General features: G+C 49.2%; 1 protein-coding gene across 10 annotated transcripts; it reads right to left on the bottom strand.

The window, feature by feature from the left end:
• Window positions 1-33,096: 33,096 nt before the first annotated feature.
• Window positions 33,097-69,204, bottom strand: LOC116275795. 10 transcript variants are annotated; one of them, XR_004185111.1, is made up of 4 exons: window positions 63,877-69,204; window positions 61,507-63,226; window positions 34,184-34,244; window positions 33,097-33,499 (listed from the first exon to the last, which is right to left on the bottom strand). XR_004185111.1 is itself a non-coding variant. In XM_031668528.1 (4 exons), the coding sequence occupies exon 4, from the start codon at window positions 41,731-41,733 to the stop codon at window positions 40,810-40,812; it is 924 nt and encodes a 307-aa protein (XP_031524388.1). In that variant the 5' UTR covers window positions 41,734-48,955; window positions 50,031-57,111; window positions 61,507-63,226; window positions 63,877-69,195; the 3' UTR covers window positions 40,156-40,809. The 10 variants fall into 10 exon arrangements, 9 of the variants coding, with proteins under 9 accessions (XP_031524388.1, XP_031524390.1, XP_031524393.1 ...); XM_031668528.1 differs by lacking the exons at window positions 33,097-33,499; window positions 34,184-34,244 and adding exons at window positions 40,156-48,955; window positions 50,031-57,111 and having other exon boundaries at window positions 63,877-69,195; XM_031668530.1 differs by lacking the exons at window positions 33,097-33,499; window positions 34,184-34,244 and adding exons at window positions 40,156-52,562; window positions 53,837-57,111 and having other exon boundaries at window positions 63,877-69,195.
• Between the last annotated feature and the right edge of the window lie 2,083 nt (window positions 69,205-71,287).

Below are 71,287 nucleotides of genomic sequence, written 5' to 3'. Positions count from 1 at the left end.
CCACATCAAAGGGGCAGACAGCCAAGGGACACCCCACTTCACTGAGGAATGACTGCATCACTGCATGCTCCCATGGCCACACAGCTTTCCTCCCAAAGTGGGAGGCGATCAGTCCCCGTCTCCCCAAATCCAGCTCTGGGCATGAGACACCAGACCAAGAGGGCATAGCCCTGCTTTCCCATCCCCAGGAGGGAAGTGGGCACATCTGCTGCTCCTCTGCCCAGTAGCCTGCTGAACTTAACTCCTGGGGGCTACACTCCCTACCCTAACTACCACTTAGTGGGGCTCATCTGCTTTCCTGGCTTCTGCCCACATCCCTGGTCAAAACACCTGGCCAAGCCGAACCTTGTGATCAGCAGTGCCCCTGAGAGTGAAGGAGCAAATGGTCAGTGCTCAAATTCCAGCTCTGTTACTTGCTAGCTGTGTGATCCTGGGCACTTTAGTTAACCTCTCTGAGCCTCATATGTAAAACCATCATGATACTACCCCACTCACAAGGTAGTCGGAGAGATTCAAAATTAACCTTCTAACAAGAAAATGTATCATCGCCGATCATTCTGGAAAGTAGGGGGTACCTGTGCCCAATAATGCGTGTTAGCGTCAGCATCCGCACTCTCTGGTCTTCACTCTCTACCCCCAGGCTATCCCTGGGAACTACATTTCCCAGGATCCCTTGCCTGCTGGCTTCCTGTTAGGTTCAGCCAACAGGAGACACTGGTGGGAGATTAGAAGGCAAGAAGGAGAGAGAAGGCATTTGTCTGCTCCCGGCAGAGACCCTTTGTCACCATTGCAGGCTCCCCAGTGGGGAGGAGGAGGGAGCTCCCAGCAGCTGGGGCTTGTAGGCCCCATTGCCGAGAACAGGAGCAGCTTCCTCCTGGTCTAGGGGTAAGAACCCTCTTCTTCCTTTTGCCCCTCTGACTCTTTTAGCCCCCTTGTAACCAATTCTCCTCATTAAATCTGCTTGAAACATCTAGAGCAGCTCTTGTCTTCCTGTCTGGGCATAGATAGATGCCATGGACAATGGATGCCCATGTCTGGAGGATTTCTCACTTACCCTGTGCATCCTCCACTGAACCGTAGCTCAGGCCCTCCAAAGTGCCAGAGCCACCTAGGCACCCCCACACGACTGACACTCAGAGCAGACCCAAACTCAAGCCTCAGTTTACCTTATTTCTGGGATCAATGACTCAAGACCTTGGCCCTCCTCTCCACAAGAGGACCCAGCCTTTCTGTTCTAATTAGTCAGGTACCACACAACAACATCTCAGTCAACCATGGACCACATATACAACAGTGGTACCGTAAGACTATAATGTCAAATTGTTACTGTACCTTTTCCATGTTTAGCTATGTTTAGATACACAAACACACAATGTGTTCCAGTTTTCTGTGGTATTTGGTAGAACAACATGCTGTACAGGTTTGTAGACTAGGAGTAATAAGCTATACCATCAGCCTAGGTGTGTAGTAGGCTACACCACTTAGGTTAGAGTAAGTACACTCTATGATGGTCACACAATGATGAAATTGATGCATTTCTCAGAATATATCCTTGTTGTTAAGTGACACGTGACTGCACTTTCTCCCACCAGCCCCAGCCTTGGCCCCGGCAATCCTCAGCTCACTCATTCCCCACCCCTGTCAGGTGCTCCCAGCCACTCTGGTAGGACAGAATCCTAGAATGCATACAGCTTCCTGCCAACCCCTTTGACAAAGCAGTAAAGAGAACGGCTGTGCTATGAGGAAGGGTGCCCAGCACAACTCAGAGGTTACTCTGGGACTGGATCAGCCCTGCAGAGTTCTTCTAGTCCAGCTTTTGCTCATCAGAATGGCAAGATATTATTAAGCCCATTGTTCAGATAAAAATAATGCTGTGTTAGTCCATTTGCATTGCTATACAGGAATACCTGAGACTGGATAATTCATGAAGAAAAGAGGTTTATTTAGCTCATGGTCCTGCAGGCTGTCCAGGAAGCATAGTGCTGGCATCTGTTTGTGGTGAAGTTTCAGGAAGCTTCTCCCAATCATGGCAGAAGGCAAAGGGGAAGCCAGTGTGTCACAGGGTGAGACAGGGAGCAGGAGAGAGAGGGAGGAGGTGCCAGGCTCTTTTAAACAACCATATTTCATGTGGACTCACCATGAGAACTCACTCATTACCACAAGGATGGCACCAAGACATTGATGAGGGACCCGCCCCCATGACCGAATCACCTCCCACTAGGCCCCACCTCCAACCTTGGGGACCACATTTTACCATGAGATTTGGAGGGGACACAGGTCCTAACCACATCAAATGAGCCCCAAAGTGATTTGCTCATGGCTGTCTTCTGGGAAAAGCTCCCATCTGCCATCAGCACTCACCGCTTCCTCCTGTCAGTTCTTGACAACTTCTCTGCCCTGTTTCCGGTGTTCTTAGGGTTGACATGCCCCTCAGCAACACACAGCCCTCAACTCAGGCTGAGTACCAAATTTTGGAGTTTTCCAATCTTGAATCCCAACACAACATAATGTCCTGGATTCTATCTCTGTCAATTGCTATTTTCCACCAAGGAAGTGAAAAACTAATTCATACTGAAGTATCATGGGTCAGTGTGTCCTCTCTTCCTTAGAAACACATTTGTTTCTTAGCTGAGGCCTTCAGCAGGGCCTCTCTCTCTCCAGCTGTGCAGGCTGTGCACTGCACCACCCCAGTGGGTCTCATCCATGGCATGGGCCACGTGAATAGCCCTCCTCATCCACCTAGAGTTGTACAATGCACATTTAGACGGTGCCCTGCCTTTCCAGACACAATGTTGAATCTAAAGGAATACATTGCTAGAAAGAGCTCATGACAGGGACTTAAGAGACCCAGGCCTGACCTGGGATCTCACATGAGCCATTGACTCTTTCTGGAATTCTGTTTCCTCTCCCAAAAAATCAGAGCTCTGCAAAATATATCTCTGCAGAACTGAATACCTTAAAATATTTATGCACACGCTTTCTCACTCAATCACATAGTGGGCAAGGCAGGCCCCATTCTCCCCATTACAAAAAGGAGCCAACCAAGGACCAGGGTATTGAGGACTTGCCCAGCATCTCACAGCTCCAGAGGACTGGAGCCCGACCTTGGACCAGATTCTCAGGCTCTCCACCGAGTCCTCTCACACTGACATGGGGAGGAGCAGCTTTTAAGCTCTAAAGTTGTGTGAAGGTTTGTGCCCAAGTGGCGTGTTGGCCATCTCCGGCAGCACCATGGCCAGTGTCATGCCGCCTCGGGCGTCCATCGACTCACTCCCCGGAGGTGGCTCTGTCTCCAGCTTCGGCTCAGCGTTGGCTCCTCGAGGTGCCAGGTGGAATCCCAACATTTCTTCCGCCTTCCCCAGGCCTGGCAAGTGGAGCCCAAAAACAGATGCCTAGCACCTTGTCCTTGGCGAGAATGACGGATTTTCGAGTCCCCTTCCAGGAGCCGCGCTCGCTTCCCCGGCGTACATACTGTGTCAGCCCTTCCTGAGCTAGTGAAAATAAACAGTGTCATTATCCCTCCGCTGGCTGCTGTGCAGTCTATCTACACCACTTAAGACACGGGATAAATGGCTTCTCCGTTTCATAATGAAAGGAATATTTCATTTTGCAGAGCTGAGGAACTGTTTATTGAGCATAAAAACAACATTTATACTGTGTTTTGATAATAAACTGATCTGGAAGTTGGTTCATTTAGGTGATGACTTGGATGTGACTCACTCATCTCCTCGGGAGTTGGTGTGGGTGGGGAGTGTACGGAGCCTGTGAGCTAGGGGGTCACAGGGCCCTGAAACACCCCTCCTATTTTCTGTGTTCATACTCAGAGTCTTCACAATGATCCAAGGAGACGGCTGTCATTACAATTCACAGGTGGGGAACTGAGGCATAGAGAGGCTAAGTAGCTTTCTCAAGTCATAGGTCTAGTAAATGGCAGAGCTGTGAATTAAATGTAATCAGATAGGCTGAGCACGGTGACTCATGCCTGTAATCCCAGCACTTTGGGAGGCCAAAGTGGGAGGATCACTTGAGGTCAGGAGTTCGAGACCAGCCCTGCCAACATGGTGAAACCCCATCTCTACTAAAAATACAAAAATTAGCTAGGCATAGTGGCGGGTACCTGTAATCCCAGCTACTTGGAAGGCTGAGGCAGAATTGCTTGAACCCAGGAGGTGGAAGTTGCACTGAGCCGAGATTGCACCACTGCACTCCAGCCTGGGTGACAGAGTGAGATCTATCTCAAAAAAACAAACAACCAAAAAAAAATGAAGCAGACAGGCTCCAGAGCCCACTCTCTTAAATATTTTGCTGGAGATTTGTTCTCAGCCTAAGAGAAGTCTAGAGCATGGCAGGAATACACCAGCAGGAGTTGAATGAGAGACTTTTACAGTTTATGAACGTTGAGCCCAGCACTAGGTCTTTGCCCCAGCATTGCTCTGCAGTCCTGATCGCAGTTTCCTAAAAATGGAGCCAGTGGGGGAGGGGGTACTGGGACTTTGCTCCAGAAGACTCCCTCTTTCAGGCTCCTCCTGTCCCTGTTTTTTGCAGACAATGCCTCCCATTCACAGGTTCTGCCTCTGTAGCTCTGGACAGTTACAGTCAGGCCCTTCACAGGATTCCCTGCTCAGAAATGATGGAGCCATCCTCACTGCTGGATGTGACCTGCCTCCACGCCTTGCTGATGAGGGTCCCTGCTGGCATCTCCACTCTGCCAGCACCTCCCCCATCGATGCTCTCGTTCACTCACAAAGGTACCGGATAGGGAGTTTATGGTAATACTTGTAGCCACCGGGTGTTGCTAGGTGCCAGGCACTGTGCCAAACAGTTTTCACGGGTTATTGTTCATCTTTACAGTAGCCATGAAAGTTAGGTATGACTTTCCTTGATTTAAAAAACAGACTCAGGAAGGTAAACTAACTTGCCTAAGGCCACACAGCTGGTAGCTAACAGAGAAGAAATGCAAATCCAGGCCTATCCTCTCCCAGGCCCTTGGGCTTTCGCTACTGTGTCTCCTCTCAAAGGCTTCAAGAGTGAGGCCAGATTAGACAGATTGTGCTGGGTTTCCTGCCCTTTACCCTCTACTCCAAAAAAAGTGTCTAAATTTCCTCTCACTGTCTCAGTCTGTCCCTGAGGTAGGCTGAATAATGGCCCCCAAGGATATCCACATTCTAATCTCCAGAATTCACGAGTGTCGCCTTATATGGCAAAAGGGACTTTGCAGATGTGATCAAATTAAGAATTTCAAGAACAGGTGATTGTCCTGAATTATCCAGGAAGACTCTACCTGTAATCACAGATATCCTTCAAAGAGAGAGACTTGACTGCAGAACAGAGGATGGCAATGTGACATCAAAAGAAGACACTGGAGAGATGTGGCCAGGAGCCAAGGAATGCTGCCGGCCACCTTAGATGGTAGAAGAGCCAAGGAACAGGTTCTCCTCTGGAGCCCTCAGAGGGAAGCACCTCTGTTGACACCTTGATATTAGCCCTGTGAGACTCATTTTGAACATCTGACCTCCAGCACTTAAGAGAATAAATGTGTGTTGCTTTAAGCCACGAAACTGGTGGTAATTTGTTATAGCAGCAATAGGAAACTCATACAGCCCAATCTTCCAGTGTGGTCCTGATGCCAAAACAAGTGTCCCGTGGACTCAATAGATACACCTGAATTTGTCGCTGTCCCAGTATAGAGTCAGGAAATCCTATCTCTATTTACGTAGTGTTCCACTGAGGAGAATCCTGAAGTTCAGAGAGGAGAAGTGACTGCCTAAAATCCATCCTAAGTTAGCAGTGATGAAGATGGGACTCAAACCCAGTGCCTGTTGCTTCCCTATGAATCTTTTATCTACATTTTAAGGCAATCAATAACTCTAAAAAGTTACAAAGAAAAAATAATTGTGGGATCTCAGAGCTATTTATTTGTGTGAGTGTGTGTGTGTGTGTGTGTGTTTCTCTCAGCATTATTTTGTTTGTTTGTTTGTTTGTTTGTTTGTTTGTTTGTTTGTTTGTTTTTGTCCCCACAGCAGATTATAGGCCTATGGTAAAAGTAAAAGAACATTATTCTGAGTTAGCAACATTATTCCACTTCCCGGTTTAGGGCTTTTTTGATGAGAATGAGATAACACTAAATATTCACCCAAACATTTCATGTGCCTCTACGTGGGATTATTTGACTAGCTCTGGTCAAAAAATGTGGTGTGGTGGAAGGGAGATTTGCTACTTCCAGGCCTTGCCCCTAAAACCTCAATAAACTCCCCTTTTTAGATGCACCTTGCCCATTGACTGGGCAGCTGAAGACCTCGAGGAGGATTTGGAAATACTGAGGCCCTAGAAATACTGAGGCCCTGCTAAGGGTTAGCAGAGCCTAAGCTATGTAAAAAGAAACTAGATCCCTGAGTCACCACTTGGAGGAGAGGTGCCCAGGAGAGCTATCCGACAGCAGTACCCACATTGGACCTTGCAGTAGTGATAAATGAACTATCATTAGGTTAAGTCACTGGGAATTTGGGGCTTGTTACTGCAGCACAACTCAGCCTATCTTGACTGACAAAGATGGTAAGATGGTACTCAATGCCTCTCAGGTACTCCATAAATGGAATTACTAGAAGGGCCCTTAAAATGGAACCACTTCTGTGGGTGAATATCAGATAGGATCTGTGGTATATGTCTATACACACCTTTCCAGCTTCACCTGGACATTCACCAAAGGACTGAGAATTAATAGCCAAGAGTGGTTACAACAACCAAAAAAAAAACGGCTTGTTAACTTAACCAAACCTTCTTCTACTGTTTCCCCTTACACATCATCCCATCTGAGAGAGGTCATAAAGACAAGTTATTCCTGGAGAGAGGGTCAGGCCCTAGGAGAATGGGTGTGGCACTGGAGGAAGAAAGGGGAGGGGAGCAAGAGAGGGGGGCAGGGTCCATGTAGGCAAGAGTAGGGGATCAGTCCTGGGACCTTCCTTTCCTCTGTCCCGCATCTCTGCATCACCACCCTCTCTATCCTCATTTTGAAGGAGATGCCATCAGAGACTTTGGGAAGTGGATCTAAGCTTAGCAGACTCTGGAGGACAAATGGCCAATAGACATAAAAAAACATGTTCTTATGAATCATCTCCCAAGGAATCCTGAGAAATGGGAATTACAACAACATATCCAGGGAAGGTTTAACCTCCTGTATCTTATCAACTGTAAGACACATTTCACAATCTGACATTGTGAAATCAGAATGTATATTACAGCCAATAGCATGTCACAGTGTCATTAGCAGTGCTTTTTATTTTTCGTGGAACATACAATAATAGTGTCTTAGATTAGACAAAAATGTGGTAGAAATGTGGTCGGAATCTTTTTTTTTTTTTTTTTTTTGAGGCAGAGTTTCACTCTTGTTGCCCAGGCTGGCCTGCAATGGTACGATCTCAGCTCACTGCAGCCTCTACCTCCCAGGTGGAGTGATTCTTCTGCCTCAGCCTCCCAAGTAGCTGGGACTACAGGTGCGCACCACCATGCCTAGCTAATTTTTGTATTTTTAGTAGAGACGGGGTTTCACCATGTTGGCCAGGCTGGTCGTGAACTCCTGACCTCAGGTGATCCACCCACCTTGGCCTCCTAAAGTGCTGGGATTACAGGCGTGAACCACTGCGCCCAACCAGAATCATTTTTAAAAAGAGCATTGCTGTATTCAACTAGAAATTGTAATGGGGCGTTTAAGTCTCTAGGCACATATTACAATAGCAGGAGCTAAATCCCTGAGTCACCACTTGGAGAAGAGTGGCCAGGCATAGCAATTTTCAAATTTATGAAAAATACATAGATGGTGGTATTTAATAAAAAAAAAAAAGATTGCAGTATTTCACAGCATACATGTGATATTGGAGTAGTGAACATTGGAACTGCAGTTTTTATATTGGGACTATCTTTAGGTAAATGGGAAAATGGGTAGGACATGCCTTTCATGTAGTAGACATTCAATAAATAGTTGTTTAATTATTTTTAGAGGCTAGGTCTAATGACTAATCTTTCTTTAATTCTCTTCCTCTTAAATTTTGTTTCTCTTCCTTCCCCACTGCACTTTCTTAATTTTCTATCATGGGATGCTTGGGGAAAACTGTCAAATTTTTAAATATTTCAGGAACCTTCTCAGCCTTCAGGTCCACTTTCCTGTTTCCCAGCCCTTTACTGAACCTCGTAACTATTGCCAAAATATGAACATTTTCAATGTGTCAAAGTTACAGGCTCTTTGAGTTGTCAGTTTTCTTCCTGGAAACCTCTGTGGCCAGTGGTGCCTTTGTCCAAGTTCTATCCTGTGTCCAGGAAGAATGAGGTACGCAGACAAGTGAAGGGTGAAGATGAAGAGGAGCTTTATTTAGTGTTAGAACAGCTCAGAGGAGACCCGCAGTGGGTAGCTCCTCTCCGTAGGTAGGTCATTTCATGGTGTGTTCAGTTTTCAGCAGAGAGGAGGCCCTGGAGGGGTTGGCTCCTCTCTGCAGACAGGTCATTCAGACATCTCTGCAGGTCTCTGAAGCTCTCAGCAGAGCGGGTAGCTCCTATCTGCAGCTGGTCATCCCATCTCTCCATCCTCTGCCCTGCTCTGGCTGAGCCCGGGGCTTTTACGAACCTCAGAGGGGAGGAAGTGCATGCCAATTGGTCCATGGGCAGCCATGGATGGGCCTGCAGGAGGCGTCACAGGCCCCTCTCCAATGTGACTGACAGCCTAGCCCCCAGCCTTCAGGCCCTCCCTGGCCTGAAGGAAGGGCCTGACTGGGGACCTACCTCCTTCCACCCAGGAATCTGTCTGCTTCCCATGGCCGTTCATGGTACCAGGGCTTGGCCCCACTCTGAGATCAGAGCAGGCACCAGGAGAGGAGAGAGTCCAAGCAGTGGAAGCAGATACCCCTGAGCCTGCAGGGACAGGGAAGGGCCTTCCTGGGTCCCTGAGGGTGTAGGCTGCAGGGATGCTGGGTCCCACGCCTGGGAGGGTGGCCACAGCTACACCCAGGGAGCTCCCACTGCAACTCAGAAAGGGCGGGACTCCCACCAGCTCCATGGAGTGTGCAGCCCCAGCCGTGCCTCCTTGCTGCACCCTGTGTGATAGCAGCAGTCACTGGCAACATCAGGTCCAATGCTCAACACTTCCCATGCATAGTCTAGAATTTTGTGAATCCTCTTTTTATGGCTCTTAACTCACCCTGCCTTGAATTTTAGCTACTTCTCTGCTTGTAAATCTCTTAAGGCAGGAGTTAGGTCTTTGGGTCTCCTAAGGGGTTTAAGAATGTTAAACCCCTTCATCTAAGGTTGTAACTAGCATTTAGCAAGTACAGATGCTCCTCAACTTACAATGGGGTTATGTCCTGATAAACCCAATGTACGCTGAAAATGTCATAAGTTGAAATGCATTTAACACACCTGACCTACCAAACATCAGAACTTAGCCTACCCTATCCAAAACATGCTCAGAACACCTACATTAGCCTACAGTTGGGCAAAATGACCTAATAGAAAGCAGATTTCAAAATAAAGTGTTGAATATCTTATGTAATTTCCTGAATTTTGTACTAAAAGTGAAAAATAGAATGGTTGTATGGGTACTTAAAGTGCAGTTTCTACTGAATACATATCACTTTTGCACCATCCTCAAGTTGAAAAATCGTAAGTCGAACCATTGTTAGTTGGGGACTGTCTGTGCTCTCATGATTGAGTAGATAAAGGGATGACAGACGAGTGGATAGACGGATGAGTGAATGGACAAGTAGATGGCTGGATGAAATTATTTTTATACTTTTTACTCTTAAGTCATTGGAAAAAGACCAAAACAAAGGTCCCCTATGACATCAGAAAGTTAGAGGTCCCTGAGGCAAGGATAGATTTCGGAAGGCACAGCCTTCTGATGTATTGATGTATTCAATACTGCAAATGAGTAAAAATAATAAAGTTCCTGCAAAGTCCAGAAATCCAGATGGGTGTCTGCCCCTGGCCAAATACGCATGATATATTCTTATTAATAAAGCCAGACTAGTGTCCTCAAATTATCCAAGGAATACATTTGCCCACCCACAGCGGTAGGGGAAGCGATTACTTATTAATAAAGCGATAGCTAAATCTAATTATATCCCCATCAGAGGCAGCTGGTAATAAAACCAGGCTGGTCTTCCAGAGCTCGGTGACCCTGCTGACCTCAAATCAAAGTTTAAACCATCAGTCAGCTTCCAATGCATTCCCAGCACACCTACCAATTACGAGCGCCCTGGTGCCGCTGTCTGCCAGGGGTCAGAGGTCACCGCCTGCACTCGATAGCTGGGAGCTGGAATGGGGCTTTAGAAATCTCATTATCCTGTTAACCATACATTTATCTGACAAGATAAAAGAGACTAGGTGACCAAGCTATCATTAAAGATTAATAGAAAGTATAAAAAATTCAGCTGCAACCAGCATTGCTGTTTAGAGCTTGTGATCGGCATGACAGGGTTATTAATCAGGGAACCAAAAAGATTTAGGTCTTTGCTCTTGATATTTTCTATTTTTATTTTTAGTTTTGTTTTTTCCCTCCCTCTGTCTGAAGTCATTACCTCGTCTCATATCACCCCAAACTGGAGGTCAAAGGAGACTCCTGCTAATTGGCTCTTCCGGCTTCGAATCATAACCCATCGGGCTAATTAGAAAATTGCCAGCACTCGAGGTGACGTGGGATGCAGCAGGGGACGCTGGTGGGCTGGGGCAGCGGTGCCAGCTGCTTACTGGGCTGCCGCCCTTCTCGCATGCCAGGCCTGTTAATCAGCGGGGGAAATCAATACATTTTAAATTTAATTCAGTCCTGTAAGGCACACCCAAGCCCCAAGATGATTTCTCCTCATTCGTGATTCCACTTCAGTTTTACATGAAAGATTTTCAGCCCACGCCTACCCAGGAATCAGAGGGCAGGCTCTGTTTTTAAGGCTTAGGGATTCTTTTTATTCTTTCTAGTTCTCTCTTATCGCCCACCCACCCCTGCCGACCAGCTTCCTCCCCACGGCATCCTCCTTCGCCTTTTTGATGATAAATCAATGTCCTTTTCCTCTGCTGCCCTGGAAGATGCAAGCTCAGATGACAACTCAGCTGCTCCCCTTCCGCCCCCAGGGCCAAGGTGAAGAGAAGCCAGGAAGATGTGCCAGTGAGAGAATGTGGATGGTTTCCAGAGCAAAGAGGCAGCTTTAATCAACCTGTGGAAGAGACTTGCAGCTCTGGATGATCTTTAGAAGGCTGATCAGGAAGCGACATTGACCAGGGGTGCCTGGCATTCTTCCCTGCCCTGGGATCAGTGTGGCCTCAGGAGTGCACCCAACAATGCCATCAGGCTGCCAGGACCCTCTACTGCCAACTGAGTGACCTTAGGAAAGTCAGCTGGCCTCTCTGAGCCTGCTTCCCTGGGTGGAAAACGGGGAAAACCCCTCCTTCTTGGGGTTGTTTGAAGATCAAATGGAATTCTTGAGTACAATCTCTTCCATTGTAATGGCTTCCTGGCTTGCTCCTACTTCCTCCCTGCTCCATTAAAGCTTAATCTGATAAATCAATTAAGTATAAAGTACTATTGGCTGACCTCTGGTTAGTTGCCAGAGTTCAAGGGCAACAATTTATTCCTCTGTGCAGCTTACTACCCCCAACCAACCCAACACACTTCCCTTCAACACACACAGACACACGCGCGCGCACACACACACACACACACACCCAGAGTGAGTTCTCAGTGAATTGTCTAATGACTTCTTCTTCCAGATAGGAGACACTCTTCGTGCCTCCATGAATATAGGCTGGCACCAGTAAGTCCTGTATAAGTACTTAGTAGATAAAGGAATGAAAGCCTGGCCAGAGGGAAAATCCAAACCTCCTGCTAGGAGGAAAGCCAAAGGTCAAAGCTGGGTAAATAGAGGAGGGGAACCAGTCCCAGTAGCCAAGGTAGGTGAAACAGAAAGAAAAATCAGGAGAGAAGAGACAGGTTGGGAAGAAGAGTGCAAGGTAGGTCAGGAGAGTGGTCCAGGTCGTGTAATGAACAAGGTCTTCCGGGCTTTGAAAGAGACATGACTGTAGCTTTGTGGCTTAAGGCTGGACTTCATGGTTTCTAGGACCAGGCTTCTCTGGAGACCATGGAAACTGCACTGCCCAATTGCGTGCTGGGGAGTTCTGGTGAAAAGACTGTTTCGTTCCACTGAGAAGCCAAGGAAGCAAAGACACAAATGGGAGAAATAGGGAGGTTTTTGAGCAAGAGTGGCAAGAGAAAGTGACGTTTCAGGGAACAAATGATTAGTGACATTACACAGAACAGGTCAGAGGAGGAAAGAATGCAATTGGGGGAAACTAGTGAGGATGTGGCCCAAGGAAGACTCAACAAAGACTGAGGCCAGGATGACGACGGTGGGAAAGGACACAAAAGACATAAACATGAAAGGAAATCGAGACACAGACTCCCTCTCTGTGCCCCTCAGCCTGCTTCTCACCTTCCCTGCACCTGTGTCTCAGCCAAAGCCAGCCCTCAGGGCCCTCCCAACCGCATGCCCCGGGGCCAGGCCCAATTACACCAGGTAAATAAAAAGGAAGTATGTGGTTTCTTCTTTCGTTTCTCTCTCCTGACTTCCTCTGACTGCCAAAATTTGTCTGTCCCATCTGCAAAAATGTGACATTTTATATTCAAAGCAGTGCATGTCTAGTTATTTACTAGATGTGCGTTTAAGACATAATTACATTTAAAGTATTTTCCCCCAGGAGTAGTTTTCCTTTAAGCAACAGTGCTCATTGTTTGAAGATCCTGCATTTGGGGAAAAGAGTTCATGATGGCCCTGTAAACAGGTCTTGCAGACAGACACAACAACAGCTACTTCTAAAACCTCCTGGCAGGTTCTGGGGCTGGAAAGTTGTGTATCTGTGTGTCTGCACATGTGTGGGTCCATGTGTCTGTGCATGTCCATTTGTGTGGGTGTGTTCTAGGTATGTGTATGTGTGAGAGAGAGAGAGCATGTGTTCATGGAACATGTGTTTATGTCTTGTGTGTTGTGAAGGAGCAGAGCATGAAGAAGGAAACTAGTGTCTCTTGAGAGCCTACCGTGTTGCAAGTGCTTTGGGCATGGCCTTATTTAATCTTCAAATATTCTTGTCTCAGTGTAACAGCTGAAGAAACTGAAACTTAGAGAAGTAAAAGAACTTGCCCCAAATTAATCTGCCCATAAGTTTCAGAGCTAGAACTCTAATTCTCATAGTCTGTCTAGTTTGTGCTAAAAAGACTGAAGAAATAAAAGTACCATGTCGTGTTTTCACTCAGTGGCATACTTCGTATTTTCTCAGATCCATCCATATGTAATCATGTATATGTCATTTTCTGAGTCCCTCCTGTCCTAGGCATTGTGGTAGAAACCTTACATATGCAATCTAATGCAATGCTCACCACATCTCTGGAAGCAGGTTTATTGTTGCCATTTCAGAGATTTTAAAAAATGAGGCATCAAAGGATTAAGTAACTCCCCCTCACAGAGCTGTAATGCAAAGGCAGCTTTGTTCAACTCCAAAGCCCAAGCCCTTGCCCTTATATCCCACTGACTGGTTTCATTATTACTCAGTTTTGAGTCTTGAGAATTTAGAGTCTAGGTAGGTAGGAAAAGCATACATGTGACAACCAAAGTTATCACACGGTGGTCTGTATGTGAAGGCCAGCAGCTACCTTACATCACCAAAACTCAGATTATCTCCATCTTTCTGCTCTGCTACCCTCAGTCTGTCGGCTGCCTTAGACTAGTTTTCCTCATGGTTACAAGACAGTTCCCAGAGCTCCAAGCATTGCACACGGCCTTGACTATACCCAGTGAAAGACAATAGACTAGTTAATTCTTGTTTCTCTGTCTTTTTTCCTCTTTTTAAATCTTTATTTATTTTATTTCTACTATATCCATCTAACTTTTTGTCTGTGTGTATATATAGAGAAAGGTTGGGAAGATGTTTACCTGTTGAAAAGGCATCTTTGTGTACTTTGATGCATAACTTGATTTGTTTTTGTAATGAACATACAGAACTTTTTAGAAAAAAAATCTTTAAAAAATGATAAAGTCAGTATTAAAGAAATGAAACTAATCTCACAGTGTCATTCACCTGCGTAAGATGCATCATTGGCTTCCCCACCACAGGCCGGATGAAGGACAAACTCCATGGCAGTTTATAAGGCCCTTCTGTCATGTGGCCTCTCTGTTCTTGCCAGAGGACTCTGGTCCTCAGACATGCAGATGTTTCTGTGCTTCCTGCCTTGGTTCTGGCGCTCTTTCCTGCTGAAGAACCTCCCTCCACTGCTCCATCAGTGGAAACACTGTGCCTTCCTCAAGGACCAAACCAAAAACACCTTGCTCCTTGCAGCCTCTCCAGGAAGCTCAGTCAGGAGATATTGCTCTCCTATCTAGAGGCCAGATTTTTGTGCATTTTGCAGTGTGGTGAGTTTGGGTCAGTGGTATGCTGGAGCCAGTGGCTTTCATCCACTCTTGAGACCTGAGTCTATGCATCCCTTCCCAAGATGTCATATTGGTGTCTTGGAATCAGCCACGGTGAGAATATTTATACTATGGGAATTGACAAATACTACATTTTTTTTTTCCTTAGGGAAAGTTAGTTGTTAAACGTTTGCCAGCACGCCTCCAGTTTGGGGAGGGGTCCATCTCAAAAATTAACTCAGAATTAATTCAGGGAGGCCAGTCTTATTTAGCTCCAAACTCCATCCCCCACGCTCCTAGCACAGTGCTGTGCTCAGTTCTAGACAATTAGCTTCTGCAAGCAAAAGGGCAATCCAGGACCCCACTGTCATTGCCCCACTGTAGGAGCCAGCCAGCCCGTGGCCCTGGGCTGGAGCTATAAGAGCTGCCATGGTGCAGGTTTCCTGCAGGCTTCCTGGAGACATCGGGCTGTCGGGCCCCACCTTTTGGAAAGGGAACAAGCAGGGCTTAACAGGAATGATGGAGATGTAAAATGGCCCCAGGCCATCCCAAATCCCTAAATCTTACACAATAGAGAGGCTTAAGTGACTCAGTAAATGAGCCAAGGAGTTCAGGTCTTGGAAAATGCGAAGTGGTTTGCTAAACCATCCCAAGCAGCATTGATCATCAGCTTACTGGTGGTGTCAGAGGGGCCCATCCAGTTCCCTCAAGCACTGTCTGTGCTTTTCAAGAGAGATTGCAAGTGACAGAGGAGCACAAGAGGCAGGCCCTGGCAAAGCTCAGACTGGATCCCTGAGTCCGCAGATTTACAGCTGCGACCTGGAGCAGGCCCGGACTGTGCGTGGCCAGGGTGGAATTAGGGAGCTAGGAGCCCTTCAGAGAACTGATACAGACAACCATGCATCCAAGTCACTCACATCACAAAATCGTGTGGCCCTCGGAACCCATATCTACATGTGACCCTAAAGCTGTATGAGAGATCCGGAACAGCATCCTTCAGAGACAGACCCCAGAAACCAGGGTTCTGACATCCCTAGTCCCAGAAAATGCCCAGTCTGCAGGCCATTCTGAATCACATTTGTTGAAGAAATAAATCTGAGTTCTGGCCTGGCCTTTGCACTGTGCAACCTTGGACAAAGCCTTTCTCTGTGGGCCTCGGTTTCTCCATATGGACAATGAGGCACTTATTAAACTTTATGGGCTTAGTGATACCCTCTCCCCACTTCAGCCCTGTCACCTTATGTTCCTAGGTATTTCTAGCTGTGTGCCCCACATAAGAATGTAGGGCAAGACTGGGCGCTTGCAGGGGTTTAACTCACCCAGCTGGTCTGCACAGGCCAAAGCTTGGGGAGCCCCAGCCTCCCTGGCTCAGGCCCTGTGCAAACCAGTCTCTCGCCCTGTCAGAGGGAGGGACTGCTCCCTGGAGCCCACCCAGCTGGCTGGGAGCTCTCTGCGTGCCTGCCACTGTGTGACAGTCATGCGATGAGAGGGAAGCTCAGCACATGTCCCCAGCCACCATCAGTTGGCGGTTCCTTGAGTGGAGGGATGTCAGAGGCACGTCAACACTTTGGCGGCTGCTATTCCAGGCGGGCGAGGCAGGCAGAGGGCCTGTGGGTGCCTGAGTCTGCAGAGCCAGCCCTCGGGGGAAAGGAGCCAAGACACAGAAGGGGCTCAAGCTGCCCTGCCCCTCACCCCGCAGCCTTTAGGGGGCTGGGGAGAAAGTGGGGGAGCAGAGAACTATTTCTTCCTGTGTTTTCTGCCTATTAAATACTTTACAATTTGGTCTCATTTCATTCTTATGATAACTGTACAAGGTAGATACTATACCATTGCCCCCATTTTTCAGAAGAAGCTCAGTGAGGTGCTGTGTCTTGCCCAAGGTCACTCAGTCCTCAAGGGCACAGAACTTTCTGGATGACAACTGCAAGCTACTGAACACCACACTCTCAATAAACCCAGTGTTCTGGACTGCGTGTTCGTGTCTTCCCCAGATTCTTATGTTGAAACCCTAACCCCCAAAGGGATGGCGTTAGGTGGCGAGGACTCCAGGAAGTAGCTGGGTTCAGTGAGGTCGTGAGGGTAGAGCCCACATGATAGGATCAGTGTCCTTAGAAGAAGAAAAAGAGATAAGGTTGCACTCTCTGCCTGCACAGACCAGGGAAAGCCACGTGAGGACACGGGCAGGAAGAGGGCCTCACCAGAGCCCAGCCATGCTGGCACCCTCATCTCCAGCCTCCAGAGCTGCGAGAAATAAGGTGTCATCTAAGCACCTTATTTCCGGTTTGTGTTATTCCTTTACAGCAGCCTGAACTGACTGAGACACCTAGAAAGCAGGTGTCATCCATCCACTTGCTCAACACCCCACATTTCACCTGTTAGTGGCGGGGTCCATCCACTCCTAGCCCAGCTGGAGGTGCCCTGGGCCCCAGTGTTCCCCAGGCTCCCCAGTGTCTAGAGTATCTTGTGGGGATGTCCACTTGGGACAGCAGAGTTTAGTTTGGGAATCCTGTGTGGAGTTCCCATTCATATGAGGTTCAGGGTGGTTGGGGGCAGGCAGGCTGATGTGACCAACCCCTGGTGGGGAGCCAACCTGGGACTCAGATTTTGGGCCAGCCTTCCCCAGGGACACAGCCCCACTGGGGACCCAGCTCGAGGGACAGGTTAGGAGGCTGTGGCTCCCCCTGCCCCGTACCTCGCATGCCTTCTCCACGCTCCTCCCACCAAGCCTCTCCAGGCCCCCACTGTCGCCCATCTCATCTCTCCCACAGGAAAAAGCCCTCCGTCTCGTTTTCTCCCAGGAAGCTTTAAAGGTCCATCCGAAATTGCTTTAAGACCCATTAGGCGACCACCCCAAAATTGGCGCAGTAAAAACAGGTTTGCCTGCCTTAGAAACCAGGCCACCCAACCCTGCACATGGCTCTTCCCTCAGAGGGCTTTTCTAGAAGGGAGGGGGACAGGGATCACAGACAAACCAACCCAACTTTAGTTCTCTTATGCCTCCTAGGAGGAAACTCAAGCTCAAAGAGGCTGGCCGGCTCACCTAAAGGCACCCAGAGGGCGACAGCAAGAGCTGGAATCCAGGTCAGCCGGGCCTGCCTGCTCCGAAGTCCCTACGTTCACCAGACCCTGCATGCTCTGCCGCCATTGTCTAGACTCCAGCTGCGTGGAGCAGCTCTGTGAGTTATCTCTTCTCCCAGCCTCTGGGGACCCCCATCTTCTCCACAGTAAATATCAGGCCTGCCTTGGGCATGGCCCTGGGACCCTTCTCAGCCTGGGGCAGCTCCAACTCCCATACTCTTCTTTCTTTATCCCTCACCCGCCCTGTGTCCAGGGCTCCTTGTTGCCTCTCTCTCACTTCCATCTTCAAAGCAAGTATTGAGGGCAAGCTAGAGACTCCGCTAGTGCCAGAGATAGAGGTGACTAAGCCGAGCAAGCTCCCTGCTCTCAGAGTTGATACACTACTTGGGGGAGGCAAGCAAATGAATAAATCAGTAAGATAATCTCTCATAGCATTGAGTGTCAAGAAGCTGACAAAAGCAAAGTGAGCTTTCCAGCCTGTCCCTGGCTGTTGCCCTGCATAGGGCCTCACAGGTCCCCTCACTTCACCTGGGTAGCAATCATGGGAGGGGAAGAGGAGGGGGCCGGGAAGACAGGGAAGGAAAAAAACAAGCCCTTTGGAGTGTGATGTTATATGGAACTTCCATACTGACTGTGGAAAGTAGAGATTCTCCCCAGCGCGACAAGACAAAACTGAGAGTAAGAGAGGCCGCTCAAAGGCGTAGAAGCCAAAGCAAACTCCAGCTCTCCCGACTCCCATCTGGTCCAATGCTGTTTCCAAAGCACAAGCTGCCTCCCATGCTCAAGATGAGGCTATAGCCATTTCTTCTGCTCCCAGCCCGCATAGCCCCTAACCTGCAACAGCCTCCCTGCTCCTACCCCTGCTATAAATGGCCATGATGTGCAGCCATGACCGAAAGCACTCACCGAGGTACGCCAGAGAGTCCAGCTGACGGAGCCATCTCACAGGAAGGCATTCAGAGTTGTCATTTCTTCGTGGGCAGTGCTCTCCACACATTTGGCACCTGCTATGTGCCACTCGTTCGGTGAGGTGCTGGGCATATGATGAGGCAGGCAGAAGCCTGGCATTCCATAACTGGGTACAACAGCTCATGCTTGTAATCCCAGCACTTTGGGAGGCCGAGGCAGGAGGACCACTTGAATCCAGGAATTTGAGACCAGCCTGGACAACATGATGAAACCCCTTCTCTAGAGAAAATACAAACATATTAGCTGGGCATGGTGGTACATGCCTGTAGTCCCAGCTACTCAGGAGGCCGAGGTGGGAGGATCACCTGAGCCTGGGGAGGTGGAGGTTGCCGTGAGCTATAATCATGCCACTGCACTGCAGTCTGGATGACAGAGTAAGACTCTGTCTCAAAAACAAGAAGAAGCAGTCTGACACTCCAGTGAGAACACAGCCATCCAGCCCACCATCGCAGAAGTCAGTATGGAATCCCAGACTGGCCATACACTGTGGGCTGTGGAAGACAAGACAGGGTGGCACAAGAGCATTTGAAAGGAGAACTGTTGGATTCCAGAGGGTCCCTGAGGAAGGAACAATGATCTGGCATTGAACAGGCAAGGGGAGGGTTAGAGGGAGGAGGAGACACAACAGAAGGAACAGCCTGTAGGAAGGTACATGGTGTGTTCTAGAAACTGGGGAAAGGCTGGGTGGGTTTAGAAGCAGAAGCAGTGAGGAGTGATGGAAGAACTTGGAACTGGGGCTGTCAGCAAGGGCCCCACTACATAGGCGGTGGACTGTAAGACATGGGAAAGCATTGGGCCTCGATCCTGAGGCTACAAGGAGACCTTGGAGCTCTTCGACGTGCTTGAGCTTTTAGAAGATGACCCGGCAGCCACGTGGGTGCATATCTCCCAGGACATCTGTCAGGGTCTATGAGTGGTTACCAGGAGAGACGATGGTGCTTTAGAGCAAGGAGATAACAGTCAGAGAGGGACAAGCTATTGGTTCCAGAGACGTGAAATCCAGGAGGTGAACTTGAGAGGTGGGGACGAGGAAGAGGGAGACTAAGCGTAGTCCGAGTTCTAGTCCATCAGCGAACATAGGTGGGAACTGCAGCCCGCATGGATGAGACTTGCTTGAGGTCTCACTGCCAGGCTTGATCCTGAATTCTGGACTCCAGCTCTGTTTCTCAGCGTCTTTCTCAACACACAGCCCATGCGGAGAAGAGCAGGGAACCACTGTCTCTTTGTCCCCCTAGACCAAGAGGCCTTGGCAGACAGATGACCCTGGTCATCCAGGTGGGCCCCTACTCCTGTTGCCCCATGACATCACACACAGTCCTGGTGCACAGGGGCCCAGTGGTGCATGTGTTGGGTTAGTATGGTTGACCAGGGATCCAGAGAACATGTCTGAGTTCTAATCTGTCCCCAGGGAGTCATACCTCTTGGGAATCCTCTCTTTAAAATATTGTTTCTGAGAAGAAAATCGTATCAGGTTATGCAAAAGCCCTCCAAGTAGTACCAAACCATGGGGGAATGTAAAACATTTTCATTGCACAGCACAGGGAGGAGCTGCCTAGGAAGCTGAGAAGGATCAGCATGACAGGGGCAGGTGCAGTCCAAGCAAAGGCATGAGGTAGGGAAAGCGCGAGGCCACTGCAGGGAGATGGCAGGTAGATCACAAGGGATTTTTGTGTATATTATCCTGCAGTTCGATCTTCACAACAGCCCTGTTCAGGTAAAATCACTCTTTCATTTCTCAGATGAGGAAACGGAGACGAACAGCACTGCAGCAAATTTCTCCAGCTCACCAGCTCCTAAGCAGTCGAGCCAGCTCCTCTCACCCACAGGTAGCCAAGCCCTTAATAGATGAGAAATCGCTTGCCGAGTTAAAAGTTAAAAGTGACTTGCTGATGACAACAGTCTCCCAAGGATCTAGCTAAGGAAGAACTTTAAGTGGCCAGGACCTCTGAAGGTCCAGTTTAATCTTCCAAGGCAATTTGGAGAAAGAAATTGGCCTTTCTTGAGATGGACTGGAGCAAATACATTTGCTCTCTTTCAATTTTGCAAGCACCTGTCTCCCAGAAGCGGGGTGGAGGCAGACTGGAGGGTGAGGAGAGGCGTCCCTGTCAGTCTCTGCCTGCACTCTTCCCCTCCCCCAGCACCTCAGAGGGGCAGACAGGGAAAAAGAGTCATCGGTGACACTGTGTGCTGATCAGCAACTTGAGCAAAACTTAATTGCTTCCCTGAACCTGAAAAAATATCAAACTGCATAAATAAATGTGCTTTAAATTATTAATAAAGGCATTTACATCTGGAGTTGGAGCATGAAAATTAATTTAATTTTTTATGCTAAACGGGCTGGTGTAGCATATGATTTAAGGATTCGGAGATACAAAGGGCAGGGAAGAAAAGGGAGACAGAATGTATGCTATCTTGGGCATTTTGCATTTAAAATCTCAAAAACATAAGAAAGAGGAACAAGTAGAAAGAAAGGGTGGGAGAAAGTTCTTCTTCAGACGCAGACTCAGGCAACTTTAATTACTGAGAAACAAGAACACGAAGTTACCTCAGGGCTCCCGCAGTTTGAAGTGAACCTGAAGACTGGCAGAGCTCACATTTCTGTAAAGGGGGTTGTTGCCTGACTTCCTCAAGGGGCAGGCATAATTAAACCTGAGGTTGAGATGCCCATCAGATGCACTTGGAAAGTAGGTCTGAGAGCATCAAATAATGCCTGCGTGGCTTTGGGGAAGGGACCCAGAGCCTGCTGACCCCTGCCAGCAGCCCTGCCTGACACTTGCCTGGTTTCTGGAAAAAGGGTGGTACCAAACAGCCCTGGGTCTGAATCCCAACTTGGCCACTAACTGGTTGAGTGACTTTGGCCCAAGCTTGTCCCCTCAGAGCCTCAGTCTCTTCCTCTGTAAAGTATGTTAATAACGCCTGTCTCACAGCATTTTTGTAGGGGTGTAACATGGCATCTAAACATTGCTGAGACAGAGGCCAGATGCTGTTAGGACAGAGCATGGCCCCACCTACATTTACCAGGCCCTTTGATATCCCTTGATGTGCCTAGATGTTTGTTGTTTCTTAAGGGAGAAAGGAAAGGAAATGTGGGGTAGGGGACTTGATTTGAGGGGTGAAAGGAGAAAGAGAGAAGATACAGGACCCCTGGGACTGGGTGGAGCTCCGAGATCCAGATGCTTGAAAAAGACTTCATAAGACGTTGGAGAAAGAACCGCAGTGCAGAGAGGTGAAGTCCCCTTGCCTCCGGTGTAGTGAGCAGAAAATTCGGGATTCTAGCTGCTCCGGCCAGAGGCCATGCCCTGAATGACAGCCCCTGTTGCCTCTCACTTAGCAAATTCCCCACCTGTCACACAGACCTGGTAACACTGAACTTGCAGAACTGTGTGAGGATCAAAGAGGGCCACAGGGCACCTTGCACTCAATTGGGCTCTCAAAAAAAGTGTTCCCTTTCCTAGGCCCCGGGCCTTCCCAGAGCCAAGCTGGGACAGAAGGACAGAGATGAGCAGCTGAGCAGGAGTCCCTGGGGAATAGGTGCCCAGCTCCAGGATGGCTGGCATCGGCACCACCCCATGGCTGCCTCTCAAGCTGGAGCCCACTCCAGGACCTCAGCATCTGCCTCTGTCCTACCTTGACCTTTCTGCCTTTCAAAGGGTCAAAAACACAGTTGCTCCTTTTTCCAACAACTTCCATTTTCACTGCAATTAATTCATGCCAATATCCCATTTCTCTCTGTCTTTTGCTGTTCCGTCCATGATTTCTGCCAGTATCTGAAAGGCCTTGGCTTAGTAGAAAGTGTTGGCTGTGGAGTGACACAGGCCTGCATTTGAAACCTGGAGGACTTGGGCAGGTGCCTCTGGGCACCCTGGGTTCCTGCCTGAAAAACAGAGATGGTAACGGTCCCTACCAAGGTGGTCAGACGGGGCAGGCAGGACTTAAAGGTCAGCCACCTCCTGGAGCAGGTCTGCCCCGTGCCATCACTGCCATTGGTATCACTCCTTCCCCCGCTTGCCCCTGGGACCCAGCCCCAAAGGCAGCAAAGTACAACAGAAAGGGCACGTTCGCTGTGGGAACACGTCTAAAATAAAAAGGAGGCACCTGCTGCAACTATTTTTTCGTGGTTTTTGTTTCTCAAATATTGGCAATCATGCCTTCAAGAATGCTTCCAGAATTGTTAAAAAAAAAAAAAAAAAAAAAAGCTCCTTAAATAAAATTTTAATTAATCCTTATGAAAGATAGTACATTAGTTCAGATTGAAATTACGATACAGCAGAGGTCCATTTTATTGTCTATCTTTAGATTTTATTGCACATCGGGGACCCTCTTGTAATCATAGTGTGAAGTAAACATTTACATCAATTCTATAGGAGTTGAAGCACAGTTTTATATTTTACGTGACGATAGACGTCCACAACTGCCATCTCCATTATGACACAACTATCGGTCACTGCTTTGATTTAGTTACCATTGGGACGTTTGTTGGCAACATCATCCCCAGTCACTGCATGGCTCTTTTGGAGAAGTGTCTTCCACTTACTTTCTAAGAACAAACTGTTAAGGGAATCAAGGTGTTTCTGAATTACACATGTTTTGTGTTGAGCTTGAGGGGGAAAATCACATTTTCTCAGAAATTGCTTTAACTATAAGTGGGGTCAAAAATTTCACCTGGGGCCGGGTGCGGTGGCTCACGCCTGTAATCCCAGCACTTTGGGAGGTCGAGGCCGGCAGGTCACTGTAGCTCAGGAGTTCAAGACCAGCCTGGGAAACATGGCAAAACCCCATCTCTACAAAAACCACAAAAATTAGCCAGGCATGATGGCGGATACCTGTAGTCCCGGCTACTCAGGAGACTGAGGTGGGAGGATGGTTCAAGCCCCTTGGAGGTGGAGGATGCAGTGGGCCATGATCATGTCACCGCACTCCAGCCTGGGCAACAGAGCCAGGCCTTGTCTCAAAAAAGTGAAAAATAAAAATTCACCTGGAAGTCAGGAAGTGCTGAGCCACGCATCAGCTTTGGTACTGTCCTCCTTCACTTTCTGAGGCTCTCTCCCTCCCAATGGGTGAGCACATTCGAGCCTCTGAAATTGCCTGTAAACCCACGCATACTTTTTTCTGGGGACACAGAAAACAGTGAGAACCAGAACCCCACTCGCGCAGGCTGTGACTCCCCTCAGCCCACACTCCTACATCACGATCCCAGCTCGAAACCTTCTTGCCCCTTTTCCTTCTCTCAGTTCAGGGGCTCATTAGTCCAGCTCATCTCATAGGTGGAGTTTGAGCCTAGCAAGACCCGATCCCAGTCTCACCATACTCTGTGACCTTAAGCAAGTCCCCTCCATTTCCTCATTTGTAAAACGAGGATGGGCACACCTACTCCACGGGGTTGATGGGAGGCTCAGACATGGTGGTGGGTGTGAAAGTGATTTGTAAACTGCAAACAGTCATACTTTTATCATGATCATCATAATTATTATTATTAAGTGATAAGCACACACCTGGCTAACTGTATTCATCTCTCTTAAAATACCCAAAGTCTCTCGACTGGAGAAGCACTTGTGTTTCTAAAGATGCAGTCATGGACGAGGGAGCCTCCTCCTCCTCTCCCCAGGCTGCATCCCTGCTCATAGAGTATGGGTGTCCCCTGCCCGCTTTAGAAATGAGCTGGGACTGAGCGCCTGGATAAGCTGCTAATCTGAGCTGTGAGCCCACCAGACCTGGCCCAGTTCAGGGTGGGGAGACACGTCTTTCACTTCCTGCACTCGCGTGGAGGCCGTGCTCTTTTTCCAAGGATGTCGGGTGCCCACCGGCCTTTAACGTACAGGCTTTGCCTCCTCTGAACTGTGCTCGCTGTGTGTGGAAGCTTCACGTGTCAGACCCTACAGGGAGGAAGCAGTGCAGGGCCTTGAATCCCTGGCACCCATGCTGAACCTACTAGATCTCCAGGTAGTAGGATGTCAAATGCTGAGTTCTTTATTTGTTCAATAAATACTTTCTAAGTAGTTGTTACAAAGCAGTCCCCATGACAGTCACCAAGAATCGGGAGATCAGAGGAGGAGGATAAGAAAAATCTGAACTAATTGTCTCATTTCCCTCTCACATAAATTCTTCTCTGTCTGTGTCATACTGGGTTTCTGTCTCTCCCTGCCACACACATTTGCTCTCTTGAGAGGCCGTCTGGCTGAGGCCGAGGCCTGCTTTCTGGACAGGCTGGAGCGAGTGGAAACCCAGTTGGAAGAATAGGTCCACTGTGCCTCAGGAAGGCACCCCAACCCTGTCACACCCCTAGTCCCCTCCCCACACCCAGCTTTCTTCCAGACAGAGCTCTCCAGGACTCCTCTGACCCTCAGGCCCTCCCTGCCCGCCCACGCCTGGCTCTGCTTCACTTCCATTTCTAAGATTTAGAAGCAAAGACGGAAAGAGAAGCTTGGTGGGCCCAGCTGGGCTGTGGGAGGAGAGGGGAAGGGGCCCCAGGATGGAGCAGAAGTCGCTGATGCGCCCGAGTTGCCTTGCGGTTTAGGCCCAGAGGTTCACGCGAGCGAGCGTGCTGTGGTGAGCGCGATAACCGGCGAGCCGCAAGGCGATTCGGAGAATTTCTGAAGGCTCTGTAATAAAAGGTGACAGCACAAAGCCCGTGATAACAAGGCCGAGCCGCCGTGCCAAGAAGTCAGCAATAGTGACAAGAAGGGCTTGGCAGAGGTGGGGAGCCAGCCGCTCCCCCTCTAGCAAGAGAGCACACACAGAGGATGCCTCCCCAGCTTTCGAGCAGAGACCATGAACCCACTTGGAAGAACTCACTTGTGCGTGGCTGGGGTGAGAGTGTGACAGGAATAGAGATGAGCCCCGGCCAGGCCCTCCCTGGGATTCCACATGTGCCTGCTGCCTGCAGTGACAGTCAGCTCCAGACCGTCCCAGCAGCTGTCCCCTCACCTCCTCCTCGCTATCTCAGGATGGACGTGACCCCGGCCTCCAGGGTAGCAGGCCAGGGTGGACAGCACAAGGATGATGCCCGGGAGGGAGAGCCTGACAGGGGCCCAGGTGGGTGGTTTCAGGCACACTCAGGGAGGCTGGGAGCCGCCGATAACCCAGGGCTAGGGGATGACGCCTTCACTCCTTAGTATGCACCCAAGTCCTGCCCACCCTGGTGCCAGCCTGCCCTCTCAACACCCTCTCCCCACGCTGGCTCTGATGCCACAGTGTGTTTGCACCACTGCTTCCTCTGCCGTAACGCTCGTCCCTTTCCTTCCTGCCTGCCTGTCCTTCCGGACCCTGCTCAATGTTTCTCTTCTGTAAAGTTTCCCTTGACCCCTGGCAAATGTGTGTGCCAGGGAGAGACAGAAACCCAGTGTGACACACACAGAGAAGAATTTATGTGAGAGGGAAATGAGACAATTAGTTCAGATTTTTCTTCTCCTCCTCCTCTGATCTCCTGATTCTTGGTGACTGTCATGGGGACTGCTTTATAACAACTGCTTGAACTGCTTTATAACAACTGCAGAACACGCCCCCAGCAGCCATCTACTTTACACACCCCTCCAGCAAAACCATTTGTTTTCCTGTCTGACTCTCTAGGTGCTGAGAAAAAGGGTTATGTCTTTGTTTACCTCTTGTTCCCAAAGTCTAGCTCAGAGTCTGGAATGTAGCAGGCACTCAATGATGAAATGATGAGGCAGGAGGGAAGGAGAGAGGGAAGGAGGGAGGGAGAGAAGGATGAGGGAGGGAGGAATTGAGGGATGAATGGATGGAGGGATGGAGGAATGGATGAAGGGAGGGATGGAGGGGTGGAGGGATGGAGGGAGGGAGAGATGGAGGAATGGAGGGAGGAATGGAGGGAGGAATGGAGGGAGGAATGGAGGGAGGAAGGAATGGAGAGATGGATGGAGGGCTGCGTGGATGGATAGAAGGAAGGAGGGAGGGAAGGATGGATGAATGAATGGAGGGATGGGGGATGGATGGAGGAAGCGAGTGACGCACAGAGGGACGAGAGCGGATGGACGCATAGAGGGACGGAAGAGGAGCAGACGGACGGAAATGACGGAACGGACAGATGTGCGAAATGATGATGGGATGGACGAACAGACGCAGCTGACGCAGGACGGACGGATCGATGACGTGATGGACGGGCGGACAGAGGACAGAATATCGGGGTGGACGGATGGAATGATGGCATGGAACGGATTTGGACGGACAGATGGACGGAGAGGGAGAGGCAGACGGATGGACTGGATGAACGGGGTGGACGGACAGGAAATGGAAGGATGGGTGGTTAGAGGGATGGAGGGAGAGATGGGTGGATGGAGGGATGGAGGGATGTTTGGGTGGAGGGATGGAAGGATGGATGGATGGATGGATGGATAGGGAGATGGAAGGATGGATGGAGGGAAGGATGGGTGGATGGAGGGATGGAGGGAAGGTTGGGGTGGAGGGATGGAGGGATGGGGATGGAGGGATGAAGGGATGGAGGGAGGCATAGACAGAGGGATAGAGGGATGGGTGGATGGAGGGATGAGTGGATGGATAGAGGGATGGAAGGAGGGATGGATGCAGGAAGGGATGGATGGGGAGATGAAAGGATGAATGGATAGAGGGATGGAGGGAGGTGGATGGAGGGTGGATGGAGGGAATGGACAGAGTGGAATGGGATGGATAGTGGATGAAGGAGTGGATAGGAAGGGACAGGAGAGATGGGTGGATGGAAGAAGAGTGAAAGGAGGGAGGGATGGAATGGAATGGAGGAGGAGGGATGGATATGGATGGAAGGGGTGGTGGACAGGAGGGATGGAGGAAGGGATGGGTGGATGGATAGGGATGGAGGGAGGGATGGAAGGGATGGAGGAGGGATGGAATGGATAGAGGGATGGAAGGAAGGATAAAGGAAATATTCATAATCCCACTCAAAACTCCTACACCCCTCTGTATGAAGTCTCAGACCTGTACTATCTCCAATGCTGGAGGCCTGAGTACCCCCCATCTGTCATAAAGCCTCTGCTTTGTCTCTGACATCAGAGGCCCTGGCCAAGGTCCTCTCCTTGTCCACCTTTGTAATCTCATTCCTTGGATCTCTGGTTACTACTTGATCCCTGTGAAGTGGGTTGGACCCCATACCTACAGGGGGTCATGGGAGCCCAACTTTCTTCTCAGAAATACACCAGAAGGTTACAGACTGTTCCCCTTGGCAAGCCCTGCCTGCTCTATCCGGAGATGGAAGGTGGGACAACTGCCCCCAGGTCAGCTCCAGCAACAACTCCCCATGCAGGCCTCAGTCAGTGCTCCCTGGGAATCCTCCAGGCCCTCCATCTCCCCACTAAAAGCCCTTCCTGCCCAGGACTGGGATCACATCAGTGCCCAACCCCAGGAAGATTATTCACATCAGACGTGCAGGCATCAGCCGACCAGAGCAACGCCAGCCATGAGCCAGAGTAGATGGGCAGGGGCCAGGAGGTGCACAAGGCTGACAGGAACAGGTGTAAGCCAGAGCTAGCCAGCTTGGTTCTGTCTGGTTCTGAGCACTGGAGGAAGGAAGGGATTCATACCTGGGAACCTGGAGTGGCCAAGGGTGTCTGGAAGCCTGGGCATCTTCTCTGCTGGATCCATTGCTGAAGATACAAACAGAGCCAGCCCCCACTCCATGGCTCCTCAAGGGACACAGCCCAACACAGACACAAGAGACACTCAAAAACAAGGCCAAGACTTCCTGTCCCCAGCCTCCTGCCTCGAGGGACCTCAGAGCACCAGGGAGCTCTGGTGACTGTCCCCACCCCAGAATTCTGTCCACATCTGTGTTCTTTCCTTGGCCTCCCTCAGAGAACTATTTGTGTCCCTGGCTTATGGGCAGTCAGACTGCCTCAGGTGTCCTCCCTTCTGGAAGCTTCCATCTCCACCACGCACACTGCTTCCTCCAGGGAGCATCAAAGCCACACTGCAAAGACACAGCCAGGCCTCCGCCCCACGGCCCACCCAAGCCAACAGAAACAGGCCTTCCTGCTCTTCTCATTGTAGAAAATGGAGAGAAATGCTCCTCAGAGAAGCAAATGACAGGGGAGGCCCCCTATAAAGACAGGTCAGCCATGGGGCTGCAGGCAGAGCTGGCTTGGGTCCCCACTGAGTGATGTCTGGCAAATGAACTCCTCTGAGCCCCCGGTCCCTATCCTGTAAATAGAGATGATACCAGAATGCCTGCTGTATGGCTCCGGGTAAGCAGTAAGTAGTTTAATCCTGAACTTAGAGGGTACGCTGCAGGAAAGGGTTCAACAGGTCACAGATCTCTTTGTCTGTGTGCGGATTCAGGGTCTCCCTCATGGACAACTCAGGCTCTGGGGTCAGACATCCAGGTTTGAATCCAGCCCCGCCGCTGACCAGCTTTGTGTGCCTTTAGCGACTAACTCAGCCTGCCTGGCCCTCCACCTCCTCTTGGTGACGAGACCCAGTGACAGTCCCACATCCGAGGGCCAGTAGGAGGACTGCATGAGGGGCCAGCATAGCATTTAACACAGCAACCGGCATGGAGTAAGCGCTCAGCGGTTCTTTCGTTATTTTTATTCCACACCAATCACAAGCACAAGGCTCTCCTCTTTTGTTCTGGAGCCACAAGTTCCTTGGCCTCCAGGCCCCTGAAAGAGCCAGGTGGAGGGGCTGCCAGCGCAGGAACCCTCAGAGACTGTTTCATCAACCAAATCAACATCACCTGTGGGACACTTGGCACCACTGTGTCACCCACCAGGAACCGGCTCCTTAGGTCAGGTCAGGAAACTGGGCCTGCCAGTGAGTTCCCAGAACAGGAGAACATTTCCCTGAAGCTCCACCTTCTGGGCACAGGTGCTCTGTGAGGTGAAAGGGGATGCAAGCTGCGGGTGCACAGCGTCTCTGGCTGAGGCCCCGGGTGGGAGATCAAACGCTTGAAGCAGGCGCAGCCACAGCTGGGGTAAGGCTGGAGAGTGGAGAAACCTGCTCAAGAGAAGGTAAGTGACTGTCCCAGGGTCACGGGGCAGCCAGTGCTCGGCCACATCACAGGACTCTGTGTCATTGCTTTGCTACCTTTCTGTAGGCCAGAATTCTGAGGGATCTTCCTTTGCATGCGTTGCCATTTTCATCACTTTTGAAAAGGCATATATGTGTTTTTTTTGTTTTTTGTTTGTTTGTTTGTTTGTTTGTTTGTTTTTTGAGGCAAGGGCTCATTCTGTTGTCCAGGCTGGAGTGTAGTGGTACAATCATGGCTCACTGCAGCCTTGACCTCCTCCCAGGCTCAAGCAATCCTCCCAACCTCAGCCTGCCTCAGCTGGGACTATGGGTGTGCAGCACCATGCCTGGGTAATTTTTCTGTGTTATTTTTTTACAGAGACAGGGTCTCCCTATGCTGCCCAGGTTGGTAGTGGAACTCCTGGGATCAAGGGATCCTCTTGCCTCAGCCTCTCAAAGTGCTGAGATTACAGGCATGAGCCACTATGCCTGGCTTAAAAAGGCATCTTTTTGTTTTGTTTTGTTTTTGAGATGGCGTCTTACTCTGTCATCCAGGCTGGAGTGTAGCGGCGCAATCTCAGCTCACTGCAACCTCCACCTCCTGGGCTCAAGGGATCCTCCTGCCTCAGCCTCCTGAGTATCTGGGACTACAGGAACATGCCACCACGCCCAGCTAATTTTTGTATTTTCAGTACAGACAGGGTTTCATCATATTGACCAGGCTGGTCTTGAACTCCTGGCCTCAAGTGATCCACCCGCCTCAGCCTCCCAAAGTGAAAAGACATCATTTATATACCTTACGTCTGACCATTTTTTTCCTGAACTTTTTACTCAGATGATTTTTTTTAATTGAGATGACATTCACATAACATACAATTAACCACTTTAAAGTGCACAATTCAGTGGCATTTAGTGCATTCCAAATGTTGTGCAACCATCAGCTCTCTCTAGTTTCAAAACTTTTTTTATCACCCCATAAAAACACCTCATACCTATTAAGGAAGCACTCTCCATTCCCTCTCCCCTCCCTCAAACCCCTAATAACCTCTAATCTGCTTTCTATCTGTCTGGATTTGCCCCTCCCCTCCCCTCCCCTCCTCTCCCCTCCCCCCCTCCCCTCCTCTCCCCTCCTCTCTCCTCCGTTTCCTTTCCTTTCCTTTCTCTCTCTCTCTTTCTTTCTTTCTTTTCTTTTTGTTCTTTCTTTTCTTTCTTCTTTCTTTCTTTCCTCTTCCTTTCTTTCTTTCCTCTTTTATTCTGGTTATAGTGTATCAAAGAAATCATCATACAACATGCAGTCTTTTATGAGCAGCTTCCTTCACTTAGCATGATGTTTTCAATGTTCACCTACTTGTAGCATGCATCGGTATTTCATTCCTTTTTGTAAGTGCGTAACAGTCCATCCTGTGGATCTATCACATTTGTCTATCCATTCATTCACTGATGGACATTTGGATCATTTTATCTTTTTTAAACATACAGAAGAGTTTAAAGAATAATATAACGATCACTCATTTTCTCACTACCCAGATTCAGCCACGGGGCCAGGACTAGGGTGAGACCAGTAAAGTGCCGCCAGCACTGCATTGAAGGAGGCACTTACTCTTGGGGCCTGCAAGGGGCAGGGTGGACCCTGCAAGGCCATAGCTGAGGCACCTCGCTGGCCCAAACATAGCCCAGGCCCTGTTCAACTGAACATAGCCCCAGGCCCTGTTCAACAATTTTCATATGTTGCCATCCTGCCTTTATTTAGTTCTATGAACATTTGTTTTGCTGAACCATTTGAAGATAGGTTACAGAGCACACAAGGCTTCATCCTCAGTTCCTTGAGTCTCTTTTTTATAGAAAACCTTGTTCCTAATGTGTTCCTATTTATTATTTACTCTTCTGTGGAAGAACAGAAAAATGTTCCCCTACATAGCCATGGACCCATTCTCAAGCATGACCACATCAACCATAATTCTGTATAGTCTCTGCCTCCAGTCCATATTCACATTTCCTGATTCTCCCAAATAAGTCTTTCATAGGTTTTTTGTTTGGTCGGTTGGTTGACTGTTTTGTTTTATTTATTTATTTATTTATTTATTTATTTATTTATTTCTGAGACGGAGTTTTGCTCTTGTTGCCCAGGCTGGAGTGCAATGGCGCGATCTCAGCTCACGGCAACCTCCACCTCCCTGGTTCAAGGGATCCTCCCACCTCAGTCTCCCAAGTTGCTGGGATTATAGGCACATGCCAACATGACTGGCTAATTTTTGTACTTTTGGTAGAGATGGGGTGTCACAATGTTGGCCAGGCTGTTCTTGACCTCCTGACCTCAAGTGATCTGCCTGCCTCGGCCTCCCAAAGTGCTGGCATTACAGACTCATGAGCCACTGCGTCTGGCCTTATTTATTGTTTTCACCAGGTCCTATGTCATTTCCCACAGCATTTGTGGACTTGGGGCCTCTTTTATGCTAAAATATCCTCAAATTTTATCTCCAGACTATTGACTTTTTGAAGAGTCCAAAACTTACAGTCTTATAGAATAGCCCACACCGTGGATTTGCCTTATTGTTTTCTTTTTCTTTTTTTAAAATAAATTATTTTTGTATTTGTTTAAATAAAATTTTTTGTACACTTTTGTAGAGTTTTTTAAAATAAAAATTTGTTTGGTGGGTGCGTGTTTTGAATGCACTAAATGCCGCTGAATTGCACACTTTAAAATGGTGAATTGTATGTTATGTGAATGTCATCTTTTTTGTCAATTTTTCTTCTTTTTTTTTAATAAAAATTTTTTGTCCTACTGTGTTGCCCAAGGTAGTGTCAATCTCCTGGCCTCAAGCCATCCTCCAGCCTCAACCTCCCAAAGTACTGGGATTACAGGTCCAGCCCGATTATTTTTTCTTGTTGTCATTAAACTTGTTCCTCCATACCCTGTAAATCCTGTGATCTGAAAGTCGGGACTAATGCCTTAATTATATCAGGCTAAACATTTTGGCAAAAATACTCCATAGGTGATACTGTCTTCTCATCACCTTATATCAGGAGGCCTGAGATGTCAGCTTGAGCAACTAACAAAGGATACTAAATCTGAGCATGTGGCTAAACGTATGACCATCATCTTTCCCTATTATAATGGTACATTTTCCCCTTTGTACTTAGTAAGTAATCTGGGGGAAGATTTTTTGCAGCTGCACAAATATCCTGTTCCTTAATAATCGTTCACCCAGTGGTATTTAACATCTATTGATGATCCTGCCTGAATCAAGAGTTACGTTGGAGGTTGCAAAATGGTGGCTTTCTGTCTCATTCCTTCTACACGTATCAGGTGGCGTTCTTTTGCAAAGAACTTTCCTCCTGCCTACTTCTCTCCCCCAACCCCCACCAACACACACACACACACACACACACACACACACACACACACACAATGAACTCATGAATTTTCTATTTGTTTAATGTATTTTAATTAACTACAGTCATTCTTTTTTTGTTTTGTTTTGTTTTGAGACGGAGTCTCACTCTGTCGCCAGGCTGGAGTGCAGTGGCGCTGTATCGGCTCACTGCAAACTCCCCCTCACGGGTTCAAGTGATTCTCCTGCCTCCGCCTCCCCAAGTAGCTGGGACTAGAGGGCCCATCACCATATCCGGCTAAGTTTTGCATTTTTAGTAGAGACGGGGTTTCACCATGTTGGCCAGGAAGGTCTTGATCTCTTGACCTCGTGATCCGCCCACCTTGACCTCCCAAAGTGCTGGGATTACAGGCATGAGCCACCACACCTGGCCCCCTTACACTCATTCTTTCTGATGCTCAGTAGTCCCGAACTTAGCCAGGCAGATCCCTCAAGTCAGCTTCCGCATCCTTTCCTTGTGACCTCAGTAGTTTTTAAACATATCTTTCCTTCTTGGGACCATAAGACCTCCCAGGCTTAACATGGAGCTTCATTTCCATGGATCTGGAGTCAGCCATTTCTGCAGAAAATTTTAGTTCCTTCTGGTGGGTAACAGCATTTAGAAATCAAGATCTGGGTACTAGGTGGTCTCTCTGCTCCTGGGCTGTTACTGCACCAAGGCTTTTTCAGTGGACAGAGCTAGGAAAAATAAAATGAGCTCATAATTATATAATCTGTTCAAATTTAACATCCCGGGTGGGTTTTTTTTTTAATTCATTTTCTTAAAACTGTAATACTTGAGTCTCTGTTTCATAGAGAATCTTGTTTCCTAATATATTCTTATCTACTAGTTTCTTTATTTTTTAATATACATAAACTTCCTTCAAAATTACGATGTTATCATTACTATTTACCATAAACCTACTAGGTAAAGCTTAAGACATCATTGTAGTTTTATTTGTCCTTAAAATATATCCCACCACAGATTTACAGTTAGGGTATTTTTTTCAAAATTATTTGAATAGGTTTTTGGTCGTGTGCGTGTGTGTGTGTGTGTGTGTGTTGGTGTTTTTGTTTGTTTGTTTTGCTCTGTGGTTAAGCTCTCTAATTTACAATTAGGTTTATTTGTTTCTCTTTGTGCACAATTTGGGGAGGGTTTTTCCTATTTTTTAAATTTAATTTGATTTAATTTTTTGAACATGTAAATCATGTACAAATTATGTGCAAATGATTCAAAACACAAAACTATATTTAAAATCCTATTTGGAGACATTTCATTCCCATGCCAAGTCCCTCTCGTCCTCCTCCATTAGTTTCCAGTTTATTCTTCCTGTATTCCTTTACATGTGTGTTATTCATGTGAGTACATACATAAATACATACCGTTGTTGCCTCTTCTTTCTTTCAGAATTCATGTGAAGGGTGTAGATGGAAACCCGCAGTCCTGGAAGGAAAATAATTTTAAATGAGACAAAGGTGCTTTGGAATCTTAGCTCCACTCCCTGCTAATTGTGTGACTTGAAGTAATCACACAGCCTCTGAGTCTCAGTTTCCCTATGTGTGAAACGGGATAAAAACACTTACCTTGTATGATTTGGTCTGTGATTAAGATCTTTCTGGCATTGTACAAAAGGTAAATTCTAGAACAAGGAGCAAAATACGCAAAACAAAGTAGAAGAATATTTTTTAATATTTTTTCAAAATTTTAAACCTTCCTGTACAAGACATGAGCCCAGGATTCACAAGTAGAAAGCAATTTTGGCTACTCTGACTATGGAGTAGCCATTCCTTTGCTTTCTTAATAAACTTGCTTTCACTTTACAGAAGAAAAAAAAAGAAAAGAAAAAAATGACTTCATAACGATGTAAAACATCTCTATGATAAAGGACACTGTAGTCAATGTTAAAACATAAGAAATAGACAAGGTGAAAATGTTGGCAACATATTTAAAACACATCAGGCCCAATCACTTTGAAAAACTGCTTGACAGTTTCTAATAAAGCTTAAACATATACCTGTGACCCAGTTATTCAGCTCCTAGGTATTAACTCAAGAGAAATGAGAACATATGTTTACACAAAGACTTGTATAAAAATGTTCATAGCAACTTTATTCATAATAGCCCCAAACTGGAAACGACTCATATGTCCATCAATGAGAGAATGAATAACCAATGCATGGATTGTCTATACAATGAAATACTACTCAGCAATTAAAACGGACCAACGGAAGACACATGAATCTCAGGAAAATATATGTGGAGCAAAGAAGCCAGACATGAAAGAATTTACCTGTATGACTCCATTATATGAAGTACAGGAAGAAACAAATGTAATCACCGGTGATAGAAATCAGAATAATGATTGCCCTTGGGTATTGACTGGAAAGGAGCCAAGGGAACTTTCAGGAGCAATGGAGATGTTTTATGTCTTGATGAGGGCAATGATTACACAAGTTATACATTTGTCAGAATTCTTCAAACTCCACACTTGAGACCTGCATATTTTGCTATGTGAAAAGTGCATCTCAATTAAAAGGACAATAAATTAAAAGAACATGTACAAAGAGCTCCTAAAATATCAATAAGAAGAGGATAATAAGTATCCTAGAAAAATGTGCAAAGACTATGAACAAACAACTCATTAATAATGAAACATGCACATCCAACAAACAAATGAAGAAAGATGTTCAGCTTCACAAGTAAGCGGGGAAACGCATGCTCAAACATTAAGCTTTTATTTTTACCTATCAGGTGGGCAAAAGTTAAAAAAGATTAATAACATCAAATGCTGACAAGAAATCAGAGAAACAATAACTTTCATGTACTATCAGTTGGTGGAGGTTATTGAAAGGCAATTTGGCAGTGCCTATCAAAATTTAAAACTGCATGCCCTCTGATACTGCAATCTGACTTCTAGAAACCTATACAAAAGAAAGGTTATTTAAACTTACAGAATGAAGTGGATCTATATGCACCAATATAAAAGGACCTATAACTAAGTGAACAAAAGTAAAATGCAGAATAATATATAGTATAGCACAATCCCATGTACATTATTATAAAACCTAAGTGTATACAACTACATACATACCTACATAACTATTCAGAGAGTGCACAGGAAAAATGTACCTTAGGTATTGATAGGGTTACTTTGGGGGCGGGGGGATGTGCGGGTGTTTGGTAAAGCAGAGGTTTCTCATATTGTATTGTATATTTTTAGTATTGCTTTGATTAAGTTGGTGCACATGTAATTGCAGTTTTTGCCATTACTTTTCATGGCAAGAGTTGAGCACACAATATTACTTTTAATAGCAAAAGTTTAGCTCACAGTATTACTTTTAATGGAAAAAATCGCAATTACATTTGCACCAGTTTAATACAGTAAGAGTGTTCCAGCTGAGCACAGGGGTTTACAACCGTAATCCCAGCACTTTGGGAGGCTGAAGCAGGCAGGTCACTTGAGCCCAGGACTTTGAGACCAGCCTGGGCAACTTGGCAAGACGCCATCTCTACAAAAAACTGAAAAATTAGCTGGGAATGGTGTCCCGAGTCACCACTGTAGTCTCAACTACTCAGGAGGCTGAAGTGGGAGGATTGCTTGAGCCCAGGAGGTCAAGGCTGCATTAAGCCAAAACTGTACCACTGCACCCTGCCTGGATGACAGAGGGAGAATCCAGCCTCAAAAATCCAGCCTCAAAAAAAATAAAATAAAATAAGTGTTTCTGTATTCTTGGTGTAATTTTAAAAACAAACAACAAAAAGGTTTTCAGCAGTCTCTAATGCTAAAGATTTGTTAAGGAATCATTTAACACATGTTTAGCCCTTAATAGATGTCCAGCATCATGGGAGGGGGTAAAGGAACCTAAAGAAGTGGGTCCCGTTCAAATCCCTGTACATTTACCTCACAATGATCATGAGATATGAATCATTCTACATACAGTCACTGCTGTCATCCATCATGCACTTGAAAACAGTTGACAAACATTTAAGTGCATGAGGATAGGGTCTCACTCTGTTACCTAGGCTAGAGAGCAGTGGTACAATCATGGCTCACTGCAGCCTTGACCTCCTGGTTGCAAGCGATCCCCCTGTCTTGGTTTCCCAAAGCCAAGGCATGAGCCACCATGCCCTGCCCATTCAAATGCATTCTCATGTGTGTGGCAGGGATAGGGAATCGTTTCCTAAAATTAGTAAATAACGTGGGTTAACCCCTTATCCAGAACCCTAGAAGCTGATATGTGCTGAAGACCAGAAATATGATGTTAGTAGGTGCCACTGTGCAAAATCTGTATGTTACACAATATTCCTAACGTTCTGGGGAAGCAGCTTGCAATCAACACACAACATTTCCACAGCAAAATGCATGAATATTTCTACTGAATATAAACATTACAAATAGTCACAGGTCAGTTCAGCTCCAGTTCTGCTGCCACATGAGTTTGTGCCAAACTGATGAAATAAACTTTTGGTTTTGAGAGCTCTTGGGATCTCAGAATTATAGATAAGGGCAAGATCCCTCACTAGACCTTTCCTTTTAAAAGTCATTTCTGATTACATAACGCTCTTTGATTTCAGTCTGTCCTGTCATAGTTGAGCACACAGTGGATGAACCCAAGTTAAGAGAGCAGAGCGTTGCTGTCCCAGAGGCCTGGCCTTAGTCATGTGGAGTGATTTCCATCTTTGGACCAACTGTATTATCAATAGGAAAGCTAATTGAGAGCATGGGCTGGGTAAGATGGGACCTTGGGAAAGGATATCACACCAGGGTCGGTGTATGCCGAGTGCAAAACGTGGCTTTTGGTAGCCAGGTAAATGCCTTTTGTAGGGATGGATACACTCGCTGCTGTCAGCCAGCTCTGGCTGCTTCTACCTGGATTTAAAGAACCCCACTGGGCTGGCTTGATGAATCCCTGAATTGAAAACACCTGAGTGCCTGGTACCTGAGGTCTGTTTTGCACATACAAGAAGCATGGGAAAAGGTGTGTGCTTGACATACGCTCCTGGACTCCAAAGTAGAAGACTAGGCAGGAAGACGAGGTCAGAGGTCATTTGCACTTCCCTGCCAGCCAGGTGGATGCAATCCGCCTATTTCCACAGGGGACCTGGTTTGAGGATTTGAGGGAAGTTCCGATCACCAGCATTTGGCCTCTTTCTGTTTTTGTCTCGCTTCCAGGAACTGATGCAGGAAGCACACTATGACATGGTCACATGCAGACACACGCGGTGCAGGATGGACTAACCCGGAGCTCCGCTGAAACCCTGGCTCCCGGCCGACCAGCCGTGGCCAGTGACTGTGTGCATTCTCCGATCTTCATTTGTGCGTTGATGTGGGGAAATTCAGTCAGCATATGAAAGTCAGCTCTAGGGCATCAGGGTCTAATGCGCAAAAGTTTGCAAAATTTTGCAAAATTTCACACGAGAGGGGGGTTTGAGTTGACGCTACCCACGTGGGTGGCGGCCTGGGTTGGTGGTGCCCCCTGCTGGATGATAAAAGCAAATGCAACTCTTCTCTGGAGAGAAGTGTTCTGTCTGATTTATCAGCGAGAACAAACAAACAAAACACTCGAGGGCCGGTGCGGTGGCTCACGCCTGTAATCCCAGCACTTTGGGAGGCGGAGGCGGGTGGATCACGAGGTCACGAGTTCGAGACCAAGCAATGAGTCACCATGAGCAAGAGTCTGCAGAGCCAACAAGCAACAGATTGAAACCAGGCTGTCTTAACCTAAATGCTATAAACATTTCGGACCAAAATCCTTTACTGTGGGAATGTTTAGCAGCAGCCCTGGTCTCTACCCACAAGATGCCAGTAGCAGTCCCCACTGCCACCCCCAGTCATTACAACCAAAATTGTCTCTAGACATTGCCAAATGTCCTCTAGAGGAAAAAACTGCCCCCAGTTGAAAAACACTAATTTAGATTGTCAAAGACTTCAAATAATACAATAATCAGATAGGTTATAAAATAACAAGGTATGAAATTATTAAAAAGTAAATGATGGAATGGAAACAAAAGATCAAGGAATAAGAGATTACAAAACGTACAGGCAGATGTTCATAAAGGATCAAGTAGAACTTCCGGAAATGAAAAAAAAAAATCTTTGAAATTTAAAAGTAAATGAATATGCTTGACACAGATAAAGAAAGAATTAATGAATTAGAAGAGAGATTTGAAGAAATTACCACAAATGCACCAGGGAAGTCAAAGAATGGAAAATTTGATAGAGAGGTTAAAAGACAAGGAAAATATGAAAATGGTTAAGCTACGATTAATCTGTGCTCCTCACAAAAGTAAAAAGACAGTGGGAAAGAGGCCACATTCAGAGAGATAATGCCTGAGACTTTCCAGATCCACATATGCAGGAAAACTGAAAGATTCTAGGCAGGATGAAAGTGCAGGTTGTTGTGAGTTGCATGTATTAATAGAAAAGTTGAGGACTGGCTGAGTGTGGTGGCTTACGCCTGTAATCCCAGCACTTTGGGATGCCAAGGCAGGCAGATCACCTGAGGTCAGGAATTCAAGACCAGCCTGGCCAACATGGTGACACCCCATCTCTACTAAAAATACAAAAAGTAACCGGGCATGGTGGCATGCACCTGTAATCCTAGCTGCTCCAGAGGCTAAGGCAGGAGATTGCTTGAACCTGGGAGGTGGAGGCTGCAGTAAGCCAAGATTGTGCCATTGTACTCCAGCCTGGGCGACAGAGGCTCTATCTCAAAAAAAAAAAAAAAAAAAAAAAAAAAAAGAAAGAAAGAATGAAAAGAAAACTTGAAGACTGAGCCTCCAGGGCTCCTCATTGAGACTGAGGCACCAATTCAACACAGGGAGCCATAGAAGAGCCACCCTGGCATCAACAGCAGGGGCCACAGGAGTCCTCAAAGGGAGAAATCTCTGAGGACAGCTGGCCAGAGCACAGCCCTGAAGGATGGGCTTGTCCACCACTGAATCAAGAGACCTTGGTCTGAGCCTTGTATTTTACAGGGCAACCCAGGAGTTTCCCTGGGGATGGAATTTAGAAGGGTGAAGAGGAAATGGGATGGTGTTCTAAGCAGGGAGGAAAGCATGGGCAAAGGTGTGGAGGATTAACGCTTCCTGAGCCAAGGACAAAAGGAGTCCTGTTGGGTCATACTGGGGAACACTTAAGGGAGTATTATAAACCACATTGGGTGAAGAAGGTAAGACCAGGCTAGGGAAGTCTCTTGAGAGAAAAGCAGAGGCTTTGGACTTGAAACTCGAGGCCAGGGATTGGCAACTATAACCTGAGGGCCAAATCTGGCCCACTGCCTATTTTTATAAATAAAGTTTTATTCAAACAGAGCCACACTCATTCATTTCATATCATCTATGGCTGTTTTTGAGCAACATGAGCGGAGATGAGTAGTTGTGGCGGAGACCACATTGCCTGCAAAGCCTATAATATTTATCCTCTGGCCCTTTACAGAAAATGCTAGCTGGCCACTGCTGTAGGTGGGCACAGTCAGTCAATGAGGCCTTTCAGGAGCCACCAAGATGGTAAAGACAAGCCTGGCAGTGGCTGAAGGACAGGGCATGTTCTAAGAGGAGGGAGAAGCGTGCCTAACCTCTATTGAGTTCCTGCCTTATGCTCTTCCTTCACCCACATTATCATTGTTACTTCTCCTAACCACCCTGCCCAGAAGCTGTTACTATCTCCATTTCAGAGATGAGGAAAACGGGGTCCGGAGAGGTTAAGTGACTTACTCAAGGTTACCCAGCGCTTCAGGGCAGAACTGAGATTTAATTTCAAGTTGGTCAGATTCCAAAACCAATGTTCTTCCCACCACACCTCACTGCCTTTCAGGACACTGAATATCCCAGGTGGGAGGGGACAGCCCCAAGCCAGTGCGTTGGCTACTGTGTGTCACAGCCTGCAACAGTCCAAAGTGGGGAGACGGTAAGTGTTTCACTTCCCTGAGAACAAATGTAGGGGCCAAGTCTGATCTGGAGAGGGGACTTCTGCCCAGGATTCTTCCAGCAATTGCTCTCAACTTGTTCAAACATGGACTCCACCGTGTCCTCTCCACCCCATACCTCCGGAGGCACTGGCTCTGCCAGGAATGCATATCGTTCCATCTTCCCCCAGCCTCATCTCACAGCCAGATGCTAAAGGCAGTTGGGAGATACCATCTCCCCATCTACAAAAAAAAAAAAAAACCCACACACACAAGGGTTGGAAGGCCTGCACTGTGTCACCCACAAGAGATGACCCAGTTGATTTGCAGTGAGATTGCAACACAGCCTCTGCTTCCACCCCAGCCGATCCTAAGCCCTGGAGCGGAGGGGAGCTGGCCTTGTTTCCACCCCTAGCCTGGCTCCTGTTCCTCTCGTGACTAATTTGGATCCTTGTCTGACAGCCACCCATGACCACTTCATCCAGAGAGGCCCCAACAGACCTGCGTCTTGGTTTTGCGGTCAAACTGGTTCTTGAAACTTCCCCAGTGGTCCAACAGGGTTTAGTCTGTCTGTGGGGAACTGTAACTGGCTGTCCCTTGAGGTTGAGCTGGTTGAGGACTTGATAAAACCATGAGAAGGAGGTCAGGAAAGTATGACTTCTACCTGAGGCCTTGGTTATCTGTATGGTGTGTAAGACAACAGGAATCCACCCAGCAGATCTCAATGGATGGGTCTGTTCCTTATCAGCCCCCCATTGGCCCAGAAGCCAGGTCAGATAAGCCTCTGCCCCCAGTGTTTCTATCAGGAAATGAACACAGAGCAGGTGGGAGGACCCCTGTGACCCCCTAGGCTCATTGACAGTCTCTAGTGAGTAATTGCTACACCCTCCTACTCTCTTGCCTTGGGAAACAGTCAGAGTTACGTGACAGCTCCAGGGTAGACCGGACCCACACCTACTCGTGAGCTGGGGTGTCAGCTCTTCTGGATGCAGAGGGAGCAGAGAGAATGAGAGACACCTGCCCATGTTATCCACCAGCCTTCCTCAGACTCGGTTGCCAGCTCCTTGTCACAGCCCCACTTTGTTCTGCTGTGACAACAGTGTGTGCTCACATAGGGTAGTAGAAGGAAAAAGACCAAGAGAAAATAAGGCAAACAATATTTCATGAGCATCTATTATGCGCGAAGCTCAAAGTTGGGCACACACAAGCATCATCACATTTTTTTCCTTATGCAGCGATGCATACATGATTTTTTTAGACTCTGCATGTGCATCCCTAAGACACAGCATAACATAAATGTGAAAGGCAGCTGCAGAGACAGCCCTTCCTGGATCCCTGCTCTGCTATCTGCGTGGTCTCAGTTTACACATCTATCACATAGGAACTAAACAATAATAAGTATTTCATATGGTAATTACAACAATTGAATGAGGTCATTTATATAAAGTACTTGGAATAATGCCTGACACGTTGAGAATAAAAATAGTAGTGTTAATTAATTGTGATTTTTTTAAATCATTACCCTCTTTTACAGCTGAGGAAATCAGACAGGGTCTGAATTTACAGTGAGGAAATCACACAAGGTCACAGCTAGAAAACAGCAACACAGTGAGCCAGGCATGGTGGTGCACGCCTGTGGTCACAGCTACTCCAGAGGCTGGGGTGGGAGGATCCCTTGAACCTGGGAGGTGGAGGCTGTAGTGAGCCATGATCTTGCTGCTGCACTCCAACCTGGGTGACAGAGCGAGATCCTATCCAAAAGCCAGCCCAGCAAAAGAGAATGGCAACGCTGGTATTCATATCCGTGTCCATCTGATACCACTACTCCTCATTCAAAGATTTTAGTCCTTAAGGGTCGAGTTAAGAAAAGAAGCTCTGGAATCCTGAGCCCCAGAGCAAGGCCACTGCAAAGCAGCTGCCAGAGACTATGGCAGTCTCCAAAGAAGGGAGAGAGTCATCTTGATAAAGTCATGGGGGTAAGGCTCTCTAGAAGGGCCTTGGGACTTCTCAGTACCCCCAGGGCAATGCCTCTGGAAAAAAGCCGTTTCCAGAGGTTGCCCATCCCTGAAGACCAGCCAATGATTATACCGAAAAGACTCAGGGAGACAGCTCAGCAAGGCCAGTGGGTGGTGAAGGGCAAGGCCAGTGGTGGTGAAGGACAAGGCCAGTGGGCGGTGAAAGGACCCCGACCACAGATAAACATAAAACCCCATTGCCCAACACCAGGGCAGATGCACGACCAGCACCCACCTATAAATGGTGGTAGCTGAGCGTTGTATCACCCAAGACCAAAGTGGCAGAAGCTACTTCTGGTGGAGCATCCTTCCTTGGCAAGCCCACATCTAGATACAAAGTGGGCCGGGTGTCTGGAGCCTAAGGGGAGCTTCCCAGCTCCCTGAGTATCCATTTTTCCATCTGTAAAATGCAGATGATCAGACCCAGCTTCCAGGGCAGTGCTGAAGAATGAGGTTGGGTATATACAGACAGAGTAGAGGGTGAGGACAGAGTGTCACCAGCTTTTCTCCACGCACAGCAGGGTGCTAGTAAGGTATACTTGTGACCCTCTGCTCACACTGTGCTCCTAATGCTCCTGCCCAAACCTGCTTCCCATTCCTTCAGAGATATGGCTTCAAGATGGGTTTCTTCTGAGCTGTCTCAATGTGACCCCCACACCTAATGGAGAATAAAAGTGCAACTTGAATATCCCTGGACAGGTGTAGCTGATACCTTTGTCTCCATGTTCTGGGGACCAATAAACATAAAAACCCTGACTTCCTCCAAAGATACTCAGTTTTCCATCATCAGTAGGTTAAAGGGAGAGGCCAGCACCACTTGGAGAGGAGATTGCAAAAGGGATTCATTCATTGAATAGAAGCCTCAAACTGTAGCCTTCAAAATCCACAGGACAAGGGTCGTCCTGAGCCTCTGATGCCCTGTGGTTGGACTTCATGACTACTTTGAAGACAGAGCTCAAAGCCTTCTTGATAGAGGGCTTTCTGTCTGTTGAAGGTATTTATGGGCACACGAGTTCAAAGCCAGTACAATATTGGCATGCAGGAATTAGAGAAGAATGAGGAGACAGGGTGGGAGAAGGGTGCCTCCATGACCCAACAGATCTTTCTGCGAAAAGGGCTTGCTCACTTCTTGAAATTCCTGAGACTCCACCTCTACAGCCCCAGAAGGCTGAGCTGTGATAAAATCTACCCTCTCCCAAGGCCTGAGGCACACTAGGTATCCAGGAGGGAGATGAACTCACACTCACTTCCAGAAACATCTGAAGATTCCATGATGGTTGCTCTGAAAATCTGTTGGAGGCTCAGAAAGGTACCAAAGCCGCTCTTTGGAAGACAAGCAGACAGCAGTGAAGGGAACCAAATCCTTAATGACTCTGGGGACTGGAGCCTTTGAAAAGAGATGGTTTAATGAAAAGGTGCTGTCAAGAGCTAGCTGCCTAGAAGGCAGCTTGTCCTCGGCTGGCTGCTCTCTCCCTGTTACCTCCCTTCTTGCTTAGTCAGGAGCTCCTGCTCAGCCCTGCAGACCCCTAGACCTCAGTGCCTGAGGATTAACCCCTGCCAGTTTGGACAAGAAGGAGCCATAGCCCTCAAATGCACAGGCCTCCTTGATGCCTGGAGATTGTTCTGTTACCCAGTCTGTGGCCCTGGGTTCTAGACCTATTGTTCCTGCCAGTGCTCCATCTGCCACTTCCCCAGCCAGGTGGTGACCATGGCAACTGTGGCTTGGAGAAGACAACACAGTCACAGGTGGTTTTCTACAGATGGGTCAAGTGCACAAAGTTATTCATTGTTTGGCCGAGAGAACTTCTAGCTTAGAATTAGAATGCATCTCTAGGGAGGACTTAACCTTGACAAGTAATTTCTTATTTAATTTTCAAACACTGCTTTGATATGGGTACTATCATGTTTCCCATTTTAGAGATGGGAACCTGTGAAGGAATTTGTTCTTGGTCACACAGCTAGGAAGTGACCGAGCAAGGATTTGAACCCAGATTGGTATTATTACCAATTATTATTACCATTATTACCAATATGCGTTCAAATCCTTGAATCCAGTTCAAATCCTTGAATCTGACAATAGTTAGATTGGCTTTAGAGTCAAGCTCACACACTTTCCTCCTTGTCTGGAGCTCCCTAATGCTGACACACTGTCTTGGAGCACCCTCTAGATGCTCATCTGATGCCTGATTCCTTGGACCCATCTTTAACCTCCAAGTACTTCCAGGCCTGCCCTGTGCCTGGGCTCAGCCTCCTCCTCTACAACCTGCTCTCCCTGCTTCTGCTCTGCCTCTGCTCTTCTTCCTGGGTTCTGGAGCTGCTGCCACCTGCAGGCCTCATGTGCAAGGACGCTTGAGCTCTAATAGAGGATGTCAGAGCAGGAGGGCTGGGGACCCGATCCCTGCTGTGTATGCTCCTCCATGGTGGTCAAGTGAGGGCAGAGGCCCAGGAGTTTTAGTCTCCTGGATAGATTTGCCTCCAGGCTATTCTGCAACGACAATCTGGATCCCACAGGAAAAAATGGGGGTGCACTAAAGTCAAGTGCACATAAGCAATGGGAGGCATTAATATGAGCTCCAAGGGAGATCTTACATTGGAGATGAGTCAGTCTCCTGCTGTAGTCCTGCCTAAATTGCTCTCAGAAGGAATATTTTGTGTGTGTTTCTATACTACCTTTCTTTTCTAGCTCACGAAGGTCTTTACTGACTGGACCGTAATGCAGCTGGAGGAATCTAGGAAGCTATGAGATGTCGCCCTGATTGAGACTAGGATGGGCTCTTCTCCTCCAAGTAATAGATGTAATCAACACTGATCAGTGAGGGATCAAGAGAGCCACAACCTCATGGTGACAAACAGATTTAGAATCTGTGGCTGAAATTCAGACTGCACTGCAGAGCTGGGCATTGTGTGCTGAGGGACCCAGTCCAGTAGGAGAGAAAGAATAAGTCTACATAGCTCTGGTTTTATTTCTAGATTTGCCACTGGGACACTGTGCCAGCCTCAGTGGCCACCTCCCTTGCCCTCCGTAGATAATTCACAAAGAGGAAGAAAGTGGGTGGAAGGAAAAAAGAGTAGTGGTTAACTTTGCAGCCTGTAAGAGGTAAGCACTATGGGAGTTGCTTTACATAAACTACCTGCCAATCCGCTAGGGGGCAAGTAGCAGATGCCCACTTTAAAAAGGAGGAACCCCAACATCACACAGCGACTTAGTAATATACATGGAATGCAAAGCAATAACAATGGCAATAATAGAAATACCAATCCGACAACATTCGATATGTATGTAGAACAAGCTGTGTTCTGGACAATATATTGATTCCTTGAAACCTCACCAAAAAAACCATCAGGTCGGTATTATTATCCCCATTTTACAGAAGAAGAAAATGAATACCAAGATCTGTAAATCCCACCCAATGCCAGCTGCCCTGACATCTTTCCTCTTCATGTCACAGAATTGTCATGAGGACCAATGGCATCGGGGAGCAGAGAACATTGCATATTCCCCAAAAGAAAGTGGTCCCTGGGCCTTCCTTTGCTTCCTTCCCAGAGTGAGCCATGCTCTGGAAGGGATATTTCCATAGCTGGCCTCTGACAGCACCAGTAAGCACCACGACTTTCAGGAGTACAGGACTGTACCTTTGACGGCTCCAGGCCCACAACAAGTTGCATCCCTAGACCACAGGGAATGGCAGCGGATCACTGCCTCATCTGCCCAGAGCTGTAGAGGCACCTCTGCTGGTAAATTGAAAGCCCAGGAGCTGGTGCAGATTTCGTTTTGTTTCTTCTGTGCTCCCATAAAACTGGAGTAGGAGGTTTCAAAGGTGCAAGTACTGCTGGAGAAAATCCCGGGGAGTCGGGGTAGGGTGAGGGTGGGGAGGAAGAACTGGCTTAGCAGCAAATCTGGAATGGGTAAGCAAGTGGGATAATGAATAGGAGATGAAGGACTGAGGCTAAGAAGGGTAGGAGAGGGAGACAGACAGAATGAAAGAAAGAAAGACAGAGATGGAGACACAGAAACAAAGAGACAGAGATCAAGGCAGAGAGATAGTGAGAGAGAAAGAACACCAGGGCTGAAACTCTTCCCACTGTTGCTGCTACTAGAAGGCTGGGCTGGCCTGGGTCTGCCCAGGGCATGTGACTCTTGGCCTCTACTGATCCTAGAGTTCTACCACCTTCCAAAGAACAGAGCAGAAAGGCTGCTTCTAGTCCAGGAACATGCAGGATGAGGCTCCATCAGAGTAACTGTGCCTTAGATCAACCTCACCATACCACCTACAGCATGCATTGCCTCCTGAGCATGCTCATGTGTGCCGTGCAACCTCCTACAGGAAGGAGGTTAGAGACTGGAAATTTAAGCTTAGAGGGAGAAGCAACATGTTTAGGGTCACCCAGCAAGTTAGTGTCCTGCAGAGATTGGAGCCCTAGCTGAGGAGTTCACCATCCTGCAGGACGAGGGGCCTGCTGGCTCTTGGAGGTGAGTCAAGGGACAGAGTGCCTAGGATGAGGGTGAGGGTGCAGAGGTCTCTCCTACCTCCCTATCCCACTCCAGTCAAAAATCCAAGCCGAATAAGACACAGGAGCCAAGGTGTTTGCATCGTCTCCATCTCTCACCATTCCCTCCCATGGTCTTTCCGGCAGTTCACTTGGTCCTTGCCGCCTGCTCACTTACACAGTCAGGGACCCATGAGCATACTTGCCCACCAATCCCTCCAGTGCTCCAAACCCTGCTCCTCTGCAGGCTGAGAGGGGCCTGAGCGCTTCACTGCATCAACTTTAACCCCATGTGGTCCCAGCATCATCCACTCACAGAAAACTCCTCGATGGCCCTGCCCTTACAGAGCTCACCAAGTAACAAGAGACAAACACGTATCATAACTCACCTGGCACAAGGAGAGAGTACAGAACAGAGTGCTGGGGAGGACAGGAAGCAGCAAGGGCCAGCAAAGCTGGCAAGGGCTGGGGGCTCAGAGTGTGCAAAGGCACAAAGGAGAGGGAACAGGTGGTCTGGGGTGGCTGGAATGCAGGCTGCATACTAGGGTAGAATGGAAGGCTCTGGTGGCAGGAGTCCTAGAGGCAGGGCCAGAGAGGTGGCCTGGGGCCAGCTTATGAAGCATCTGGTCCCTTTCTCTCCATTCCCCACCGCCATGGAGTCAAGGCTCATTCCTAGGGGCAACAGGCAGATGCAGAGGGTGCATGGGCAGCAGAGTGGCCAACACTTTCCCACAGCATGAGCTCAGGGCTATGTCCAGGGCCTGGTGCTCAGCGAGCCCCTGTTGCATGACACACTGCCTTCTGCATCCCTCATCCTCCCTTAGCTCCTGCATCCTCACCCCCTGCTGAGGGTCACTGATGCGTAGGGACCCAGCCTCGGCTCCCTGCACACTGGCCCACATCACCTGCCACCCTTAGTAGTCAAGAGATCATGTTGAAAGGGAACCTTTTCATCTGGCACTCTTTAGGGAGATCTTTCTATAGGAGGCAAGCCTGTGGCTGCAGGAAAACAGTCAGCATTCCTATCTCTTATGTTAAAAGCCGCTGAGTCCACCAGCTGATTCCTCAGCTGTATTAAAATGTGCAATAAGAACTGGCCCAGTGGGTTTCCCTAGCATTGGTATAGCAAACCCCAGGGTTTCCTCTGTGTATACCTGCCTGTGTCTCCTAGCAGGGTGACAAGCACTAGCAGTGTGCAGAGTCAGGGTAGATGGGAGTGGCTGAGATTCTTGATGCCAGCTGTGAATCCCATAGAAGTCCCAATACTCAATAGCCAAGCCTGGAGAGACTGACTTTTATTGTGGTAGCTTTGTCTGTTGGGGCTATGGTACCAGTGCTGGGGCCTTAGGCTCAGTCAGGCTATGTCCCAAGGGCTTCAGGCAAGATTTCACAGGAGCCTGAGTCAGAAATCCTGTGCTTCTAACGCTTCCCCCTGGCTGGGACACAGATGCAGCCGATGCCAGGCTAAGGCCATCACCTCTGCTCCTTCTTTGGGGCCCCAGGTGCTGGCCAGGGAACCAACTCTCCATTGCCTGAGCGTCTGTGTCTCCCAACCCAGGCTCTGACCCTACTCTTGGATTCCCTCGGGACTGGGATCTACAGGATCCAGGATCAGGCCAGAGAGCATGGGAGAGACCTGAGGTGGAAGTCAGACAGAACTGAATTGTGAGACTCACGTCTTCCACTTACTCACTGTGTGGCCCTGGGTGGGTTTCACAACCTCTCTTCGCCTCAGCTCCCTCACCTGTAAAAGGGAGATTTCATTGTTCCCTTTCAGGGATGTTGTGTAGGCTGAACAAGGTGATGTCCAGACAGTCCTAAGCACAGCAGTAACTGGCCCCCAGTGGAGCTCAGTAAACTTCGGCTATAATTATAAGCTGTTATAAGGCACTTGGCAATGGAGTAGATACTCCATAAACAAGCATCATACAAGTGTAAATAATTATTAATTATTATGATGACTAATCATCATTATTATTGATGATAAACGTGAGAAATGCTACCCAAACACCAGCTCCCTAACTCAATCTGTTTGCAGACAGACATCACTCCTCAACCATGCAGAAAAAGTCTGGGACCCAGAAAGAGAGCTGGTCCCAAGCACCCTAACAGGGAGCACTATCCTCCCTCCAGTCCCCATGCAGCACTGCAGAGGCTGGTCTCACCCCGGCAGGTGACATTCACCCAAATGCATCCCATCTGTCTGTTCAGTCTGCTTATGGCCTACATCTTTTCAGCTTGGCTCCTCTGTGTCTAGGTTGTTAAATATTTTGGATATCGCCTAAACAAGAAATGTCTTTGTGATTCCTTGAGTCCTGGCTCATGAGCAGCAAGGCCGACCTGAGTGCAGAAAGTGACCTGGGGAAATCCTGGTTAAGCTCCCAGAGCTCTGCTTCTTAGGTGAAGTCAGATAGGCAAAGAGTGGGCTTTGCTGAGCATGCAAATTTTACCACCATCCTGAAAAATGAATCAGGGCAAGGCCTGTAGAGGTACGCAGGGCCTAGCTCAGCACCCAGCAGTGTAGGAGCTCAATAAGTACATGGATGGGTGGAAGGGTAAGTGGTTGAATGGATGGATGGGTAGGGGGATGAAGCATATTAACCATGCCTTTTTTTCTGTAGCCCTTATGCTTTGACATCTGGGGCCTTGCTGACCCTGGAGAGACTGCCCCAGTCTCTATAGATAGTCCAGTCAGTCCTACAGATCATGAAGGACTCACCTACGAGTGTGCCTTACTTATGTGTCTGAGTGCAGTCATGCTGCTCTAACAAAATACCACAGACTGGGTAATATAGAAAGAACAGAAATTTATTTCTCACAGTTCTGGAAGCTGGAAGTCCAACATCAAGGTGCTAGCAGGTTCCATGTCTGGCAGGTGAGGACCTAGTCTCTGCTTCTAAGATGGTACCTTGAACACTGTGCTCCAGAGGGGATGATACTGTGTCCTCATAAGGCAGAAGAGCAGAAGGGCAGAAGAGAAAAATGACAAAAGAACCTAGCTAGGTCCCTCTGGCCATTTTGTAGGGCACTAATCCCATCCATGGCGTGGAGCCCTCCTAAAGCCCCCCCTGCCCCAATATGATTGCATTGGAGATTAAATTTCAACATAATTTTGGAGAGTATGCAAACATTCTAACCATAGCAATATGCAAACAGTCCTGAGACTATCCCTGCCCCCAACCTCCTCTACTGTGCTGTCACACTCCAGGCCCCTATTCCCCTACCGCAATCACCCCAGGGCCAGGTACCAAACAACTAGGGACTGTGTCCCAGAAGCTTGACATTATTCAAACTAACTGATCCTAAACCTGCTTTCCCTGCCCTGCCCATCCATTCCCACAGAAACCACCATAAAGGCTCCTGCCCATGTTTTCCCCTCTCCCCCTGCCTCCTGACTGCCCCTGGTGCTTCTCCACATGGCCTCGCATGGCATGACATGTTCCCTTCTCCTGGAACTGTGAGTAACAAACTTTTCCATGGCATCAGCTTCTGATTTATTGGCCGTGACATACCTGAATGATAATAAAGCCTACATCTTAAAACAGAGAGGGAAGGAGGAAGGGAGGAAGGGAGGGGAAAGGTGGATAGAAGAAAAGAAGGAAGGAAGAAAGGGGGTTAGACAGATGGATAAAAGGAAGAAAGCAAGGGAGGATGAAATCAACCTGGGCCTCAAGTTTCTACAGGAATGACCTGACTACAACTTTGCTCCATGGTTTAAAAGCAGCAGCTTTCTCCTACCAAGTTTTGGCTGTGTTTGGGAGAATGTACCTTCGCAGTGCCACAGGCCAGCAATCAACACAGCATCTTCTCACTCCCTTTGGAGACAGAAAGACCTGGATCTGAATCCTGGCCCTGCCATTCACTGGCCATGAGACCATGGCCAACTGACTTAACCTGGGTGGGAGACACACACATATATATGTCTACCTTCTGAGTTCCCTGATGCTAGAACCAGAAGATGCAGGCACAGCATGGCTTCCAGCACAGAGTACACACTCCCTGACAGTCATAATGAGTATTATTATTCGGCTATTCTGCAATCCCGCACCCCAAGTGCCATCTGGTAGAAAGACTGTGCTATTTGGTCTAAATGTCTTCCTCACCCAGAAGCCCCTATTTGGGGCTCTTGGTCTCTGCCTCACCAAAATCAATGTTAATCCCTTCCTGATCCCCAGTCCAGAGTTCAGGGCTCAGCAGGCAAACGCGTGCTCCCTATCCGAAGGACTAGAAGGACCCTACAACACACCACAGGCCTGCATTTCACAGACCTCTCTTCTGGAGTTACGCTGACCCTCCCCATTGAGATGCTGCTTGGCTTTTCCTGCTGCTTTTAAAGTGAGAAGGGGGAGGACCTTTATGCTGGAATCGCATTTCAATTTCCCCATCTCCCCTGTACACCATCACTCAGTAAAAATAGCTAATTTTAAAATGGCTGCTCTTATGATGGACGAGATTAATGGATCTTGAAGAGCAGCCAGTATACCAACTGCTCCTGCAGCCATGATGAAAGCTAATAATGTAGAAAATTCTGCCAATTCCTTTAATTCATGAATATTTAAGCCTGTGAAAAATCTGTCAGATTATATCATTTTTTTTCTGGTGATTTTCCGCCTAAGTACGTTCATGGCGGCCTGCCAGTTGCTCAAGAAACTTCAGCAGGAGCAAAATCATTTCTGTTGTTGTTGTTACTATGGATGGCCATCTTCTCCTTGCTGAATTTATCCCCTCATCCCGGGGTGGAGAATCAGGTGCACTTGAGACATCCAAAGGCAACCACGGTACTTTCCCTCAGCAGGCACAGATTCCTCTCCCAACCCAAAGGCTGGCAGGGACTTTTCTGAAAGGAGACCGTGGTTTTCAAATTGTGTTCCACAGCACCCAAGTCTTCCTCCTTGGGGCCCGGGGGATCACTGGGAGGGGTCTGGGCTGGACATGCTGCGTGCACGGGGTTGTCGGACCCAACTTCCACTTGCACCAAGCAGTTCTGTTTGGTGCATTGAGGTTCCATGCAAAACTTCCCTGCAAATAAGTGTTGCCCCAACTTAAAAGAATTTTAAAGGCATGAGCATGGAAACCACAGCTCTAACACACCCCTCCTAGCTCGAACAACAAAGGGAGAAACTCAGCCCCCATGATGGTAACTGTTAAGCCCACCTCACAGGAAACACTAGCAGTGGCAGCTGAGCTGCAACCAGGATCCGTAACTGCAAGTGAACGCTCTCTCCCCCTCTCCAGCACACTCTGGGTGACCTCTTGGGCTCTGCCTGTTTGGGGAAGGCAGGAAGTGAGGCTCAGATGGGCCGCGGCTCCCCAGCCACAGTGGAAAGTCCTCTCTGAAGCCAAGATGTTTCCTTGCAAAGACGAGAGAGAGAGAGAGAAAGAGAGGGAGAGAGAGAGAGAGAATGAGCATGTTTAGTGACTTGAGAGGGAGGGAGGGAGGGAGGGGTGGCCAACTTCAGAGATGATTATCATTCAGGGACTTGTTGGCTGGAGGAAGGAGCGAGCTTCTTTTTATAGGAACTCCAGTTCCTCATTTTGTTCTCTTCGGGTTATTCTCCAAAGAAAGCCGGCTCTTGAGTCAGCTGGCAGGAGAGCGAGGCGAACGCGCTGGTGCTGGCCGCAATGGCCCCAGTTCAACGCTTGCTCCAGCTGGTCACGTCCTCACCGGGGCGGCCGGCGGCCTGCCTGCCCACGCTCTGCCAGGAGCCCAGGTCAGCCCTCGCCTCGCCGGGGCCGGAGCCCGTCCAAAATCAACAAGTCTTTTGTGCCTCTCCTTTGGACGCTGTATAATTACAGCAAACATGTATTGGCGGTGCACAGCGATTGTGAGGCAATTGTTGAAGGATCTCAAATGCGCTTGGCATTTGGTCTTGGAGAGCAATTCGAGGAACCACAGCTCCAGTTGGCTCGTGCTGGCCAGAAAACAAGAGATTTTCAGAAGTCGTGAGTGGTGTGTTGGCACGGCTTCCATGTAGTTCATCAGCTATTTCCTTGATAGTGGGTTGCGTTTTACCACCAAGCCAACCGACTGACTCATGAGTCAGGGACTTAAAAAATAAATAAATGAGGGAGGCCATCAGTGCCCGCTGAGCAAAACACGTCAGGCTGCCGACAAAATGGGCCCCTGCTGCTTTCCGGGTGGTTTCATTTTTCCTCTTTTTGTCTTCTTGTTTGAAAACTATGAAAGCGAAACTGCACACCTCCCCCTTCAAGCTGTTCCGTTCCCATGGGCAGCCAGAGGAGATGGGTGGGTGACGGGGTCTCCCAGCAACACCATCTCTCGGCAAATTCACATGCCCATCAACCAGGCTTGAATGAGGTGTCCAGCGTGTGCCTGACTTTCAGAGGGCCTCTGTGGAGGGAGGTGATGTTCATTGAGCTGATATTAATTGACCACATGACATGGCCCAGGGCACTAACCCAGGTGTGGCTTGCTTTAGCCTATCGAGAGCTTAATGAGGGCAACAGTTTTAGGGTCATTTTATAAATGAGGGAACAAAGGCTTCTGAAGCTAAGATTCATAGTCAGGTCACACGCTTAGTAAGTGGCAAAGTTGGGGTTGGAACCCAGATCTGTCTGATTCCAATACTTATCCTACCAATATTCATCTCATTCCAAGGCTCACCTTTCCATAAATATCCAATGTTTTGAGTGCAGTGAGTTCCTGGAGCTTACAGGGGTGATTCAGACTGACATGGCCCTTGCCCCTCCAAGGTTGGCATTTTAGCTGGGAAGGCAGAGCCAACGATGAAGTAGACAATTGATCCTTTCATTGCAATTGTGGTTCTTGCCCTCAAGGAAAAGGATAGAGTGGTTACAGCACAGGGCAGGGAACTTGGCCTGGCTTCACAGGCCTAAGAAATGTGAGGGATGATAGGAATTCAGTGGATAAAGCATTCCTGGAAGTGGGAACCACTGGTGCAAAGACCCCTGGGTGAGAAGATGGGTGTGGTGTTGTGGGGGAGCAGACAGGAGGTCAGGGAGCCTGAAGTGCCCAGGATGAGGGAGCCATGTGGGTGGAGAACCTGGCCTGAGCCCTGAAGGCCAAGGAAATGACTGCAGGGGTTTATCCCAACAGCAAGCGGCAGCCATTGATGGGTTCTAAGCAGTGGCATGATCAGATCTGTTTGTAAAAGGACCCCCTTGGTTGCTTTTATGAACAACAGACCAGAGTGACAGGAGTGGCTGTGGGGAGGGTCACTGAGAGATTAGTGATACTAGTGGCTCATGGTCTAGGGTCTAATTCAAGACATACGCTGCTGGGCACAGCCAGGCCTTCTCTCTCCATCCACCTCATCTCCCCTCAAAGGTGCTCCCAAGAGTCTACCCGCTAACCAAGGTCATCTCATGATGGGGGAGTAATCTAACAAATGCAGAAACAACACCCAAAGAGCAGAGTGACTAGGCTGTGGCCTCACAGCGAGTGAATGACACCTATTCTTTGCAGCGCTCAGTCCTGTGCCCCAGCCCCTCACCAGCACCTCTGCTGCGCCAGGAAGGGCTCCAGTACATGTGCCCAGCTCCCACTGAGGCCAGGGTTGTGGTGGCTGCAGAAGCCATGTCCCCTTCCTCTCCTCCCTCCTGGCTTCACAGTATTGAAAGCCATTCTTCTAGGCAATCCCTTGTGGACCCTTCAAGTTGGCTTTTGAAATGGCTTAGCCAGATTTCCTCAGACTTGAAAAGTGACTCCTTTCACACCTTCCTGCCTTTGCACCTGCAGTTTCTTCCCCAAGCAGTGCATTTACTGTCTTATCCATCTGGTGACTTAGTGTGAAGTGGAGATCCAGAGTCCAGCGAGAGCTCAGGGATCCTTCCCCCAACTCCCACCCCAACCCCACTCCACCTCACCCCTTACTCTTGCCCAGGATGAGTCAATCACAAAGGCCAAATTTCACATTTTGTAGGGTGCAGGTTTCAAGGAGAACAGAGGTCACAGAGCTATAAATGGGTCTCTTTTCTTTTTCCTTCCTGGCAAGACGGTCTTTGGATCAGTCAGTGCCTGACTGGCGTGCTCTCCCTTCCCTTCCCATTCCCTCCCCTCTCTTTTTCTCCTCCCTCTCCTGTCCTCTCTTCACCCCTCCCCATAGCAGCTGGGCCCAAGACCCTCTGTCCAGGTCTAGGAGGCCTCAGCCTGGCCAAGGCAGTAGGCTTGGGGCAAATGCCCCCTCCTGCCCTCTGTCTTGTCCTCCCTCTGCTGCTCCCATCCCCTTAGAGGCCAGAGCCAGACTGAGATTTGGGCCCCATGTGGGTTAGGGGGAAGGGGCTCCCAGAGCCGTTCACTGCTGGGTGCCAAGCTTCTACCTCTTTAACATGTCACTTTGGCTGTTCTGTACCATTGCTATGAGGAGCCCTCAGGAAACTCCTGGGGAAGGGCAGCATCCAGGGTCCTTGGAGCTTTTGACCTAACACCATCCTCAGAGCATCACAATCTTGCTGCAATTTCTAATCCCCATTTTGCAGGAGGCTCAGACGGGCTAAGGAACTCTTTTCCTGCTAAGTGGGAATGAGCAGGTGAAGCTGAGCCTGTTCTATTGCTTCCCGGATCATGGAGGAGGAGGAAGAGATGGAGGAGGAGGAGGAAGAAGAGAAGAAGGACACAAGGCTCTGTCCCTATCAGCCACCTGGTGCCCAGGGTAGGGCTGTGCCCCTCAGAGCACATGAGCTCTGCAGAGAACCGGGGCATGGAAACGAGCCTCCCTGCCCAGCACCCCACTCCTAAGAGCCCACATGGGGGCCAGGGCCTGGAGACTGCAGGGCGAGCCCCTGAGACCCCACAGAGCATCCATCAGCCCCAGGAGGGCTGCTGCACCCTGTTCAGGCTCCCCGGCCAAAACACCACTGAGGGCATCAGCTTGATGAGGTGCAGCAACTGGGATTTGATCACTCTGGCCCTGCTTCAGGCTTTTCCCAATCTTTCCTGGAGCTCCAGACAGGAGCACCTGGCCCTTCCCACTCACTGCCCCTTACATCTCCCTTAGTGTCCCTCCCACCACAGCACCCCAGCCGCTGCCAGCCACCTGCTCGGGGCAGGCCTCTCTCCCTCCGGGTGCCCGCCCTGCCCTCTCCACCTCCCGATGGCTAGGACAAGATGATTTACAGGAGCATGGCGGGAGGGACGGTGAGCCGGATTAATGCACCAGCAAGCGGCCGCCTCACTCACCAAACACACATCATGAAAACTTATTGCTCAGAAAACAGCACAATGCCACTAATTCATAAATGTTTAATGCCTCCCACAGTGGAGCAGCCAGGGCTTATCGCCTCCAGGAAAGAGGAGGCTGGCTATCCCCAGGCCACCCTCCTCCCACTCGCCCAGCCTGGCCTGGTGGCCTTCCCACCCGCTCCTCAGCCAGGCGCCTGCCCAAGTGCTGAGCAGGTGGTTTCGCTTCCTGGTGGTTTTTATTTTATCTGGCCCAAGGATGCTCATGACTGAACCCTGGGTGGTGTCTTGGGGCAAGGAGGTGGCACTCAAGATGGCCTCCAGGCCTGCTCATTCAGCCAGTCCTCCACAGACACCCAGGCTCAGGGAGAGGGGCCTGGAGAAGGACAGAGGACGGTCAGACAGAAACCAGGAGGGGACCCACAGCTGTCACCCCTGCACAGAGGGCCTGCCTCAGCTGGCTGCACTGGAGAGGGGGAGACAGAAAAAGAAACAGAGAGAGAAACAGAGAGACACACACATAGAAACAGAAGGAAACGAGAAAAAGCGGCAGAAACAGAGAAAAGAGAAACAGAAGGAGAGAGAGGGGGGGATCAAGCGAGATGAGGGAAAGAAGAAGCCAGCCCTTCAGCAGGAAGACGGCTTCAGGCTGGGGCGCTCTCCCAGGTGAGGAAGGATTCATCTTCCCTGGCAGCCTTGGAGACTTGGGGAAGAATGGCAGGCCCGTTGATGGTCCCAACCTATTTAGGACAGGCAGGAACAAAAGGAGACATGGTCCTCACTGATTCACTCCCCTCCCAAGGGTCTGGCCAACACCTCAGTCGTTGCCACAGTGGTGGATGGCGTAACCTCCCACCTGCCTCGAGTCTCCGTGTGGCCAGTCTCTGCCTGCCCCTCCCTCCCATTCTCCAGCCCCTGTGGACTGAGCTCTCTGGAGTGCAGCTTCCCAGCTCATTTGCCTGCTGGCTTCAGTTGGGGTTTAACCATAGGGAGGCGCCAGCAGGAGATGAGGAGGGAGGAGAGAGGTTAGGGGGTGTCTCTGGCATCCCTGCATCCTCTGTGCCCACGCCTCCTCCTCCAGGGGTCCCCCTGTCACCAGGTTTCCATAACAGGCCAGGACTAGTAGCAGCTTCCACCCTCACCAGGCTCTGGAAGCTACAGCATTTCTCCTTCACCCCCTCCACCCTGCCCACCCCTCGCTAAGAAGTCCCTGCATTCACTCCCCTCATTGCAGTCATCCGAGTGGATCCGTTCCCTGCCAGGCCCCTGACAGGGCCTTGCTTCTCTACCTCTCACTTAGCCTTCCTCTAGGCCCTAAAAGAGGAGGTAGAGAGGGCCAGGTTGGGTGGGAAAGAGGGCCCGCTGTGTGGATCAGGCAGGACTAGCATTGAGTCCTGGCTGTGTCATTTAATAGTCATGAGAACTTGGGCCAATCCCTTAATTTCTCTGAGTCTCGATTTCCTCATCTGTAAAACAGAGATCATGAGAGCAGCTTCCTCTCGAGTTGAAAAGATGAAATAAGACCCCTGTTCACTTGGATTCTTCACTCCTCTGCTCAGCACGTGGCCAGTGGGGAGTGGGCAATGCTGCAGAGAGGCCCAAAGGCCAGGGCTCCCCAGCCACCCTTATGGGTTCTGCAGAGTCCCCCCTGTATCTCCTAGGCCCAGCAGGCTGAAGCCTTTCCCCTGTGGGCCCCAAGGGTCTCAGGAACCCTCACTCCCCACCCCTAGACCTCAAAGCCACAAAGAAAGAGATGACTATTGCAGTTCCTGATGTTACCCTCAGACCACAGGGAGACAACTGACTCACCCCGATCCCCGGAAATGAGGCCACCCTGAGCCAACTCTGGGCACCCCACCTGCCCCCAGCCCAGGGAGCTCCCAGGATGAGAGGAAGGTGACCATGAAAAGGTGAAGGTGACCACCTGCCCCAGCGAGTGGCCTTTCTCCCTGTTTCTGCTGGGTCCCATCCCCAGGCTAAGAGTCATAAAAATAAGCTCTATGTAGATGCCACCTCTGTGCCACATGCGGTGCACAAATGCAGTGAGTGGGTGAGTGGGCAGAACAGCACAGAGATGAAGAGATTGGCTCTCAGCTCAGCCTGCCTGGGTTTCAATCCCAGAGAGCGGCTTATCAAAGGGTCATCCTGCTTTGATGAGCCTGCATTGATGCTCAGAACACAGCAACAGTCCCACGTCAGCTCCCGAGGGGCCCTGAACCAGCCTCAGTATCCAGGGAAGCCATCCCTGCTGCTCTGTTACTTTTTTTTTTTTTTTTTTTTTTGAGACAGAGTCTTGCTGTGTCCCCTAGGCTGAAGTGCAGTGGCGCTATCTCAGCTCACTGCAGCCTCCATCTCCTAGGTTCAAGCAATTCTTGTGCCTCAGCCTCCCAGGAAGCTGGGATTACAGGCATGCACCATCATGCCCAGCTCTTTTTTGTATTCTTAGTAGAGACGGGGTTTCACCATGTTGGCCAGGCTGGTCTCAAACTCCTGACTTCAAGCAATCTGCCTGCTTCAGCCTCCCAAAGTGCTGGGATTATAGGCATGAGCCACCACTCCCCGCGGTCTCCACTACTTTTGTTTTAGATGGAGTCTTGCTCTGTCACCAGGCTGGAGTGCAGTGGTGCAATCTCGACTCACTGCAACCTCCACCTCCCTGGTTCAAGTGATTCTCCTGCCTCAGCCTCCCAAGTAGCTGGGGCTACAGGCACATGCCACCATGTCCAGCTAATTTTTGTATTTTTAGTAGAGACGGGGTTTCACCATGTTGGCCAGGCTGGTCTCGAACTTCTGGCCTCAGGTTATTTGCCCGCCTTGGTCTCCCAAAATGCTGGGATTACAGGCATGAGCCACTGTGCCCAGTTCCACTACTTTTTAATAGTCAAAATAATCTGACCAATTGGCCATTTCTCTTATACCATATGTTCTTTCATTCAAAAAGCATTTACTATGGGCACCTACTGCGTGTGCTGTAGCACTGCAATGAATGTGGTGACAAAGAAGTGCTGCAGGTTCACATCACATGCCCGTATCTTGCACAAGTTCTCTCTCTTTGTTAAGAGCAGTGGCAGGTCTTTTTTTTTAGACAGAGTTTTGCTCCTGTTGCCCAGGCTGGAGTGCAATGGTGCAATCTCGACTCACTGCAACCTCTGCCTCCCGGGTTCAAGCGATTCTTCTGCCTCAGCCTCCCAAGTAACTGGGATTACAGGCACCCGCCACCATGCCCAGCTAATTTTTGTATTTTTAGTAGAGATAGGGTTTCCCCATGTTAGCCAGGCTTGTTGGAACTCCTGACCTCAGGTGATTTGCCCGTCTCAGCCTCCCAAAGTGCTGGGATTACAGGCGTGAGCCACCGCGCTCAGGCTTTTTTATTTATCCCCTCTCAGCCTCCCGAGTAGCTAGGATTACAGGTGCCCACCACCGTGCCCAGCTAATTTTTGTATTTTTAGTAGAGACAGGGTTTCACCATGTTGGCCAGGTTAGTCTTGAACTCCTGACCTCAGGTGATCCACCTGCCTTGGCCTCCCAAAGTGCTGGGATTACGGGAGTGAGCCACCACGCCTGGCCTGTCAGCCTTTAAAGCATCGTGGAAAGGAACGTTGCATGATCAAGTTTGCATTATTTCCTTGGCTACAGCATAAAGAACAAATGGGTGCAACTGAACAGGGAGGGAGGGTATGGGGTCCCTCACAGCAATCAGGTGGGACACAGTGGCCACGTGGACCAGTGATGGAGATGGCGATGGAGCTGGAGAAGATGGCGATGGATTGGAGACTAAATTAATAGGGGTTGGTAAGGGACTTAAAATGGAAGGGTGTGGCAGACAGAAGAAAGGATCAAGCATGACTCTTGGGTTTCTGGATCCTATGACCAGGTGGATGGTGTTGCTATTTAGTGAGATGCAGAACCCTGGAAGGGACCAGGGGTGGAGGGGAAAAGGTCATGACTTTGGTTTTAAGCATAATAAATTGGAGCTAGTGTTGACATATTCTTGAGAAGATGTCAAGTAGACAGCAGAACACATGAACATGGAGATCCAAAGCAAGTCAAGTCATCTAGGTGAAGGGGATTGTTCAAGGCAAGGCAGTGGATGATATCTGCTGAGGAAAGAGGTCCACACCCTGAGAATCTCCAAAATGCAAGGCCGGTAGAAGAAGGGAAAAGTTGCAAAGGAGCCAGGGAAGCAGTAACGCAAGAGATAGGAAGGAAGTCAGTTAAACGATGTGTGCTTGAGCCAAGAAACACGTATTAAGAAGGACAGTGCAGTGTGACAAGCAAGGTTAAGGAAAATGAGGACCGAAAAGTGTCTACCAGGTGGAGTAACATGCAGGTCACTGGGGCCTTAGCAAGAGCTGTTGTGGAAGGATGCTCAGGCTGACACCATCTTCATCAAAAATTTGCTCCTCCCCTACTCTGCTGGGCACAAGGTATATGGTGGTGCCCGACAGAGCTGCTCACCAGATCCTCTGGCTCCCCACGTTCCAGGTACATGGTGAACTCACACCTTCTAGTCCTCTCTAGCTGGTGGGGCCATGTGACTAGTTCTGGCCCATGAGTTGTGAGCAGAGCAGTTCTCACTTGCAGACCCAGCATTTAATTTCAGGTGCGAGACCCTCTAGGCTCTGTTTTCCTTCTGGTGTGGAGACTGGTGAGGGTCAAGGCGGTGACTGTTCTCTCAGCCTGAGCCTCAGTGACTGTGATGAGCAGAGCCTGCTTACCTCATGCTTTGGGACTGCCTTGATGTTCAGCTATAGTAGCCCACATCCAGCTCAGTGTTCTTCCTGCAGACATCTCCCTCTTAGTTGCACAAAAATAAACAAGTAAATAAGCTTTACCCATTGATTGAGGTTTGACCTCTCACAGCTGAGAAGGGTCCGTGGCACACGAGTGAGCCACAGCTCTCTGGCTGGGAATCCCTGTTTGAGCAGATGGCCTAGGGATATAACAAAACGAGGAGGTGCACCAGGGAGGAGCAGCTGATAAGAAGAGAAAGGAAGAAGCAGCAAGAAAGATCATTGACAAGCCGAACTGGGAGCTTCCACACTGAAATACACTTTCCCTGGCCAAGGAAAAAACTTCTCTTCTCTCAGAAGGCAGGGGAGTTTTAAGAATGAAGGCTTTGTTATCGGACTGACCTGGGTTCCAATCATGTCTCTTCCACCTAGTTCCTTTATGTTGGTCAAGGAATGAATGATCTCTCTAATCAGTGGTCCAGGCCCCATCATTTTCCTGCTTAAATTCTTCCCATGACTCTGCAGCTTTCAAAGCAAAGCAAAAGTGGAAAATGCATGACATGCAGGCTGTCGCTCCCAACTCCCAGGCCCGTGGAAGATATCACCCATGGATCACAGCACTTTTTCCTAGATGCAGCCTCAGAATCTTTCTCAACACAGTGCTTCAAGCATTCACCACCAATCCAACACAGTTGACTTTTAAGATACAATGTTTTTGCCATCTTTAGCCTTCTGAATGTCTATAAATGTTGTAATTTAGGTCCCATCTGCTCTCCCCACCTTAACTCCCAGAGGTCTTCCTCGCTTATTTTATCTTCCAGTCACATTGAATTAGCTGTCATTCACCAGTCTCCACACCAGAAGGAAAACAGAGCCTGGAGGGTCTTGCACCTGCAATTAAATGCTGTGTCTGCAAGTGACTTCCATGAGTTCTGCCCTGCTTACAACTCATGGGCCAGAACTAGTCACATGGCCCCACCAGCTAGAGGGGACTAGAAGGTGTCATTAAACCAGGTTCTCTTACCCCTCTTTGCCCTTGCTCATGTTGCTCTCTCCATCCCATTCCACTCCCCACCCTGAGCTCAACCTCAGACTCCTGGAGACCCTGCTTAAGTGTCAGCTCAAGGGTTCTCCACATGCTCATTGTACCCTATGTGTATTTCTGGTGGAGTGCCACACTGGATGGCAGCTGTGCACTGCAGTGACAGTGACTCCCACCAGCCTGACGTCCCCTGAGGGCAGAAGCATGCCTTTTTGTGTTTAGATGCATCCCTCTATCTCTCCCTAGCACTGCTAGGGAGTCCTCCCAGTGGGTCCCAGATAAAGATGAAGAGAGTAAATACAAGATGAAAATGCCAGGGAGAGGGCAAAGATTGCAGGCCCACACTCCTCCTCTGTAAAGTGAGGGTAAGGACCTCTCTGTCAAGATTGGCATAAAAGGGAGATAACATATATAAAACACAGTGCCCAAGGCATGGGAGGCACTTCCTAAATATTTGTGGAGGAAATTAAGGCATGAAGGAAGGATTAAATAATGAAAGATAAAGAGAGGAAGAATAAATTCGAGAAGGAGGAAACTAAAGGCAGAAGGAGAGAAGACAAATTCTGAACAAGCACCTGCCATGTATCATGTACCATTCTAGGCCCCAGGTATACTTAATGGTGAAAAACAACGCCAGATATATTGCTGTACCCAGGAAGCTCACAATCTCAAAGAAAGAAAAACCACCTTCTTAACCCAAGTGTTGGATCTAGGCCCTGCCATTCTTTCCCAAGACTTGAATCTCTTCCCATGACCTTCAGAATCAAGGCCAATCTCCTTAGCTTGGCATTGCAAAGTCAGGGTAGGTAGACTATGCTGCAGTAACAAACAGCCCTCTACATGTCAGTGACTTACACAAGTGTATTTGTCATTCAGACAAACCCACTGCAGTTCCAGTGGGGACTCCAGAGTGCTAGCCCCACTGTGTTGACTCAAGATTTTGGGGTGTTTTGTTTCAGTGGCACCTCCATATGTCATATTTCCCATTTCTCTTCTGCTCCAGACAGTGAGGTTGAAACTCCAAGTCTCATTACAGAGCATTTGTTGGGCTATCTCTGAGCCATTGCACAGCCTTGCCCCCTGCAGAGAAGAGGTATGGAATCAACCCAAGTGTCCCGCAATGGATAATTAAAGATACCACGATACCTATATATATATATACACACACACACACACACATATATACACACACACACACACACACACACAATGGAATTCCATTTAGCCATAAAAAAACAATGGAATCCTGTCATTTGAAGCAACGTGGATGAAAGATACATACCACACCATCTCACTCATGCGGAATCTAAAAAAGTTGATCTCATAGAAGTAGAGAGTAGAATGGTGGTTACTAGAGACTGGAGAGGAGAAGGGGAAGGGGCATGGTGAGAGATTGGTCAATAGGTACCAAGCTACAATCAGATAGGAGGAACAAGTTCTGCTGTTCTATTACACACTAGGGTGACTATGGTTGACAATATTGTATCATATATTTTAGAATAGCTAGAAGAGAGGATTGTGAATGTTCTCACCACAAAGAAATGAAAATGTATGAGGTTATAGATGTACCAAATACCCTAATTTGATCATTACAGAATGTATACATGTATAAAAACATCACACTGTACCCCATAAATATGTACAATTATATGTCAATCTAAAAATTAAAAATAAATAAATAAATAAAGGCATGGACAATTAACAAGAAGACACAGCCCACTCACTCCCACCTTGCCCAGCTGGAAAGTGTTGAAGGGTCCTGAGATTCTGATGCCATGAGCTCAGCTACACAGGAGGGCATGGGAGAGAGGGGTGGAAGCAAGGTATCCGGCAACTTCCCTTTGGCCTCATCTTCTCCATTGAAAAATGGGTAGATCTACCTTTGGGAAGGGTCATAGAACTCCAAGCAGCTGGAGTCTTTACCCCTCCCTGCAGATAGTTCCTACCCAGGGGCAGCTATGAGCCTGGCCTGTGAAGTGGAGAGAGGGAAGAAATTCATCTTGAGGTTGGACATTCTCAGCCCATGGCCACCATGTGTCAGCTGACGGGAAGCAAGCCAGGGAGTTCAAATAGAGAAAGAGGAAGAAAGCAAACTGACCCATCTCCCTGGTTTCCCCCACGCCGCTGCAATGCACTAGAGGATGAACCAGCTCATTCTCTTCACTTCTTTTTCTCTTGGTGGTAGCGGTAGGGCCAGGGGGTGAGTAAGCCAGAAGGTTCCCCAGTGTGGTCTCGGTTAAGGTCGCTGGATACTTGCTTCTGTCCAATGGGTGATGAGTTCAGTGTCAACTCACACCTACCCCACCCCACCCCTGGAGGCTCTCTCCTGGGTTTTTCTTTCCTCTCCCAAGTTCATGTCAAAACGTGGTCAACCCCCCACACTTCCCTCACCCATGGCCTGGCCCAACCAGCTCCTAACCAGAGCACAGGGCGCAGTCCATAACCACATCTTGCAACATGATTCACTGCGTCTGTGGAGGGACTGATGCAATTGTGGGTGAGGAGTCATTTCTACTGATGGGGAAACCACAGCAACCCAGCCAGGGCTGGGAGGGCAATCCATGGGGACCTACCCTGAGACAGGCCATGACCGAGAACCTCAGGGTCCCCAGAGCAACCCAACCACACTATGACTGAGGCCAGAGAGCAGAGGCCCAGGACATACTGTCCTCCTGCGGAGAGGCTGTAGGCTGGTGGCCGGGAGGAAGGCGGGGGTCTTGGCAAGAGAGGGCCTGTTCAAAGACAGCAACTATTCCAGGAACCCCCAGAGTGATCCATCTTTCTCTCTGAGCAACACGGACGTGTGAGGTTCTTGGAGGAGGCCAGGCAACCGCAAGCAGGAAAATCGCTTTCTCTGGGTGCTGGGTCTGTGCCTGGACCAAAGACTGAAGCCGCCTTGCTGCTCACTGCACTGCATGGGAAGCACACGCAGCTGCTTGGAGAGAATGCGCTCCCACCGCCTGAGCAGGTGCCCAGGAGACACACAGAACTGAATCTGAAATTCCAGTGGCCCAGCAGCCTGCATGCTGTGGCCTGGATCAGCTGGGCACACCTGCCTTGGGTGCCTGATCTACTGTTCATTTCCAACGCCCAGCTCAGCATTGGATGTGGGGTGTCCAGCGGACCCTGCGCTTGTCCCTCTGGCTATGTGAGCTCAAGTCAGCAAATTCCCCTCTCTGGACTGCCCCCTCCCTCCTCCGAACCCTGCTGCTCACTTCTGCAGCTTAGCAAGGGATTATATGATGCCCCGTGACAACACTTGCTCTTTCCCTGTGTTTCTCTCTTATTTCTGCATTTTCATCATAAGCCATTCTAGACAGGGGCTGGGTTAGCCTCGAGAAGTTATCCCTGCGCCACCTCTACTCACTGATCTTGACACATCCCTGCAGGGGAGGTATTTTTACCTTATTCCACTGAAGAAGAAACTTAGGCCTGGGAGGTAATAGAGCCTAACAAGGACACTAGTAAGGGGCAGACTTGGAGCTAAGACCCAAATGCTCTTCAAAACCCCTGCCCAGAGTTCTTTCCAAAACCCGGCCACCTAACCCAATCCTCCATGGGGTCTCCTGGTGAAGGGCCAAAGAGATGAGGATCTCTCCAGAAGGTACCAAGCAAGATGTAAATATGAGAGAGGATAACGTTTGACCTCCCAGATCTGCAGGTCACAGACCTACAGCTCCAAGAACCACATTTTTTAAAATGTGCCACCCCCCCCCCTCCCCCCATCCTCACTGTCCCTCTGGCTCACAGACTGGAGGCTCCCTGGAGCACCATCAAAAACAAAACTCAGCCATCCATGTGCAAGCCTGACCCCTGGTGACCAGAACCTTGAACTGCATGGCCAACCAGGCAGGCCCAAGAAATTAAAGACATCTGGCACTCATTCACTTGCCCAGCAAGCTTCTGACCAGCACAGAGCTTAAGGATTAGGCCACATCTACCTGCCCTTCAGCCCAGGCGACTCTGGAACCACAGGCAATGGGACCTTATTAACCTAGCCCATCACATGGCTAGCACATGAGTCCATCACAAGCATAACTCATGCATCATGAATCCCACAGCCACCTGGGAGGCAGACGAAGTCCTATCCCCCATCTAGAGAGAAACCAGAGCAGTGAAAGCAACGCTCTGAGATGTCACAGAATCAGTGACAGATGCTACACTCAAGCTCAAAGCTAGACTTTTCTGGCTCAAAATACCATCCCTTCCAATTTTCCTAACATCCTCATCCTCTGGTCACTAAGGGGCAAGAAAGAGATGAGGGAACATGGTTCCCAGGACACCCCACTTAAAACAAGTGGATTTTTACAAAATAAAATAAATCTACTTAAAATAAATAAACTTATTTAAAATAAAATACATGGAAGACAGCTTTCCTCCTTCTCCCAATCAACAGCCTGGAAGCACAAGATCCTTGACCTGAAAGATACTAGGTCCAGAGGGGATGGACTAGACTAGGGCTGCCAGGTTAGCAAATGACCATACAGGATGTTCAGCCACATGTGAATTGCAGGTGAGTAATGCCTGCACCACTTGGGATACACTTATGTAAGGTTTACCTTGAAGTTCAAGTTTAACTGAGGATCCTCTATTTTATCAGCCAACCCTGGACCAGATGCAACTGGGGAACGAATGTGAAACAGGGGCAGCCGGGCCAGAGGGGTGCAGGAAGAGCCTGAAGGCCTGCCACGTGGGGAGAGAGGTGGGAGATGAAGCAGGAGACCCACATGGGAAGGTGGGAGTTACTGCAGGCCTTGAGTGGGATGAGTGTTTTCTTGAGGATTATTCTGACAAATGTGTGAGGAATAAGCTGAGCGGGGAATGGGGATGTGGGGGGTTCAGCTGAATAGAGAGGGATGCCTAGGTGCCTATGGGATGGTGGTTTGTGTGTAGTTGCCTGGCGAAGGTGGAGGGAAGGAATGGATTCCGGATCCATCCCGAAGGTGGAGCTGGCCAGAGCGCTGCCTTCCCCTGCAGCTCCCTTTGAATTTCTGGCCTTGGTCCTTCCCAGTTCTGCCCCTCAAACACCTGCTGGGTTTCCAGCCCCAGTTCTGACTTCCCCTCTCTTTCTTCTCCCCTGTGTCCTCCTCACCCCATTGCACTCTGACTGAGTTAACAAAGGGAAGGAGAAAGAAAGTCGCTTTGTTCTTTCTTTCCCCAGCTCAAGGCCTCCATGCCCCTCAGAGGATCCAGCCACATGGCCCAAGTCCCACTTTCCTGGGAGAAGCTCTCTCCACTTCTCCCCAGAACCCAGTGCCAGAGCAGGAAGGGGGTCCTGCCTGCTGTCCCCGGAAGCAGGAGGCTGAGGCCCTCAAGGGGCTATGGCTCACCCCCTCCTGCCTAGGGAGGACTAAGATACCAGCGCCCCCAGACGCTCAGCACTTACCAACCCCACTACTGGGAGGTGCTCCCTGCTATCCAACCCGTTTCTGCTGCACTTTAGACCCATCTCCTCAGGGTTGAACCTCAGAAGGAGATGCAGAATGTGCGTCCTCCTGCTCTAGGCCAGTGGTTTCAGATTTGTTCCCCGGTTAGGCCACTGTAGGGGTGGAGAGCTGAGGGACAGGTCCCACTCCAACCATCCAAGTTCCACTTATCCATACTTAACAAACCGGGGCCCCTTGTAAAATTATCTTTTTTAAAGGGATCCACTGGTGAAAATATTCACCCGTGTACATGTGAAAACCACAGATAGATTGAGAGATGCTCTGCTCTCTACATAAAGACTCCTTGAGTTCAACTTTCCCAGCTCCATGTCATCTGACGCCTCCTCCCTGAGCCTCTATGCCCCCTCCTGTCACCGTCCCTGAGGCTTGGGCTCACTGACCCTCTCTCTGAAGATCTCTCTATCAGAATCCCTAACACCACATTAGGCATGGATTATCACCCCATTTTACAGATGAGATCACTGAGGCCCAGAGGTTGCAGAACCTGAACTGGATCCTGGGGGTCTGGCTTTGGATGCTGGCCCCACATGGGCTCCTGTTGCATCCCTAGCCCAAGCTGCCCACCAGGATATGGACCAAGGGCTCAGGAGTCCCAAGGCTGAGGATGGCCTGACCCCTGCTGGAGGAGTCAGCCTCGGAGCTGGGAGCTCCCTGGGGGTCATGCTGTTATCAGTGGGGGCCAGACTCCCCAGCAGGGAGAAGAACGAGGTTTCTGTGGTCTCAGCCCTGGAGACCGATCCCTGGTGTGCCCTCCTTCCTACAGCACCCAGGGACCTGCCTCTGCCCCTCACCTATGACCTGATGGGAGAAAAATGTCCACCGTGCTGGGAGACAGCTTCCGGCTGAGCAGGACACTCCATCAGCTCTGTCGCTCATCCACACACATGCCGAGAGAAGCACAGCCCAGCTCACAGCAATCTAGTGAGGTCCCATGCTGCTGTCCTGTGCCAACCATCAGGGAGCCCAGAGCCATCCAGTTCAGTGCTTCTTGCCCTTCACTGGGCATCAGAATCAAAACCACAGAGGCTCAGAAGCACCCACAGAGGTTCCCTTGACCTAAGGTGAGGCTTGGGCCTCAGAATTGTTTAAAAGTCACCCCTGTGATTCTCCAGGCAGCCAGGGTTGAGAATGACCATCCAACCCAAAGCATCCATGTCACAGAGGAGGAAAGTGAGGCCCAGAGGGAAGACCTGGTGACACATTAAGATAGGGCCCAGGACCACTGGTCTGGATTCAGGAATCTTTGCACTCACAAACCAATGTTCCCACGTATTCACTCAGCCCTGGGTTGAGGGGAGGGGAGAATGGTCACCGTGGACCCAGTGTCTGAAGGAAATTCTGGCCTTCCCTCCTGTCCTCAAGCCAAGTCCTCCCTCTCAGATACTGCTCCATGAGTCACACAGTGAGAAGGTGATTCTGCGTAGACAACCACAGCTGTTTCTCTGCCTCAGTTCACAGTTCTAAGTACCTACTTCATGCAGAAACTCTTGCTAAATGCTTTGCTAGCATTATCTCATCTAGAAGATCTGCTGTTTCCGGCCAGAACTGCTCCACTTTCACCAAGAGAAAAACACGAGCTGGCTTCACCCGACTTAGTAGCCATGCCCTGCTTCACACAATCCAAAAGGTCTCTCTTGGACATTCTGACAGCCAAGAGGAGCTGCACTTCCTGCTCAAGGCAGGCAGCAACCGGTCGGACTCCGAGTCCCACCATCTGCCTGGGCAGAGCTCAGGAAGGCACAGAGTCGGCCATCAGGACCCCTGAGTTCCAGTCCCAGCTGTGCCATTGAGCAGCTACAGGGTCTTCAGCAGGTCATTTCCTTCCCTGGGCTTCAGTTTCACCATTCCATAAATGGGAACGTTGAACTCAATCAGGGATATTGAAATGTGTTTTGTGGGACAACACTTTCTTGGCATAAAACTGCAAGCGGAACACACAGACCCCCATGGGCATGGTAGAGGAGCGGCCAGGGTTCCAGAGCTGGGCACTTGGCCCCTCCCAGCCCCTTGCTCTCTGAAGACGCTCCCTAGAACTCTCCAGAGCCTCCCGGTTTGGTCTATAAAGTCTCCTTTGATTCCGTCATGTCCTCCTGGTGTATGACCGGAGACAGGGGTTCAGAGGAGGGCAGTGGGGAACACATAGGGGTTCTGGTAAGGTAAGAGACAACTTAGAAAAAAAAAAAAAGAGTATCTGCTGTAGGGCAGGATCCAGAGTTCCTGTTTTCCAAAACAACCAGGAGAGGAAATTCCATGTTCATTTGGCGTGACTCTAATGATGGCAGAGGCAGGATGGGAAGGAGGTGACAAGGTCCCCAGAGCACCCAGGTAAGGGGAGGGGGCCCCTGGGGGACCCCTGGGAGGAGGTGGGACCTGCCAGCATCCTCGGTTCACACCTGGAAGAGGTCCCCGATCTGTAATATGTAGGACGGGGCTCCCATCGTGGATCCCCAGGAATACCCTGGTCTGTTTCCTACTCTGTGAGAGGGGCAAACCAGGGCTGCTGGAAGGCTATGGAAATCATGCAGAGGCTCAGAGCAGGGCCTAGCCTGTCTCCAGCAGTTATGACTTCTTGGCTGTGGTTTTCCGTGTTGTTATTTTGCTCCCTTGTGGTTTGTAGGCTCCTTTGATTGGGTGGGGGCAGGGCAAAGTCATCTACTTCTTAGAGCTGGTGGAAACCTCATTTTAGAGATAAAGAAAGAAAGTGAGGCTCAGAGAAAGGAAGGTCCTTGCCCAAGTTCACAAGCTGGGGCTCAAGAAGCCCAAGTCAGAACCAAGCTGGGGCTTGTGAACCCCAAGTGAGAACCAAGCTGGGGCTCGGGGCCCAAACTCCAGACTCCAGGAGACCCTCCCCACAGGCCAAGCACATGGCCGCTGGCTTCCTCCCTGCTGCTCAGCCCAGTGCCTGCCTGCGTGGATGCGTCCTCCCACACACCCTCCACCCACCCGGCCAGTGGCGAAATCACTGACCCCCGGGCCAGTCTTGGGTTCCTGGGTCCCGATTCAGCCTCCCCCTGAGAGCACACCCCCCTGGCCTCACTGTGCCAGGGCCTGTCATTGCTCTAACTGCCCCCTGGGGAAGTGGGGCAGCCTGGTCTTTGTCCACATGAGTCAGGTTTCCAGAGCAGAAACCTCAGGCAGAGCCACATCGCACAGCCCAAGCCCTGCCACCACTCCCCACAAACCACTTCCTGCCCCGTTCCTGGCACCACCGGCCTGAGGCTCGCGGCAGCTGCACGGCCCTAGTCTCTGCTCCTCCACTGGCCCCAGCCCACTAGCACCCCACCCACCCACAGGCAGGGGTGGGGCAGGACTCTGTCCAGGTGGACAGGCCACAGGCTGGGTCACCCAGGCAGCGGAAACCCCCAGCAGGAAAACCAGGCCTGGCTGTTCATCAGTCCTGTCGCTGTCTGTAATTTGGTTGTCCGCAGGTCCTCCATGTCTGTCCACAGCAGGGCAAGGAATGAAGATGCTGGGCTGGCAGCTCCCACCCTCCACCCAGGGCTGGGGCCCAGCTGTGTCTGTCTTTCCAAAGGAATTTTCAAGGAGAACGGAAAGAGCACTGGATATAGAGTTAGATAGATCTGGGTTTCAACTCCAGCTGTCTCATTGCCTTACTGTGATCCTGATCAAGTGATTTCAGTTTCTTCACCTGTAAAATGGGGAACATAACATCACCCCTTCCAGATGTGTTGGG

The sequence above is a fragment of the Papio anubis genome, chromosome 7, assembly GCF_008728515.1.
Source record: "Papio anubis isolate 15944 chromosome 7, Panubis1.0, whole genome shotgun sequence".
Lineage (NCBI taxonomy): Eukaryota > Metazoa > Chordata > Mammalia > Primates > Cercopithecidae > Papio > Papio anubis.
The sequence above is the reverse complement of the archived record's forward strand: the minus strand, read 5'-3'. Positions and strand labels throughout refer to the sequence as shown.

What these genes read in the sequence shown, in the direction of transcription:
- LOC116275795 (XM_031668526.1), bottom strand. Translation starts at nt 41,733, where the DNA reads ATGGGCAGGTGTCTCTCATTCTCTCTGCTCCCTCTGCATCCAGAAGAG.